The sequence below is a fragment of the Vigna radiata genome, unplaced genomic scaffold, assembly GCF_000741045.1.
Source record: "Vigna radiata var. radiata cultivar VC1973A unplaced genomic scaffold, Vradiata_ver6 scaffold_195, whole genome shotgun sequence".
NCBI lineage: Eukaryota > Viridiplantae > Streptophyta > Magnoliopsida > Fabales > Fabaceae > Vigna > Vigna radiata.
This window is the reverse complement of record NW_014542195.1, coordinates 118,416-190,504: the sequence shown is the minus strand read 5'-3', so window position 1 is coordinate 190,504 and position 72,089 is coordinate 118,416. Positions and strand designations below refer to the sequence as shown.

At 34.9% G+C, this 72,089-nt stretch overlaps 4 protein-coding genes across 6 annotated transcripts; 2 read left to right on the top strand and 2 right to left on the bottom strand.

The window, feature by feature from the left end:
- Positions 1 to 13,299: 13,299 nt before the first annotated feature.
- LOC106779318 lies at positions 13,300 to 14,831 on the top strand. Its single transcript, XM_014667407.1, has 3 exons — positions 13,300 to 13,320; positions 14,261 to 14,454; positions 14,540 to 14,831. Exons 1-3 carry the CDS (start codon positions 13,300 to 13,302, stop codon positions 14,829 to 14,831), a joined length of 507 nt encoding a protein of 168 aa, XP_014522893.1.
- A 2,860-nt stretch (positions 14,832 to 17,691) lies between these two features.
- Positions 17,692 to 20,798, top strand: LOC106779323 (cytochrome b561 domain-containing protein At4g18260). Of its 3 annotated transcripts, XM_014667413.2 has the most exons (5): positions 17,692 to 18,018; positions 18,149 to 18,512; positions 18,683 to 18,844; positions 19,750 to 19,901; positions 20,297 to 20,798. In XM_014667413.2, exons 2-5 carry the CDS (start codon positions 18,372 to 18,374, stop codon positions 20,604 to 20,606), a joined length of 765 nt encoding a protein of 254 aa, XP_014522899.1. In that variant the 5' UTR covers positions 17,692 to 18,018; positions 18,149 to 18,371; the 3' UTR covers positions 20,607 to 20,798. The 3 variants fall into 3 exon arrangements, with proteins under 3 accessions (XP_014522899.1, XP_014522900.1, XP_022632273.1); XM_014667414.2 differs by having other exon boundaries at positions 17,698 to 18,512; positions 19,753 to 19,901; XM_022776552.1 differs by lacking the exon at positions 17,692 to 18,018 and having other exon boundaries at positions 18,403 to 18,517.
- Positions 20,799 to 33,025: 12,227 nt separating this feature from the next.
- Positions 33,026 to 33,777, bottom strand: LOC111240801 (ribonuclease DdI-like). Its single transcript, XM_022776553.1, has 2 exons — positions 33,536 to 33,777; positions 33,026 to 33,452 (listed from the first exon to the last, which is right to left on the bottom strand). The coding sequence occupies exons 1-2, from the start codon at positions 33,767 to 33,769 to the stop codon at positions 33,063 to 33,065; spliced, it is 624 nt and encodes a 207-aa protein (XP_022632274.1). The 5' UTR covers positions 33,770 to 33,777; the 3' UTR covers positions 33,026 to 33,062.
- A 20,912-nt stretch (positions 33,778 to 54,689) lies between these two features.
- LOC106779317 (PRA1 family protein E-like) lies at positions 54,690 to 55,291 on the bottom strand. Its single transcript, XM_014667406.1, has 2 exons — positions 54,914 to 55,291; positions 54,690 to 54,800 (listed from the first exon to the last, which is right to left on the bottom strand). Exons 1-2 carry the CDS (start codon positions 55,289 to 55,291, stop codon positions 54,690 to 54,692), a joined length of 489 nt encoding a protein of 162 aa, XP_014522892.1.
- Positions 55,292 to 72,089: the final 16,798 nt, after the last annotated feature.

Below are 72,089 nucleotides of genomic sequence, written 5' to 3'. Positions count from 1 at the left end.
CTCTAACAAAAATATAGGCAAACCATACACCAAGAATTGCAGCAAGATGTCCCCTCTCCTGCAATCTGCAAAACCACTTTGAACAGTCCTCAAAGTGAACCAGACTCTACGAGTCTATCCCCTGTAATCAGAACAGGTAACCACAGCAATCACCACGGATGCCAATAAGAATCTTGATCAACCAGAAGACACCTCAATGTGCATATATGTGATCAAGCAGTGAGCGTGCAATCAATCTCCCTTTGAATCTCCTTCAAGCAAGATCACCATCGTCTTCTTGAAGAGTTCTTGGAGCTCTACAATCCCATAGAAATAATCTGAAACAGAATCTAAAAGTGTTAGATCAAAAAATGTCCAAAAGTATTATAACAACTTCAAGTTCTATCTATTTATAGAATTTTGTTAATCAGACGCTCCTTTAGTCGAATATGCTACTAATCCAATCGACTATGTTAAAACAGTTATAACAGATAAGTTAGACTAGTAACATTAAGTCAAATAAAATAAATTCTCATTCAATATAGTTGACTTTCATTCAATGTTCAACTAACTTTTAAAAATATAGTTGTTATTGTTCATGGGCATAACAGAATTTCAAAGTAAACAACTAATACAGTCAAATATGTGGCGCACACAGTCGACTTCGACATGTCAGAGCATTTTGAAATTCTTTCCTGCACAAAATCTCACATAGCACTATTTTTCAAAATCTGTACAAAGACTTTAGTATAGTCGATTCAATTAGCAATGGAGTCGACTTTAGTACAACTTTGTCACACAATTTTAAGTTCACAAGAGTACATGTGGTTTTCATCCTTTAAAACATGTGTAATGCAACCAGATATGATGTAACATGTACAAGTTCAATAAGTATGCATTCACATAGCAGTAAAACCCAGAAACATGTTCAACAATATATCAACAAATCAGCATAAGAACATGTGACACAACAACAACATATGTGTGTTATTAAAAATGTGTTGTCATCATAAAAAACTAGAGTGGTATAGATATTGTGTTGTCAACAATCTCAACAAAGACCCTAACCAAAAAAACTCTCCCAACATGCATGATATTTTACCTACACATAGAAACATCATAAGAACGACCAGAACATAACATTATGATCACTGATCAGTAGAGACTCATATAGATGACTAAAAAGGCTCACATGTCATAGATAATAAAAGGCTTAATACCGTTTTTGGTCCCTAGTTTGGGAGGGTTTGTTCAATATGGTCCTATCTTTTTTTTTTCCATAACAATTGATCCCACCTTTTGAAAAAACTGTTCAATTGAGTCCTTTTTGTTCATAGTGGTCTCATATTCAAGTTTAAATTGTTTATTATAGTCCTTATTGTATACGATGATGACATGATTTTTAACATAACATTATGTCAGGACTGTTAAAATAACATTTGGATAGGTGAATGCATGAAAGAACTTATTGACGTCGTAACCAGCACCGTTAGAAAATTGACGTCGTAACAAAAAAGGAGTGAATTGAACAGTTTTTTCAAAAAGTGGGATCAATTGTTATTAAAAAATAATGGTAGGACCATATTGAACAAAACCTCCCAAACTAGGGACCAAAAGCGGTATTAAGCCATAATAAAAAAAGACCAAGAAAAGAATTGAAACTCAACTTATGTGAACAAAGAAATTTATCGGTCTAAATGGAAAAGCTCACCACAAGATCAATCCCATGGTTTCAGTTCTTCAATCAAACAAGGAGAGAAAAAGAAATCTTATTAGAAAGAAGTTGGAGAACTCTAGAAAAATTATTTTTGAGAAATTGTGTGTTTGAAAATAAGAAAATTAGTTCATAACAGAACTATTTACCTTTTAATATTAAAATAATTGAGTCTCACTTTTTTAAAATTACTCACATTTAAAATGTAATTTTTAAGTTTTTACATCATCTAAAATATTAAATCAAATGGAATATAGTATGTCTCTTTCTTCAATTTCAAAATATGAAATGGAGCATCCAAGTAGAAAAATGTTAGAACATATAAGTTCACTGAGAGAGTATATAAATTGGGGATATGAATATCAAATATAAGATACATGATTTAAAATATTCAAAATAATATATTTTAGTTAATTCATCATCATCTTTTAAGTTTATATTATATACACTTTAATTTATGTGGTACTTCTGGGGTTTTATAGTTGTATAACAAGAGTATTAAACTAATTGAACAAAATCTATATGATTTAGTTATAATTTTTGTTTTTCTAATATTATAGTTATAGAATTTTATTTTTTAAGTTTCATTTTCACTAATTTTAATATAATGAATATGTCATCTCAGATAAATTTCATTTGTATCCATAAATTCTTCTAAATTTTATATGATTTTAATCTTTCAAATGAATTATCGTGTTAATAGTGAGCATATTAAAAATCTCAAAATATAACATATAGGATTTAATTTACACAATTAAAATGAATAATTACATATGTTTAAATTCAATTTACGCAATTAGAACAAAACACTAAAACCACATAATCTCTGTGAGAACCTGAAAATGTGTTAAAAGAGTGGAAAAGGGTATTGTAATAATAGAACCAGATGTTTTCTTTACATGGTATAAATGAAACTTTATATTTTATTTTATATACATCTTGGTTCATTATCATCAACACCATATCTCTCTGTAGAGACAAGTTCTTCTCTATTCTCTACCTTCTCTCTAACAATCCACTTCGTTGAGTCATTGCATTTCTGATTAGGCGGTTTCCAAGAAGACCTCCACATCAAAAATATAAATCTCCTCTCTAACTCTTAACCAAAATATAGGCAATAACAACAATAAGAAATACAACAAGATATCCCCTCCTTTGCAATCTGCCAACCACTCTGAACAATCCTCAAAGTGAATTATCCCCTGTAATCACAACAGGTCCAAAACAACAGTCTTCACGATGCCAAGCCAGAATCAATGCAGCAATCTTCAAGGATGCCAAGCCTGAATCAATGCAGCAGTCTTCAAGGATGTCACGCCTCAATGTGATCAAACCAGAAGCACCTTCTTTGTGCAAAATATGGTCAAGCAATGTGTGCGAAGTCATCCTCCCTTTGAATCTCTTTCAAGAAAGATCACCATCGTCTTCTTGGAGAATTCTTGGAGCTCTCTAAACAGAGAATTCAATCTGAAACAGAAATGAAAATGTTATATCATCAAAAGTCTCTAAACAAATTCGTGTTCAGCCTATCTATAGATTTTTGTTAATCAGATAGTCTCACAGTCGAATATGCTACTAATTCAGTCGACTAGATTATGACAGTTATAACAATTCAGTCAAACTAGTAGCATATAGTCAACCAAAAATAAAACACATTTAACACAGTTGACCAAGTCATCAATGCTCAAATAACTTTTGAAAATATAGTCGTTGGAGCGCAAGAGCATAACAGAATTTCAAACCAGAAAAATAATGCAGTCGAATGTGTGGCGCACATAGTTGACATCAATATGCAAAACATTTTGTAATTCTTTTCTTCTCAAAATTTCATAGAGCACTGATTCTCAAAATCTGTAAAAAGATTTTAGCATAGTCGAGTCTATTAATAATTGAGTCGACTGCACTATAACTTTGTCACACAGTGATAAGTTCATAAAAGTGCTTGTGGTTTTCAGCTTTAAAACATGTGCAGTAAAACATATTAATGATGCATTACACATAGCACATAAAGCACATAAACATGTTCAGCAGATATATCAATCAATCAACATAGGAACATGTAACACAATACATTAACATGTTCAACAAATATAACAATCAATCAGCATAAGAAGAACGTGTAATTCATCAACAACGTATGCGTGTTATTCAGCAATGTGTTGTCATCATCAAAAGCTAGATTGATATAGAAATTGTGTTGACAACAATCTCAACAATCTCCCCATTTTTTGATAATGCACAACCATGATTAAAAACCAACCATGTTTGCACAATCAAATACAAAACAAAGTAGCAAAAGATATATCACAGTTCAAGTACTCTGCATGTAGCACAATTAAACAGCAAAATATCAAGCAGAATATGAGACAGAATAAGCATTATCCCCCTTTCATAAAGCTTTTATAAATTATCTCCCCCTTTGTGCATTAGCAAAAAAGGAATGCTCTAGATATTTATGATGATATACAAATAGAGATGCATAAAAAAGTATATGCAATTTTCAAGATACATTGATTCTCTCCTTATCACATTTAATCACATGTAAATGATAACTCCCCCTTAAATGCATGCATGTGAAGAAATATGTGTAAAATGTAATACTCCCCCTGTCATTATGCATAGATATCAAAACCAGATCAAATACACAATGCAGTATATCACAGAGTATACAAACAATATAGTGTAGAGTTGTATCAAAGATAAGATATCAAACAGTTTAGTCATGCAATGATACAATCATCAACAATCTCACAATATTATCTCAACTTAGATATTTAACACCAATTTAGATCAGAGATAATAACACATAATCAAAGTAAGAAATCAATCAAAGAAAAACAAATTCCAGAATTGAATTCAATTTGTAGTTTCCAAAGCAATGTTCTTCCTGCAAAACCTTTTAAGGAACTTTTCCAGATCAAGAATTTTAGTTATGCAAGAAATATAATCTGAAACTATAGAAGTAATATGTAAAGATGTATAACAGATTAAGCATAATCGAGTTCAATCATATTACAGTCGAATCTTTCAACATTCAACATATCAGATTCAGTTAATCAAATTTAAGGCAACTGAATTTGATTTAAAACGAATTTCATTTCCTTGATAAAATATATTACATTGAAGAGAACAGACAAGAAACAAAAGAAAACACAAAAGATGGAAATCTAAGCCATACAAAGATAAGATGCTCGTCTAAAAGACAATCAGTTTTTCTTCCTTTTTTTATTAAGAAAATCTCCAAGTATCATATCACTGTCACCAGAACTAGTGCTTCCTTTCATAGTCCTCTTACTCTCAGTACTCTCATTTGTCTCCTTAGAAGTGCTTGCATCATTAGACACTGATTCGCCAAAGGACTCCTCGTGGTGTTGTGTTCTTGCTTTTTGTTCTTTCAGAAAATTTATCACAGTTCTTAAACCATTTAGCATAATCCTTTCAAACTCAGATCTTGCTCTGTATTGGCTACCTAGAAGAGATTATAGTTCATTTTCTTCATTAGGAGCCTCATTTTTATATACCCAACCTTCATCAATTTTAGTCAAACGCATAAGGCGCAAGGTAGTCTTGTCAATCAAGCTAGTTCTGGAATTGGGTTTGCTTGATTCTCCAATGCAATCCACTCCATAATAAACGAGCACTTTTGATATGAATACATAGTATGCTAACCTAGCAGATTCTAGTTTGGTAACCTTCATCATGTTATCAGATATCGGTGCAGGCTAGTTAACTTGGATGTTTTCTTTTAAAGCTTTCAACAGAAACAAATCTTCTATAGTAGCCTGTGCGTGGTTCCCCCTCTTGGCATCAAAATCCAAGAAATGACTAAGATAACAAGTCGATCATCCATTTCCATCCCACCAGTTTTGTAACTAGAATAGTCTCTGCAGTCATCAGGGTTTCTCAAAGTGTTCTGATACTCAGTGTACTTATGGAAATCCTCTATTCCAGATGACATTTTTCACCTTCAATCCTTAATCCCGCCAGATTGATCCATATGTCTTTAGTGAGTCTGATATCAACTCCTTTTACCCTGGAGCACAGAATATCATCTTCAACCCTCAGATTGTAATAGAAGACTTTGACGAGGTCAGGATACCAGGGATCAGCCATTTCCATAAATTTCCTTAATCCTTGACGTCTAAGCCACCTTTGAAATTCAAAACCTTCATCTTTGAAAAACTTCACTTTCAGAAATCTGTGAGGTATTAAACTTCACACCTGCTCCTATTCTGTTGTAGCTCTCCGAGGACGTCTCCTGGGTGCTGCTCCTGCTGCCCCTGCCTTAGCGCAGTACTGATGAAAATAGGATGCATCAATAGCATTTCTGGGTCTCTCATATGGTGGAACTGTAGTATCCACCCCAGCCTGCCGACACAAAAAGGTGATCAAAGATGGATGCCCCAATGGTGCCCTACTGCTCACGGTAGTCGCACAACTCTGTATCTCGTCAGAAATGATCTTGCCGACGTTCACATCCATCTGTCTCAGCATGCAGAAAATGAGAATGACCCGGTGCATCGTGATGTCAGAGATATGGGAGCATGGCTGGATGTTGGCATGAGTGAATGTCATCCAATATCTTGCCAAAGGTGTCAAGTCTAACCATTTAATGTTCACCGGTGCTCCACTAGGATTAGCCTGAAAATGCCTTCCAGGGAGGCACATAACCCTCTCAATCTCGCTATGTCACCAAACAAACCAACTTGTGTCGCATACTAGCACTGCTCCCCTGGCCACTCAGTGCCCAAAAAGCTATTTATGGTATCGGGGTCATACTTGACAATATCTCCCTCACATAACTCCTAAACCTTCCAGCCGCAACTCCACCTCTGGATAAAGTGTTTGTGTAAAATTCCTTCACTAACTCAATGCTAGCTAGTGCAAGGTAAGTTGTCAACCTTTCCCATTCTCTCCTCATAATCTTTGCTCCAAATTCAGGAGCTAAATCAGGAATGAAGGAAGCCTTCCTCTCCATAAGTAATCTCCTTTCCTGCACAGTTGCAAAGTGTTCTTCATGCTATTTGGAGAGGAACCTCTGAGAGTCAAATCCTCTTGGCCTTTCAGGCTCTTTCCTCTTGCTGCCAGTATTTCTCCCCCTTCTTGATGTTGATGTCATTCCTACATAAGATATAATTGAAAACAAACAACAGGAATTCATCATTAGAAGTTTGTACATCATCAATCAATTCCAGACCAGTTACAGTGCAATACTGAGGGTAAAACAGGCCCCCCCTCCGTATCCCTGCATCAAAACCAAACATCCAACAAACATTGCAGCAGACCGCCCAACGTCCAAGCTGACCGCCAGGCAGTATGCTTCAGCAACAACACTGCCCTGAGATGAAGGAGACCGCTCGGCGGTGCGTTAGGGTTTTTCGCAAATTTTTTTTTGTAAACTACCCTAATCTCCACTCAAACACTAATTTCATCCAACCCGACAAGATTCAAGCAATTCAATTAGTCTAAACAACTCCTATTTCAACAATTCATGCATAGAAATCCAAAATCCTAATTTGTCATGTTCTTAAGCATGTTCTTCATTAAATTCAAAAAATAGAAACTTAAGAATGAAGTTGCCCAACTTACTTGAGTGGAGATGCTATATGCTTCCAAGGATTCCTCCAATTGATGATGAATAACTCTCAATGCACAACTCTCACTAAAAACCCCAAATTTTAGGCAAGAAAATAGTTTTTGTGAGTGGGTGGTAAGAAAATGTGGAAAAATCTCTTTGGAAACCCTTTGAAGGTGCAAATTGGGTGTTAAAGCTCAAAAAGACCGCTTGGCGAAATGCAAAGGAGTGGATTCAAGTGCAGAACACCTAAAACTGCCAAGCATTAAAGAGCTTGGGCTTAAGTGTTCGCTGCCACCGCTTGGCTGTAAAATTGCACTGCCCGGGGGTGAGCGGTAATTTCTCCTCCCTCTTCTTTGCGTGCTTTTGCGCGATTCCTCCCTGTAGCACCTGATTTTTGCCTTCAACTTTTCAATTTCTTGTCTTTCCCCACTCAAATGCACATGCAAACCTATAATTCACTAAAGATAGAGTTTGAAAACAAACAAACAATCAACTGGGTTGCCTCCCAAGTAGCACTTGTTTAACGTCACGAGCCTGACCCAAACCTGTTTAACACTCATCAATAAGTGCAATCCTTACCAAAACTCGTTAGTAGGTGTACCTTCCTAGTATCCTTCAGTGGATACAAAAAGTTAGCATGCCTCAGTAGATGCTACCCAGAAAAATTGTTCAAATATCCAAAGAATTACAAGTTCAAAAATGAAATAAACCTAAAGCTAAAAGTAAAAAAAAAAAATTTACAACAATTGGGATGACCCCCAGCAAACACCCATCAGTAGGTGTTGAAATCCTTCTCGCTTGATATCCTTTTCTTTTTCTTCTTCCTGTTGAATTCCTTCATAAAGTTAAGAACACAAGGCACATGTTTCCATGTTTCAACCATAGGAACTTTAATCTCCAATTTCTTGAAGATCTCCATAAAGCACTTGACTTTCTTTCCCTTCCTATGATATTTTTTTGAACGAGGAAGGGGTTTTTCATGTGATTTTTTCTTCTTTCCTCTCTTCCTCTTTTTCTCAATCTTCTCCTTCCTCAACTTTCTTTTTTTCTTTTTTTTTTTTTTTATTTTCTTCTCTTTTTCTTCTTTTTCAACCACTGTTTTTTCTCTCTTCTCAACTTTCTCTCCCTCACTCAACCTTTCTTTTTCTTCTTCCTCTATTTTCTCCTCATATATCTCTATCTTTTCCTCAGCAACAACCTTTTCTGTTTCTATTTCTTCCATCTTTTTCACCTCTATCTTAATCTTCTCCTCATCAACAACCTCATCACTTTGTGTCTCCAAATTCCTGAAGGTAACTTCATAGCTCTTGGAATCACACTTCTCCAGGAATTTGTCGAACTTTTCATTAAAGCTTTTGACTTGTTCCGTCACATCAGCTATCTGTTGGCAAAGTTGTTGATCATACTCCCACGTTTCTATTGGTGAAGAGTATTGTTGTTGCCACTGATATTGTTGCCTCACTTCCATGCTTCTATGAGAAGAAAATCTTGTATACATGTCTTGTGGAAAGAATTCGTCATTCTTTATATTCTCCTCTATGCCCTTGACATGGTATATTTCCAAATTCATAATCCTTTGAAGGAGTTCATCAGAACCTGTATTTTTCTTAACTGGCATAACTTGTTGCTCAACAACTTGCCCAGGTCGACTTTGATCCATGTATGAGTGAAGTTCCCTCCAGTGGTTGAAATTATTTTGGTAGAATTGAGTGCCCATATAATCAAATTCTTGTTCAAACTGCATTCTGCAAACATTAGGCACAAAACCCTAGAAAACATTTATTAGAACAAAAATCAAAATAAACATAAAAAATCAAGTCAAATTCAATCAATTTACACTACTCGAAAAAGTTAAACCTCGAGTCCTCGGCAACGACGCCAAAAACTTGTTGACTCGCTGGCAAGTGTACTAGATCGTTTCAAGTAATATAATTGGTAAACCCAACATCGTTCTTCCCAAGAGACTCGAAGGCCTTATCGTTCGTGCAAATTGAAATCGTAAGACTTGTAAAGAAAAATTAATGTGGATTGATTCAATTGACGAGAAAAAGACTATGGATAAATGGAGTTGTTGGGGTTCACAATTTCATCTTATCCGCTCACTCTTATCTACTCCTCTTATTTAATTTGCTTTGTTATCTAATTGTCATGCAAACTTTCTTAGTCTACCCTTAACCCGATCCCTCGGCGAAAAAAGCCTATTACTAATTACTGGCTTGATATCCCTAACCTCCCCTAGTAATTAATAATGCATTATAAACAGAAGCAAAAACAATCGATCGTCCTACCCCCCTATCCCTAGGTAGTATTGCTTAATCAAGGAATTTCTCACCAGTTCATGACAGTATCGTACGTTCCCGTATCAATAAAGACAAACAATGATTATCGAATGAGTTAAACGATAAAAGCTTTAAGCGCAGATGAGAACCCAAAAATTGATAATCAAAGCATACGACAAGCATATAAATAAACAAGAGTTTTAATAAAAGAGAGTTTGAAAAGATTACATTGTTTTCCCCAACAACAAAAGGGTTTAGTTCACCATTGTCATGGTGAAACTAGATGAAAAATGATGGAAGAATGGAAGAACAAACCCTAGATAGGATAAAAAGGAGCCTAAGCATCCAAGAGATCTTCTCCAAAGAGTGAAAATTAGGTCTGGCCGCCCTCATCTGTCAAAAGAATAATCCTGAAGTCACAACAGGGCTATTTATAGCTGAGGAGCGTTACAGAAATCAGACCCAAGCCCAGCAAACAACCACCTGGCGTCACACTTATGCCGCCCGGCGGTTCACCCATAATCGCGTCACTGCCCGGCGGTGAGTTGCACCGCCCGGTGGTTTGCCTCTAATCGCAAAACCGCCCGACATCAACACCTGGGTGTCAGATAGTGGCATCTCCTCACATTTGGCCGCCCAGTGTTGGATTCTGGCGCTGGGCGGTTCCTAGACTCTTCTTTTCTTCATGTTTCTTCCTTTTTCTTGAGCCTAAGACCTTCATCTTCAACCCCATTCTTCACTTTCATAAAAAATGCTACAACACAATGCAATACAAGCATAATATCGCTAAAAACAACTTTTGACTCTAAACTGACTCAATTTATGTGTTTTGCTTGATTTTAAGCTCATTCTAAGCCTTAAAGGGTGTAATTTGGTCTCAAATGAAGTATGAAAATAATTGTTTTTCAACCGTTATCAATATTCAAGCCATATTTATAGACGAACGTAGAGACTGTCAGATTCGATGTTCAAACATCATTCAATGAAAAATTAATAATAAATCTCGTTTGTTTCATATAAGAACAAATTGACCCATAATGTCGAATGCCAAGGGCTTAGGACATTATATTGGATGATTAAAAAGTAAAATTAAAAATAAAAATAAAAAAACTGACGACCTTTGGCTTCTGGTTGAAGAAGACATCAATTGTAGTTATAGATGACGTACATCGTGTAATAATGCTCAGTAACTGACTAACATCATCTCGTATGGACATCGAAGCCCTGCCGAGTTTGGCGTTTATACATCATTTGCAGAAAAATTAATATATTTTGTTTGATTCATACAATGACAAATTGAGAACCCACCCCCCAAGAAATTATGTACTTTTCAATTATCAAGGTGAGATTTGGAGAGATGGAAATTAAAAAGTTTGATGTGCCCCTCTATATTTATATAGTTCCACTTTAAATTTTGCTAAGTTAATATAATCGATTCTAAATAATAAAGAATCGATTCAAAGCGTTATAAATTAAGAAATGAAAATGAGCTTTTAATTATTATTTATTTTGACAATGTGGCTGATGATTGAGCACACTTTGTTAAAATATTAAAAAACATAGAAATAATGCATGAGAGTTCAAATTTGTTTTTCTAATAATGTTAATCATAGTATTTTATTTATATTAATAACTTATCATAACTATTAAATTTTTCAAAGTAATTTATTTGAATGTGACCAAATTTTTGTTTTAAGAGTTCGTTTCAATTATTATCTTCATTGTGGACTTTTTATATATGAACTTCTATAATGACTTATGTAGTTGATGGTGATTGGTCTATTTCAAATATACAGATCAATAAAATAGTGATACATTGTATTTTGTCAAAAAGTTGTTAACATATCATGGTCCTTAACAAAATTTTTGTTGTACAATCATAACCTGGCGTGACCGTTTGGACTATTTGCTTGGATTGGAGGTTGATAGACACCACAATCTAGTAGGTTGATAAGTAATGGAAGAATCATAAAAAAGATGTTAATCTTTATAAGAATCGGAGTTCTAAACCAATAACCAAAATGCAAATGCATATTATAACTTCCAAAGTGGCTACACATGTATTTGGTGCCCTACATACAGGTATAAATGTTTAAGGCACCTAAGAAGTCCTAAAAGAAAGTCCAATGACATTCGGTCGACCCTCAACTTATACTTATGTTAGTCTCTCTCAACCTTTAGTTTGAATCACCCATCCCAACATTCATTTGTAGGGTCAACCAGTCTCGACCGTTAATCAAACTTAACCTGCCTTAATCTTTGACCCAACTCATTTTGTCTTAATTTTTGGCCGAGATAGGACGAGTCTTGTACATCAATAAAACCTGACAATTCTCGATACACATTGTCTCTTCTCGATTTTTGGCATTTGGTTTGATGCATCTCAGTTGTTAACTTGTCACAATCTTTTCTACTAACTCTCAATTTTTGTAAACAATAATTTATCTTCACCTTCAGTTTATCACTCAACTTAATCGTTATTGAAATTTAAAGTACTATTTTTTAAAAATCAATTAAAGTCTTTTAATATAATCATACCTATCTTTTAGTTCGGATTTAAAAAAAAAAAACATTCATTTCACATAACTTTTAATCATATAATAATATTTATTATGATTTTAATTTTTGTGATATATAACTAAAACTGAATTCTCATAAATTATTATTATTATTATTAATATGAAATTAAAGTAATATTTTAAAGAAATAAATTTTTATTCTCTTTAAATTTCACCGATAAATCTTTTTTATATTTTATAATATGTAAAGTTTTTATAATATGTAAAGTTTTTATACAGTATAAAGTTTTTATATTTCACTGATAAATTTTTATTCTCTTTAAATTTCACCGACATATGGATGGATAAGTGATGAAGAGATCTAAGCAAAGTTTTTATACTGGACACATTTAAAAACTGTAGTTCCTCACAGGTATCTCGACCTGCAATTGTTCAAGAAAGAAGGTTTCCTTTTTCAAGAATGGATTGCATATCAAGGGCTTACTGATTTTGTCCAGATGAAAGGAAATTGCTATCGAGATTTGGTAGAGGTTTTCTACACAAACCTGAGGGTTGTAAATGGGGTCATTCACTCAAGGGTCAAAGGTGTTAACGTTACTATTGACGATAATGTTTGGTCAAATATTGTTGGTCTGAAAGCTGAAGGTTTGGCTTCTCATATCCGTGATTCTGAGTCAAACATGTGGCTAACAAAGAGATCTATATATGTAAACTTCTTAAGATATCCAGGAAGGTATAGGGTGGATAAGCAGTACCTACATGATGGCATAAACAAGGAGGAGAAAATTATAGCTTATGTCCTGACTTGGCTACTGCTGTTTGGAAGATTGAACAAGGACAAAATGTCAACCAAAGATGTATTTCTGTTTAATGCTATCAAGACTAGAATTCCAACCAACTGGGTTGCAGTTCTAAAAGACCACATGATCGCTGCAGTAGATGATTTTGCACACAAATTGCCATATGGAGTATTTATCAGGTGTTGGAACTCCAAGGAGTAGATGTATCTGAAGAAGAAAGAATTATGTGCAAAAGGTCACAGAAAATTGGTATACAAGTTTGTCATCTATTGGGCTGAAAAGGACTGAGAATGGATGGTTCTTCACTGATGACCAAAGTCCACCTACTCATGGTGAAGATCATACTGAAGATTCTGACGATGAAGATTCAATGGAATCTTCTTGATAATAATAGGGACTACTTTTCTATTTTTTTTTTAATTTTGTAATCATGGCTATTAAGCCCCCGCTGGTTTCTCCATTTCCTTCAGTTTTATTTAGAAATGCAATGAAGATTTATTTTAGTCAAAAATGATTTGTGAATTGTGAATGATGATTGCATTGTATGTGGATTAACTCTCAATCAAGTTGAGAAGAGAAAATTATGCAGTTCTCATATTGATAAAAAATTGATCACTAGTTAAAAGTGCAAATTTTAGTACAACGCTAACTTGAATCAATTAAGAAACCATTGCAATTGAAAAGCACGCCATAGAATGTCCAAGTCTCTCGGGCTTTGACGTTTTATTTTTATTCTCAATTTTTTCATAATTGAACATACTGTGAACCATATTTCTTTTTCCTCAGCACTTCCCTTTCACTATGATAACTTATTTACGGTGTAGACTATAAAAAGCATTTTGTTATTGACTGAGTCCTGAATGCGACACTATATTTAGGGTGTAGACTATGTTAAAGAACATTAATTTCACATAACTTTTAATAATTAAATAAAATTTATTTTTGCATCGAGTGTACTCAACGTTCGACGTCAATAATGTAAATAGATTCCAAATTTAAATTGTCCTTAAGTTGTCTACTCCCTTAGAAATCAGATAGCTCTGAAATCTAACGAAGGAGTAGATAATTATGATGAAGTTGAACAACTATTGTAGATAATTATTTTAGAGCTTAAAATTGTTTCAGCACTAAACATATTGTGAACCATATTTCTTTTTCGTAAGCACTTTCCTTTCAGCAAGATATCTTAACCATTTCTATACTATAAATAAAAACATTTTGTTAACTTGAACTGGAAAAGGCTCCTTCGTACAAAATGACGATGAATGAACCACTTTCATGTTAAAGTTATCAAATTGCAATATGAAGAATAAAGATGCTTAGAAATCAATGAAAAGAAATGGCAAACAAAATAAAAACTATGAATCCTAATATGTTTAATATGGAAACAGGATGCAAGGGAATACGTGAAAGCTTCCTCTGCTATTTCTATCCAAGAGTGGAGCTTGGAAAGCTTCCTTCAACATCATCCAGCCAAGTTTAATGGGAAGTGCAGCCCAGGTGAAGCTAATCATTGGTTTAGAGACATGGAGAGAATATACGAAGCTAAGAGGTGCCCAGATGAGAATAAGTTGACTTATACTCAGTATTTGTTGACTGGATAAGCTGGCCACTTGTGGAGTAGCATGAAGATGATTTTGGAAAGAGGTGAGACACCCATTACTTGGCAGTTACTCAAGACCAAGTTTTACACTGAATATTTCCCTGACAATTGATAAGGAGATTGAGTTTCTCCAACTGGTTCAAGGAAATATGACTATTGTTGAGTATGCTGACCGATTTAAACACTTGCTTCGGTTCTACACCATGGCCATAGAGAAAGAGTGGCAGTGCAGGAAGTTTGAAAATGGTTTGAGAGGAGATATCAAGTTGTTGCTGAAGGGACTGCGCATTCAGAAGTTTCCTACTTTGGTAGAGATGGCCCGTGTGATGGAGAAGACCAAGAAAGAGGTTGAAGGATAGCAGAGTCAGCCTACTAGAAGTGGCGGACCGTCTGGGTCTCGTGGTGGACTTAGCTCTACGAGGACCCCTTACACTAGACCATCACCGTCGTCTAGGTTTAGAGGTTCATCCTCCCAACCATCAGTGCATTCAGGACAGGCAAGGCCATCTGGTGCAGTGAAATGTCTCATGCAGAGGTGGCTCAAGACTTAAACCTTTCAGCTCACGAGAACCAGAATGTAGATCTTTTGGTCATGAGCGACTTCTTAGATGTTTTTCTCAAAGAAGTTCCTGATTTACCTCCTTTGCGAGAGATGAAGTTCTCCATTGACCCGGTATCAGGAGCAAGGCCAGTGTTCATAGCCCCTTATCAGGTGGTTCTAGCTGAATTGACCGAGTTGAAAAAACAAATAGAAAAATTCTTAAAAAAACAATTTATCCGGGCCGAATTGGTTTAACCTTTCTATATTATATAGTTTCTATATAAACGAGATGTTACACTATCATACCTAGTATCCTAAAAAAGAATTAATTCTAACATTTTTTTCATTCAATTCTGACTTGCTTCATTCCATATTTCATATCCAAAATCATAATATCCTCACTATACGTAAATTCAATTAAATATTTGATACACAAAAAGATAAGCAATAATAAAAAGTTTGTGTTCAAAGTTGTAATGAACTTCAATAATAAGCAACTTATGTTGAATCATGTGCAAAACATAGCCGTGTAGACTTCCCTGTCACTCTAAAACTAAAATTTAGCAACAGAATATATAATATTCACGTATATCCAATTGATGATATGGTGTGCGTGATATTTGATAAAGGAGGACCCCGTTGCTTTCTGCAAGACACTATTCGATTTCAGTCATAAAAAAATAGCATTAATGCATTGGTTATCTTTTATTCTGTGGTGGTCCACTACTTATATACCTTATTTTACTCTGCATTTTCAAGAGTCGTCTTTTGCTTTAAACTATTCTCAGCACACAGAATAGTAGGAAGAAAACAGTGTCACATGCTTTGAATTCTGACAATTCTGAAATAGTAAAAAATTCTCCATAAAGATCTCGGGGAAGAAAAAGAAATGCCAGAAATATGAGAAAATAGATTTAATTAATTTAAGTATTTTTGGTTAAATTATTATAATAAATTTCATTCTAACGAGTGTTTACAATATTTTTTAAATGAGCACATTAATAAAAAAAATTGGAAGAGATTAGAAAAGGGTTTAAATGAATAAATAGAAAAAAAAATATTTGAAAAACTAATAAAATGATATTTTAATAAAATATTAATTTAAAAATATTTAAATTTATAAATAAGTAAAATTTTAATTGAAAATAAAAATATAAATTCAAAGATATTATATATTTAGTATTTAATTATATCATAATCACAATCATTTATAGAACAAGACATATTAATAAAGTAAACAAATAAATTTTATTGAAAAAAACGGATCACTCAGTTCGATTTGACTCAGTTTATTACGAATTAGTTATTTAGTAAACTAATTTAATTTGATTTATTTATTAGTTAGTAAAAAAGTTTAAAAATTATCCTAAATTAAATGGATTGGTCTTCTGATTTACTTAATTATTAGATTTTCTTTTTAATTAAAAAAGCATAATAAAAGTTTTCTAATTCAAATTTACATAAAAAGAAAATGTTTTGAATTAGATTTATGATTAAGATTTCATTTATACAAAGATATCACAAAATTCCTTAACAAATTTTTTTAATGATTTCACAGATATTTAAATTTGTTTATTTATAAAAGTTAAGTTATTAAGTTTAAATTTGTGAATTTTTCATATTGCCCAATTATTTTATATAAAAATAATTTCACACGAGCTTCGATTTCAATATTTTGTAAAGTTACTAACTCAACAAAAAGTACTTATTAGAAAAATTAGGTAGATTAGTGACTCAATCTGACTTATGACGGATTTAATCCAAGTGAAGTGGGTTCTTAGTGTCCCCAATTCAAAATTTACCTAAATTGATTTTTTTTAATCCAATCTTGTCTGTTCTTATGGTGGACCAAATTAGCTTACCAATTCTAATCCATTTTAATATATTTTAATTTTAAATTTTTAAAATAAATATATAAAATAATTTTAACTTAATAATATTAAAATTTTTTCAGTAATTAAACTACGTTCAACTAAATTTGAAATAAAACATGTGCAAATGTATAAACAAATTTTAAATTAAATCTCTTTTGACACTTAAAAGATATTTAAATAAGTTGAGTTAAATATATTTTTAAAGTTAAAAATCAAACTTTATTAAAATTTAAAATTTACATTAATTTTACTTTCACACTAAAATTTAGAAACATGTTAAATAAAATAAAATTTTTATCAAAGATGATTACTTATAAATGTGTCCATGAAAATATTGTGTCATGATTATAAAAGAATATAAAGGTTAAGACAATATAGAGTCACGTGGTAGACAAATGATTTGTCTTCTAGCATTTTGAGTTTCCACAAATCTACATGATTGATTGCAAAACACTGAACAACACAACCTAGCCCATTGAATCACATTGGCGTGGCACTAAAATATTTTCACATTATTAGAAGGGCTTCTCTTGGAACCCTAAATAATAGGTGTATAGTTATGGGTGTTTGTTTGTTACATATTTTGATTTTCCATATCCTATCACCTCTCCCAATGCCGATAATGTTCTATTTATAGATTGGATAATACTAACATTATTAGAAAATATTCTATTTTTATCAAAGTGATTTATAAAACTAAAACTATAACTAAAATGAAAGCAGAGATACTTTTAATTCAGAAGAGGAGAATCTTTCTAGAATCTGATTTTATTGAGCCACTTTTTGGTAACCAAATTCTGTATATTGGTATTTGGTTGGTGGAGAAGTCTATTCAAGCATGTTATAATGATGTGCATTCAATAGTGGGAAGCATAAGATAATGTTTACAATGTAAATGTAGCACAACCCACTTTGTCTCTCAGTGTATACATGTATAAATTTTAACCCCTCACATTGAAATCTGACAAACTTTAGCTCTGCAAGTCCACATTCTCAAAAAGCCTGTCCAAGTGAACCCCACAAGTTTGAAATTTCATTTAATGCCTCATTTCTACTTCCATTTATTATTTACAAGATCTTCTGAACTTAGTACCAACAATCAATTTTTCCATGCAACAACCTTAAGAAAATGTGAGTTTAATCTGAAACGAAATATATACTTAAAAGGAAGGTTAAAGTTTAAACTCTTTCTCTTCTGATGAGCTTTATCTGACCTCATATTGATCTCACATTTTTCCTGCATTGGTTGCAACTTTTTTAGTTCTACTGTCTAGATAAGACTGCTCTCTGCTCAGAATCCTATCTCACATACACATAGCAGAAGACACTTCAAAAAAGAGAGGATAAGCTCTTTCAGTTCATGGGAAATCACATTCAGTTTTTGCTTAGAATGTTATAGTTCTTTTGCTTCTTTATATCTTCTGGAATTGGAGACTGAGATTGAGATTGAGATTGAGATTGAGTTTGAGTTTGAACTTGGAAGAATGGGAGTTCAGCAAAAGCTCATTTCTTTCTTCTTTCATGCTTCTCTTGTATTCATCATGTTTCCCCTTTTTGGTTCATCCCAAGAGCACCAGCAAATTACAAGCAGCCCTTCAAGAACCAAAGATAATAACCACATTAAGGTAAGGTATTTCATCAAATTCCATATTCTGAACTTTTATTCAAGAAAGTTAGCAGCATAATCTGTTCATTTTGCCCCCTTGCCTAATTTCCAATCTTGCAAGTTAAATCCTTTGTTTATTAAATGTGAGTTCTATCTCTGAAGCTAACTCTTTTCTTTTGATTGGTTAAGATGAGTCCAAGACTTCACTTTGAGATTACACTACATGGCTTTCTCCTGTGGGCTTCAATGGGGTTCTTGATGCCTGTTGGTATACTTGCAATTAGACTATCAAACAAAGAGGAGAATTCAAGAAGGCATAGAATTGTGTTCTATGTTCATTCAATTTTGCAGGCAAGTATATCTAAGTCCATATTAAATCACAACTCCAAATCAAATGTAATAATTGATTATTTCTAGTGAAAGTTCTTTTACTTTAACTTTAAAACCAATGATCGACAAAAGCATAGAACAAGAATTTGCTGTAGTGAGAAAATAAGTGCTGTGGAAATGGCCAAAAGAGTTGTAAACAGTATTTTCAAGATGGTCTATCTGCTCGTTGTAATAGTATTTTCAAAATGATCTATCTACTTTTATCTTCACCTTGCTCAATTGAATGCATAATTAGTACTGTTAGTACATGTCTATATGACTTGAAGGGGATATATAAATGAATTCAAAACTTGTTTGCCCTTTTTAACCTCAAAATTTAAATCCAATTCATACTTAAAAGTAAAGCATTTTGTCTATTAGTAAATGAATAAGTTATAGAGTGATTAATGTGTTAGATTAGAATACAACAAATAATTTGGAAAGCCTTTGGATCTGTTAATGGCCTTATATTTACTTTTAATGATGATGAAGTGAAGCTAAAAGTAGAAAGATTCAGAATTTAAGTTAATTTTTTAGCCTAAAGCTTGTTAGTAGCTAATGAGATTATGCATTAGTGATTACCTCCTAGTTTATTGAAAAAGGACTATTATGGAAACTTTGAGGACAAGAAAGGCATTTTATTAAATAACCTTTTATGTTTTTGGAGACTCCAACTTTGTTCATCTCATTAGTGAAACACAGGCTGTGAAGAAAACAACAAAATTATGCTGTTGGGCATTCTTGATACTACCAAGTCATAGCTATGATGAAGGGCAGAAGTTTATATAGACCATCATTAACAGAAATAACTAACTTGTCTAAAGTATTTCTTTCACTGATGCCATTTTCCTTTTTAACATGATATATACTTTTGAATTTCTATTCAGCAGATGATTGCGGTGCTGCTTGCCACAGTTGGAGCAATCATGTCCATAAAAAATTTCAACAACCTCTTCAACAATAGTCATCAAAGATTAGGAGTTGCACTATATGGCATTATCTGGCTCCAAGTTTTACTTGGTCTTTTTCGACCACAAAGGTAAAACAACTAAATTCCCTTTCATTGAGAAATTTTATCCTTTGTTGACCTGAGAAAATGTGTTTTAGGTTATTCATGTTTTAGTCAAAATTGGTTTGTCACTACATTTTAAAATTGGTAGTTTTGGTCTTTTGTATTTTTTGAAATTTGATCAATTTGATCCCTGACGACAAGGTTTGAAATCTACCAAAACATGAAAGGACTAAAACTAATTTTTACCAAAATTTGAGAGAAATAATACAACATAATTCGTCCTTTAAATGCCTTAAAAAACAAGTACTCTGCCTTACAAAACCAGTGGAAAGTTGAAGTTATTAGAGCTTTTATGTTCTATGTTTATTAGCATTGTTAATAGAACATGATGAATATGATATTATTGTTGTTGTTCTTAACAGAGGATCCAAAAGAAGTGTTTGGTTCTTTGCACACTGGATACTTGGAACTGCAGTCACATTCCTGGGTGTCCTGAATGTATATCTTGGATTAGAAGCCTACCACCAAAAAACATCAAAAGGCATAAAAATTTGGAACATACTTTTCACTGTTGAGATAACTTTGGTTGTGTTTTTCTACCTTTTTCAAGAAAAATGGGTCTATATACAAAATCAAGGAGTGGTTTTGGGCAATGAAATGATGACTTCTATTTGTCAAGAAATTGGACCTAATGAAAAGGATGAGAAAATATTGAAGGGTGACACCTGTTGAGGAAGAAGAATCAATGCCTCAGCATACAAGTGTTTAAAGCATGTAGAGTACTGGTGAATTTGAATTCAAAGATTGTAAATTACTTGGCTTATATGTTTTCTTTTTCTTGCTAAGATTCAATTTCAAGAACACAGAATATCATTTCATGGAGAACAAATATATTCATAATTGATTTTTACCTCTGATCCATAAGGGGCAATTGCTTCCTGCACCTCGTTTTTACTTCCTGCACCCTGTAATTGTTAGAATATCCCTATTATCCATGTGATGTACTTGTGTTGGTTGTTGATGGTTGGTTGGGTTTTTTAGGTTGGTGATGGTGTTCGTGATTGGTAGTGGTCGCCGGAGGAAGTGAGCTATTTTCATGTTTCTTAATACATTTATGAGCAATCCAAATATATTTATAGACTTAAAATATCTTTTTGGAATGTATAATTCCAAATATATTAAAAACATACATTTTTATAGATTATGTATTTTGAAAGTTATTTTTGAATTTGAAAATATATTATGAATTTTATAATTAAGAATGTATTTTTTTTAAATATATTTTGAATTATGTATTTCAAAATCCAATTTAAAAATGCATAATTTAAGAAGCATTTTAAAAAAAATACATTCTGGATCGAGCATAATGTGAAATTTGGCATATATTTTTCCAATGCATTTTAAATTATATATTTCAGCAGAGGCACTCACATATTCATGAATCACAACTCTTAATCAATAGAGAAGTAAATGAAGGCTAAAAGGTATACCTTTACAAAATGCCAATCCTTCAAATTCGGTACAGATACAGAGGCACCATTACTTGCACAAGTTTCATTATTACATTGCACAGAGAAGAAAAACAAGTATACAACACCTCTATGTTCCACATATTATGATCCTTCAAACAAGTATACTCTTTTTTGCACTGCAAACACACATTAATTGGAAATTTTATTTAAACAAATACATAATATAATATTAGAGCTGTCAAAACGGGTCATCCAGCTCGACCCAGTCTGACTCACTACGGGTTGGTCACTTAGTGAACCAACCCAACCCGTCTCATTTATTAGCAAGCCAGAAAAATCTGAACCCAGCTCGACTCATCACGGATTGGTGGGTAAACGAGTTGGCTCACTAACCCATTTAATTACAATTTTTTTTAAATAAAAAAATTACAAACTTTCTATATTCAAATTTAAACAAATTTCACTCCCAAAAAATGATGTTAAACTGAAGAGAATTCAAAATAATAATAAAAAGTACAATATAATCCAAATGTCATCCAAAAACAAACACAAAAAACATACAAAAAAACCTGCTCCTTGAAGAATTTCAGTGAAGAAGTGAGAGTGACAACACCTTAAAGGAGACCAAGTTCTGCGAGAGTGATATGTGAGAGCAGAGGTTACTTTTTTGGTATACACAGTGAGTGAAGAGAGTATTTTATTTTTTAGGGTTTCATAAATAAAATAATAAATTAAAAAATAAAATTAGGTAGGTGGGTTGGCAGGCCAACCTGACTCACCACGGGTTCAACCCGCATAAGCTGGGTTTAAATGAACCGGGTTGAAATCTGCATAAAAAAAGTTCAATTTTTTCAAACCCAACCTGACCCGAAGCCGTGGTGAGCCAGGTTGACTCGTATGTTCATTTTGACGGCTCTTATAATACAATATAAGCACAAAATACTTTACTGAAGAAATCACAGACTTACCCAAAAAATGGTTGGCTTGGGTTGGGCCTATGCTGGGCTGAAAATCTAACCCTTGGGTGAATTGGATTGCTTGACTAATTTTTAAAGAATGGGTTATAAGAAGGGTGAATTTGTACAAAAATGGCTAGAAAGTCTTATCTCATCAGGCCAGGTTTGCCATATGGGTTACATGATGGCATCCAACTTAGTTATAGACCAAAGTTTGAAACATACATTTAAGAGTAGAAAAAAAAATATAAACCATCCAAACATAACCCTTAATTATTTCATAAATGAAATCCTAATTCTTGAAGCATCACCAATGGCATTACAAGGTCAAAAATAGATATATGAATTCTATAGTTCATTAACACAATGAGTTAATTGTCAAAAATAAGTCTCAATTCACCAATAAACCACGAAGCAAATACCAAAGGCCATACTCAACTAACAATAAACTAATAATGGGTCACTGGTCAACCTAATCCAACCTCATCTCAAAACTATTTGCATGTGGTTTACACGGGGTGTGTTATAATACATTTCTTCATGCTAAGAATATTATGTGTAAAAACTAAAATAATTCAATATCAAATGACATCATAAAATTAAATTTCAACTAAAATAAATTTTATAACTTTGATGTTACATATTAAGATAATATATTTAAGTTTGCTAAGTTCTACAAAATTGAATAAGGTAAAATTTATCTTGATAAAAATACTATAATTTGAATTTATCTTTTAAATATGAATTCGAATTTGTCTTTTGTTTTGTAATAACAAGAGCCAAACTTGTCCCAACCGGCAACTTTGTCTGCCTATATACTTATCTATATATCTTTCTACATCTCTGCATATGAGCTTAACGAAAATGAATACTATGAATGAAGCGTACAAAGCACACCCTCTTACCCTTGGTGATATCATCCCCATATATTTTTCTTCTATCGCGAGTTTACCTGATTCCCGCACATGCTCTCAACCCATTAATGATGATGATTTCTCATTAGAAGATCACGCATCATCATCCATACCCATCATAGACTCGATGGATCCCAATGCCAAGAAACTCATAGCCCTTGCATGTGAGAACTGGGGTGCCTTCATTTGAAGAATCATGGCATACCCTTAGATGTTTCTCAAGGGGCTGAACAACAACTCCAACGCCTCTTCTCTCTCCAAACTCAACAAAAGTTGAAGGCTTTCAGATCTCCTATCCATGCCAATGACTGATATTAATTAACCCACCCCAATGACTGATCTTAATTAAATTATAACAGGCCAACCTAATGGGTCGAATTGAATCCATTTTTCCATTTCTAACTCCAGGACAACATGTTTGTGTCTATCACATATCATAATAATCAACCTTTTTGGCAGGCTAACGTCCCAAGGCACTTGTCAGTTTCTTTTTTATTTAGCATGTATGCAAGATACAAACTGAGTTATATTTAATGCATGAATTAGCTTAATGGTCTACTTATAATTTGTATAGCAGGTACATGCAAAGATTTGATCCTGGTTTTGGGTTCAATGGAGGATCATATGCTATACAACCAATGTATACAATAGTATTGAATTACAACACTTAGTTTCCACAACTTGGATCCACTAACATATAATGGGCCATCATGGGATGTATAATCAACACCTGCTGGAATTGGATATTGACATCCTAAGACCATGATGCCCCCATTTAATCCTAATCAAGTTGGATATGGAATTGGTGCACACTCATCATCAACCATGTATCCTGTTAAGTTCCTCGCAAGTGTACCAGATCCTTATCAAGTAATATAAAATGGGTAAGTTCAAGTACCGTTTCCCAAAGGACTCTTAGGCCTTATCTTTCGTGTAACCTAATTTCCTGGCAAGTGTACCAAATTGTTTATGCATTTAATTTTTTAAATGCAAAAACAAAAGTAAACATGCAAATGCAGTGAATCAATGGTTGAGGAAAAACTATGGATGAATGGTATTGTTGGGGTTTAGAATTTCATCTTATCCACCCTCATATATCTACTCTTCTTATTTAGTTCGTTTTTTCATCATATTGCCATGCAAACTTTTTTAGTCTACCCTTAACCGAATTCCTTGGCGAAAAGAGCCTATTGCTAATTACCGACTTGCTATCTCTAACCTCCCCTAGTAACGAATAATGCATAATAAACAGAAGCAAAATACAATTGATCGTCCTACCCCTATCTCTAGGCGGTATTAGCATAATCAAGGAATTCCCCCTCAGTTCGTGACATTATTGTACGTTCCCGTATCAATAAAGACAAACAACATTTACCGAATGAGTTAAACGATAAAAGCATTAAATACAGGTAAGGAACCCAACAATTGATAAATCAAGCATATGTAAGGATATGAATTAAATAAGAATTTGGATATATGAGAGCTTCAAACGGTTACATTGTTCCCCAACAACAAAGGGTTTAGTTCACCATTATCATGGTGAAACTAGATGAAATACAATGGAAGAATGAAAGAATAAACCCTAGATTGAGTAGTTTGGAGCCTAAGCATCCAAAGAACAACCTCCAAGGTGTGTAGAGCTACTGTGGACGTTTCCCCCTGCCAAAGATTGAGTTTTGATTCGCACTGGGTCTATTTATAGACCAAAAAGATAACATAAAGATCTTAGAATCCGAGCTAATAAAAACAGACAACCGCTCAGGCGCCTAAGTAAACCGCTCAGCAGTTAATTTTACCGTTGAGAGGTTTGCCCCTTATCGTCCTAAATGCTCAGCGACCCATTCTGACGCTCAGCGCTCCCTTTGCTCTTCTTTTCATCCTTTTTCTTTATCTTTCACGAGTCTAAGTCCACCTTTATTTACTTCCTTCTTCAATTCTCATCAAAACCCTGCAAAACAATGTAAAAACAAGCATAATATCTCTAAAACCAACATTTGACTCTCTCATGACTCAACTAAGTGTTTTACTTGATTTTAAGCTCATTCTAAGCCATAAAGGGTGTGTTTTGATATCAAATTTAAGTATGAAAATAACGGTTTTTAGACCGTTATCATATCCTCTCTCTCTCTCTTTATTAATCAATATGTAATTCTATAGGTTAGAGAATCTACCCTTATCCAAAAAAGCAAATAAAATAAAATCTTCCTAAACGCTTTCTACTCATTCATCCAATAATTCAACATTCCTAAAGTACATGACAAGAACTACTCAACTTCAGATTTTTAGTAAAATCAAATCAAGATGTATACTTGCTTTTAATTCACTTTAGTTCACAATTCCTAAAGTACATGAAAAGAACTACTCAACTTCAGATTTTTAGCGGAATCAAATCAAGATGTATACATGCTTTTAATTCACTTCAGTTCACAAGGTATTCAACAGATGTTACACATTATGAATGATCAATCCACTAAGCAAAGATGCAATCATGAAATTTAGCAATTCTCACTATGCAAGTGTTTCACTCAATCACTCAAGTGTTTAAGGTAGCACTCCAACTCTCTATCATTCACAAGTCACATGAAACAAAATTGCCATTCATCTAAAACAACCAAAATTCTTACATGCAAATGTCATCAAAAGGACTTTTCCAAGGCTTGTAATGAGGCTAGGCTAACAAGAAAATTGGTCTTTCTGGAATGCAGAGTCCTTGAGTTAAGAGAGCTATCATAATATTCAACATTCAAGAACAACTCTCTTCCTCACCAATCTCACTCATTCCCAACTTTTCCCCTTTTCTTTTGCACTGAGCTCATCTTCATGCTTTTTCTTCTTTTCTTTTCTTTTTCTCATGTAGTTTTCTTTAACAACTTTTGAGCTCAATGCTTTTCAATTGCCTTTCAATTTCCCCCAACAACCCTAAACTTGAACCTTTTCATCACATACAATCAAGCTCATCCCAACTCAAGGTAAAGAATTTCAAGACAAGGGTTCACATCCTGTTTAAAGCTAAGGTTCAAAAATGGTATAATATTTTCAAGCACTTTGGGTGAAAATTTGGCTAGAGAAGGGTTTTCAAAAATGGCCTTGATCATATGACATTTATATGCAATTCAATCAATCATCCAGATTAAGGCAATATCATTCATGCTTTCCTGTGAACAATACATACAACAATGAAAAATCTGGAGCTCCATACCTCACACAACATGCTTTCTTACACAATATTCATTCATACATCTTGCTTAGCATCAGAACCACAATCATAATTCCTCACCCATCTGTTTCATAGAATATCAACATGCCTTGCAACTCAATTATCATCTACATCAAATAGTCTCATCATGCAAATTATCCAGTCAAACATCTTCAGAAAAAGTAGTCAAGCCAAGCATACACACTGAATATAAAATGCAACCTATTCTAAGAATTTAAATGCAAAGGTAAAAGAGAGAATCTAGGTTGCCTCCTAGTAGTGCTTGTTTAACGTCACGAGCTTGACCCAAACCTATTTAACACTTGTCAGTAAGTGCAAATCCTTCCAACACCCATCAGTAGGTGTACCTTCCTGTGTTCTTCAGTAATTCCACAAAATTTGGCATCCCCCAATAGATGCCACCCAAAAATTGTTCCAAAAAATCACATAATTACAAGATTAAAAATGAAATAAACCTAAACTAAAAAAAAAATTGATTTACAACAATTGGAATAATCCCAACAAACACCCATCAGTAGGTGTTGATACTCCTTTTGCTTGCTATTTTCTTCTTTTTCTTCTTCCTGCTGAATCTCTTCAAAAAGTTGATTAAACCAAGCACCAGTTTCCATGTTTCAATCATAGGAATTTTGATCTCCAATTTCTTGAAGATCTCCATACAGTACTTGAACTTCTTTTCCTTCCTATGATTTTTCTTTTTATGAGGAAGGGGTTTTTCATATGATCTTTTCTTCTTTCCTCTCTTCCTCTTTTTCTCAACCTTCTCCTTCTTCCATTTTCCTTTATTCTTTTTTCTTATTTTCTTATTTTTTCTTTTTTTCTCAACCACTGCTTTTTCTTTCTCCTCATCTTTCTCTCCCTCACTCAACCTTTCTGCTTCATTTTCCTCTATTTTCTCCTCTTCTATATTTTCCACTTCTCTCTCCACCTTCTCCTCATCAACAACCTCATCAATTTGTGTCTCCAAATTCCTGAAGGTAACTTCATATCTCTTGGAATCACACCTCTCTAGAAATTTGTCGAATTTTTCATTCAAGCTTTTGACTTGTTCTGTTACATCAGCTGTTTGTTGACAAAGTTGTTGAGCATACCCTCACGTTTTTATTGGTGAAGAGCATTGTTGCTACCACTGATAATGTTGCCTCTCTTCCATGCTTCTATGAGAGGAAAATCTTGTATACATGTCTTGTGGAAAGAATTCATCATTCTTTATATTCTCCTCTATGCCTTTGACATGGTATGGTTCAAAATTCATAATCCTCTGAAAAAGTTCATTAGATTCTGCACTTCTTTGTATAGGCATGAAATGAGGCTCAACATCTTGTCCATATCGACTTTAATCCATGCATGAGTGGGGTTCCCACCAGTGATTGAAATTATTTTGGTAAGATTGAGTGCCCATATAATCAAGTCCTTGTCTGTACTGCATTCTGCAAACATTAGGCACAAAATCCTAGTGAACATTTATTAGAACAAAAATAAAAACAAACATGAAAAATCAAGTCAAATTCAATCAATTCACACTACTAAAAAACAAATAACCTCGAGTCCCCGAAAACGACGCCAAAAACTTGTTGACTCACTGGCAAGTGTACCAGATCATGCAAGTAATATAATCGGTAAAGCCCGATATCGTTCTTCCCAAGAGACTCGAAAGGTGTTTATCGTTCGTGTGAATCAAAATCGTAAGACTTGTAAAGAAAGAATTAATTGTTGTGAATGCAAAGACAAAAAATATGCAATGGGTTGATTCAATTGACGAAAAAGGCTATGGATGAATGAAGTTGTTGGGGGTTTACAATTTCATCTTATCTGCTCCCTCTTATCTACTCCTCTTGTTTAATGTGCTTGATTATCTAATTGTTATGCAAACTTTCTTGGCCTACCCTTAACCCGATCCCTCGGTGAGAAAAGCCTATTACTAATTACTGACTTGCTATCCCTAGCCTCCCCTAGCAATTACTAATGTATTAAGAACAGAAGTAAAAACAATTGATCGTCCTACCCCCTATCCCTAGGTTGGTATTGCTTTATCAAGGAATTTCTCACCAGTTCATGACAGTATTGTACGTTCCCGTGTTCCCATATCAATAGAGACAAACAATAGTTATCGAATGAGTTAAACGATAAAAGCATTAAGCGTAGTTGAGAACCCAACAATTGACAATCAAAGCACATGAAGAATCATATAAATAAACAAGAGTTTCAATAAAAGAGAGTTTCAAAAGATTACATTGTTTCCCCCAAAAACAAAAGGGTTTAGTTCACCATTGTCATGGTGAACTTAGATGAAAATAATGGAAGAATGGAAAAGCAAACCCTAGATAAGATGAAAACGAGCCTAAGCATCCAAGAGATCCTCTCCAGAGAGTGAAAATAAGGTCTCGCCGCCCTCTTCTGTCAAAAGAATGAGAATGAAATCGTAACAGGGCTATTTATAGCTGAGGAGCGTCACCGAAATCAGGCCCAGGCCCAGCGGACAACTGCCCAGTGACACACTTATGTCGCCCGGCGGTTTGCCTCTAATCGCAAATCCGCCCATCGCCCACACCAAGTGCCTTCTCCTCGCTTTGGACCGCCCGACGGCAAAATTCACCGCCGGGCGGTTTCTTGACTCTTCTTTTCTTCAATTTTCTTCCTCTATCTTGAGTCTGAGACCTTCATCTTCAACCCGAATCTTCACTTTCATCAAAATCACTACAAAACAATGCAAAACAAGCATAATATCCCTAAAAACAACTTTTGACTCTCTACTGACTCATTTATTGAGTTTTACTTGATTTTAAGCTCATTCTAAGTCTTAAAGGGTGTAATTCGGTCTAAATTGACATATGAAAATAAGTGTTTTTCAACCGTTATCAAGTATATAACATTTTTAACTTCATCATTTTTTACACTTCATCGTTCACAAATACAATCATAGTCACATCAACCACAAAAGGGCTGCAAGAAACTAACATTCCATGACTTATGAGCAATGGAGAAAGGGAAAGACAAATTCGCGATTGGGGACGAGAAATCAATGGATATTGGGGAATGATAGACTTTGAAAACAATGGAGATTGGGGTAGACCAAATCACAATGGTGGTTGTTGTAGAGGAAGGGGTTGTGAACTAAAGGGAGGGAGAGATTTGGAAACAAAGAAGTAGTAGAAATTCGAAGGTAAGGTTTTTAAGAACGAAATTGGGGGAGGGAAAAATATTCTAGATGTGATTGAAAGGTGTTTATCATTAGCAAAAAAAGTCATTATTCTTTTAAAAGTAAACAACACATAAAGTATTAGTTATAATAGTTTAAGTATTGTCTCGTAGTAGGGATGACAATACCGCGACTCAATATTACATTTTAAAATTAATTATTACCTATATTTATATCATAACCATTCCAATCAAAGTTAAAATGAGTTCAACTCATACCAACATGTTAGGTTCATTGGTCATCCATATTCATATTTGTATGGTTGTGAAGTTCTTTATTTTGAAAATAAATCATCAAGAAGACAATTATAATAATAATAATCTTTTTTATTATTATGTTTTAATTAAGAAGTTTAAATTTAAATCATTAAAATTAATCCACTTATGAGAGCTTCTTATAGCCACTGATATGTTGTGTTTATAAATAAAGAAGATTAAGTTAAAGAGGTACTGTTTTATGAGTCACTCATAAACCACACAACTAAAGATAGATATAATCAAATGAATTAAAGTGAACAATAAAAAAATAATTGAACTAGAAACATTGGTGCATAATTGGCCTTTAATGTCATCCTTTATCGGACCACAAAATATCCAACGTAAATTATTGACCGGTGACATTTTCGTAAATAAGTGGCCATATAGACGTCGGTTAGGAGGGTCCCCGATGTCTATAATTTTATAGACGTTGGGCCCCCCTTAACCGTCATCTATGGGACCGATAGTTAGGTGAAGAGTCATTTTTTTCTGCCATATATATGTTTGTTTCCGCCACTCCGACGTCTATAATTGTCTATAGACATTGGGCCCTATTTTAACCGATGTCTATACTTTAAATGGCCTGATAGGGTAGGTGAAAAAGTTTTTTTGGACATCAGCTCCCCTTACATCCAACATCTAAATGGCTTGACAGGGTAGGTGAAAAGTTGTCTTGGACATCGGCTCCCCCCGGATCCGACGTCTAGATACACCATGAATATTAATTTTTAATTCAAATGGACGTCATATTAGTGAGGCCATCGAGATTTAGTCAAGAATAGATGTCGGGCATTAGGGAGCCGACGTCTAGATTCCTGTTAAATCAGAATTTGTGAACTCGTGGTTACAGGCCCTTCATCGTCTTCCTCCTCGCCTTTTCTCTCCGCAGCATTACATTTCCAAGTGCGTTTTATCTCTTTTGAATCGTTTAAACTTACTTTCACTCCGATTAAATTAGTCTTTGATGGATTACCTTCAATTTGAACCGATTAAAATGAGTTTTCGTTGTGTTTTAATGTAGTTTTGCTCGTGTCTTTGGGTAACGTAGTAACACCTTCTCCCTTTGCTAGTTTTCGTAAGAAAAGTTGCGTCTTTTGTATCTCTTATGACATTTAAACCCAAAATCGAACCTAGGTCCTTGCCTAATTCTCATGTCATCGTATTCATTTTCATTGGCGGTTGGAATGGAACTAGGCAAGGACCCAGGTTCAGTTTTGGGTTGAAATACCATAAGATATACAAAAGACGTAGCTTTTCTGACGAGGAAACTAGCAAAGGGAGAAAGTGCTATTAGGCTATCCAAAGACACGAGCAAAACTGCACTAAAACACAATGAAAGCTTAGTAGACGTCGGTTAATGCCATGTCCGACGTCTATAGTGACCTTAGACGTCGGTTAGTGCCATGTCTGACGTCTTTATAGTGCCCTTAGACCTCGGTTAGTGCCATGTCCGACTTCTTTATAGTGGCCTTAGACGTCGGTGAGTACCATGTCCGACATCTTTATAGTCGTAGGATTCTATATGCCCAATGTCCCATTAACGTCACACATAAAAACGTCGGATTGGGATCTGACGTTAAAAGCCAAAATAAAAGACGTCTAAAACCCTTTCTACGTTAGTGAAAATTGATTTGGTGGAATGAGAGTGAATTGTAAAAGGGTATGAGTAAATAAAATTGAACTGCTTTTAGATATTTTAATCACTTTCAAATGTATCAAAATGAACTATCTTATAAATTCAGTTGCCTAAATTATTTTAGATGCACCTACATAAATATACATGTTTTTATATGCACTCCAGTTTTGTATAGAAACCAAGAATTTGGCTTTTGTAAATTGCATTACTACATGGTTAAGTTTAATTTTTATATAAAAATGCATTTTTTTATGGATCAATTAGTACAAAGAGCTTAGCGTAGTTGATTTTAATAAGAACTTTAAATTTAAATCATTATGAAAGCATCTTATAGCCATATGTTGTGTTTGTAAATAAAGTTAAGTTAAACATGTATTGTTTTATTAATCATAGACAACTAGAAATAGACATAATAATTGAACTGCTCTCAAGTATAAAAGAGTTTATTTGTGCTTGCTAGAATCAAAGTGACGGTAAAATTATATGGATAAATAAAACTGAACAGCTTTTACATATGTAAAATACTTTTAAATGTTTAAAATTAAATTATCTGGTAAACTACATAGTTGATTAAATTATTTTACATGCATCCATATTAGATAAATTTACATCTTTGTACTCATTTCACTATTAATCAAGTACATAAAAGATGTTATATAATTCATTCTATAAATTTGTTTGCTTCAAAAAGATTGTTTTGTTTTAGACATAAAATTATTATTCATTTAAAATTAGACAACACGTAAAGTTGTCATCGTAATAGTTTAAGTAATGGAATTTATATGATTATAAACTATTTTATTCTTAAAATAAGTCGTAAAGAAGAATATTATAATACCCTTCTCCTATTTGCTAGCCTTTTACATTTTAGAAAATGATAGATTTAATTAAGAACTTTAAATTTATTCATCAAAATTATTTCTTTTACCCGCATCTTATAACTGTTAAATGATGTATTGTGTTTATAAACAAAGAAGGTTAAGTTAAACGTGTATGATTTTATAAACCACCCATGAATGACACACAACTAAAGATAGATATAATATATTGAATTAAACTGAACTATAAAAATGAACTAGTTTTAGATTGTTAATGGGTATGGGTAAATCAAATTGAACTGCGTTTAGATTTTTGAATCACTTTTAAAGGTTTAAAATGAACTATCTTATCAACTAAAATTAGTTGCGTAAATTATTTTACGTGCACCCAGATATACATGTGTTTATGCACTCCACTTTTGTATTTAAAACTAAGAATTTAGTGTTTGTAAATTACATTATTACATGATTCAGTTCAATTTTTGTATAAAAAATACAATTTTTATGGACTAATCAGTAGAGTTCAAAGAGCTTAACGTAGTTGAATTTATTTTAGTCATATACCTAAATACAACAAGAAGTAGGCTCTTTATTTCAGCTAGTTATTAGAAATTCTAAAGGACGTACCCAACAAAAAATAAATTATCTAATTGTGTACAAAGTGGGAAACAGAGTCTATTAAACTTTGTAATTGTTTATTCATTGATTTATATTATATTTTAGATAAAGTTTACATTGTTAGGACAAGATAGTCCAGATGGAGGACAGTTGATGTACAGGGGAATAGGGTTGTTATTCAAACATAGACGTATTTCAATTAAATCCCCATTTTTGCATATCAGTTGTGGTTGAACACCAATTCGGGACGTACTTATGGCTGTGATAATTTTGTTTACTTGGTAAGTGTTGCCAGACGATATATTTGAATTTCCAAGTATATGTTGGATATCGTTATTCGCATATATATCTAAGGCGAGCTTGAAATAATCAATTTCTGACATGTTTGAACACGATCCATGTTTCGTCCATTCATGAGACCAGAAATCTGTGTTTGTCAAAGCAGTATAACTTGGCCAATCTTGATCTAGTTTAGCAACTAATTCCTTAGTCTAATAAAAAAAAAAAACAAGAGTCATCTTCTGATTATATAACATCAACATAATATTATTAATTAAGAAAAGAAAAAACTTACCAAGTTTACAGATGAACGGTTGTTAACAGAGCAAAACTGTGGTTGTTGCTTCGCATAATCAGAGGGCCACAAGCCATGTATAGTAAATTTGAATGGTATTGTTTTTGAGGCATCGCAGGTGTTATGCTTACAAAAGCCTCTTGGCCAATTTTGTGCCATTTTCCAGTACTGAAAACCAACTGCCGAACCAGAAAAGAAGAGAGAAAGGATGAAAAACACTTTGAGACAATTCATGGTGAAAGTTGATGTGAAAGTTGATGGAAATTGATAACTTTGCCATCTCAATTTATAGTGCCAAATTCACCTAACAATTATAATTATTCACTTTCAATTCATAAAATTCAGTAATACTATTATATTTCTCATCAAATGCAACGTTATATTTGAAATTTAATCTCTAATAAAATATTTTGCGATAAAAAAATTAATTACATTTTCATAAGAAGAAATTATAATATTTAAATAATGTTAAATATATTTTTTAGTATCTAAATTTTATAAAATTATATACTAATTTTCTTGTAAATTTTAAACTAGTTAAAGGGTTACTTCAGAGTTACCAAATATAAAAGACCAAAACTTATTCTTTACCAGTATATTTTCCTGCTTTATCTTTCATATTCAATTTTTATTTTAATGGATGAAAAAACACTAAAATAATATGTTTTGACATTAATTTTTAATGTACATAGTTTTCTTTCTCGGTCGAGAAATTTCCACCATAGGCAATGTTCTGAAAGTTTTGCTCACACGTAACATGAGAGAATATTAGTAATTATAGAATTCGGCAATACTATTCCTCTTTTAACTAAATGGCATATAATTGATATTAAATCTATTATAAAATATTTTTGATAAAAAATTTAATAACATTTTGACAGTTTTTATTCACACAAACAAAAGTTATATTATTTACATTCTATGAATCATACTTTAAGATTTCAAACCAAAAATACTTTCTTATTATACTTTATACCTATATTCTCATTATTTTTATTTGTTATTAAACAAAATATGTCAGAATCCCAAACTATACTTTCTGTTTTTTTATTTCACAAAAATAAAATATTGTTCTTCATTTGTTTTCCCAGCAAAAATTATAAAAATTGATAATAAGTGTTTTTTTTTTTAAACAAATATTTCAACTATTTTGAAACAAATAAAATCTTTTTCAAGGGTAAGTTCCGAAATTGGATAACAGGACCAACTATATCTATGTTCTTGTGTATAAATTTTCTTCATTTTCAAATTTTATTTTAATGGATAATAAAACACTAAAATAATATGTTTTGACATTAATTTTTAATGTACATAGTTTTCTTTCTCAGTCAAGAAATTTCCACCATTGGCAATGTTCTGAAAGTTTTTCTCACACGTAAGATGATAAAATATGGGGTGAAAATAATTTATTATACAATGTCATAAAGTTCATTCTATTTTTATGTGTAAATATAAAGAATTTAGGGCAGTGATTACCTTTTATGATAATTAGATAAAGAATGGTTTAATATTAACGTTGCTCTTGTTATTAAATTTATTTCTCTCCATTCATTCTCATACTTAATTTAAAACATTAAGTATTATTAATATTCAATTATATAGTTAATACGGATATTTCTATCAAAATGAGAAGAAGTTCAACCAGTACTTTCGAAGACAAGTTCATAATCATATATATGCTTTAATTACATTATGTTTTGATGAATTATCTTTAATTTAAACTAATTAAAATACGTTTTCATGAGCTTTGGTGTAATTCTTGGATGCATTTTGGGTCGAATGCGACAATGATTTTCTTGTAAATATGATCTCTAAATATATTTTTTAGTATCTAAATTTTATAAAATTATATACTAATTTTCTTGTAAGTTTAAACTAGTTAAAAGGTTAGTTCAGAGTTACCAAATATAAAAGACCAAAACTTATTCTTTACCTGTATATTTTCCTACTTTATCTTTCATATTCAATTTTTTTTTAATTGATGAAAAAACACTAAAATAATATGTTTTGACATTAATTTTTAATGTACAGAGTTTTCTTTCTCGGTCGAGAAATTTCCACCATAGGCAATGTTCTGAAAGTTTTGCTCACACCACGTAACATGTAACATGAGAAAATATTAGTAATTATAGAATTCCGCAATACTATTCCTCTTTTAACTAAATGGCATATAATTGATATTAAATCAATTTAATAACATTTTTACAGCTTTTGATTCATACAAACAAAAATTATATTATTTACATTCTATGAATCATATTTCAAACAAAAAATACTTTCCTATTATACTTTATACCTATATCCTCATTATTTTTATTTATTATTAAACAAAACATGTCAGAATCCCAAACTACAATTTCTGTTTTTTCATTTCACAAAAACAAAATATTGTTCTTCATTTGTTTTACCAGAGAAAAAATTATAAAAGTTGATAATAAGTGATTGTTTTTTTAAACAAATATTCCAACTATTTTGAAACAAATAAAATCTTTTTCAAGGGTAAGTTCGGAAATTGGATAACAGGACCAACTATATCTGTGTTCTTGTGTATAAATTTTCTTCATTTTCAATTTTTATTCACTAGTGCAAAAATGTTGTTTAATGTCAGGTCATAGACCTCTGTTCGAGGTTCATCGACGTTATATGATGACCAGTGGAAAATCCGTAAATAACTAAAACTAGGAGACGTCAGTTACATGTGTAACCGATGTCTTAAACAATACAGACGTCAGGCACACTGCACGTGGACTTCTAAAAGGTCTGCAGGAAGGTGAATAGTCGCCATATGAACGTTTCATACGACCACCCCGATGTCTACACTCGTCTTTAGACGTCCCTTGGAAGCAAGAGACGTCCCTAACTCTGCCAAGAAGGTCAATAGTGGCCACGTAGACGTCGATGTGCTGAGCTCTGACGTTTGTGTCCTGACAAGTTGGTGCATGTAATTAATGCTGGTGCCTTGAGACGTCGGTGCCCCATTAGAACGGACGTCTGTAGCCTGACAACTAAATGCACTGTAATAATTTTTCCGCCATGTATACGGCGGTCACACAGTTGGTGATGTCTATAACTTTTGGAGACGTCAGTCAGCCATGCAAGGGACGCCTAAACTCCGCGCCATTAATTATATTTAAATTATAAAGTCGTCAAATTAGAGAGAGCACCGACGTCTATAGCATTGGAGACGTCGGTGGAGGAATGTAACCGACGTTTATAGTGCCATATACTGCAGAACCCGAACCTGCGAGCAGTTACCACTATTGATCGTCTTCTTCCTCGCACCGTTTAAATTCAGTTTTACTCCGATTAAGTTACTCTTTGATGAAATATCTTCCATTTCAACAGATTAAAATTAGTGTTTGTTGCGTTTTGATGCAGTTTGTGGCGTGTTCTTGGACGACATTTTTGACCGTTTTTGGGCTATATTTTTGGGCGTGCAGTCCTCCATTTCCCTCCATTGTTGTTTTAATCTGCTAAAAAGGTAAGCTTCTTTGTTGAAAACTTTTATTGTATGTGCGTTATTGTCTTTTGTGTATGCATGTTATTGGCTTTTGCGTTTGCATGTTTTTGGCTATTAGGTATGCATGTGTTATTGGCTTCTGAATATGAATGTGATAAATTTTAGCTGTGATATTAGAATTGGCATGTTAGATTATAAGTATGAAATCACTTAGTGAAACTTAGTTCCCGTTTGAAATTTAACAAAAACGATTAATCTTTTAATCGTTTGTATTAAAATATTGAATTGTCCGATTGGACAGTTTGGGAAAATTATTTTTCATAAATTTGCTATAACATGTACGTTGGAGTTTATGCATAAGACTGATGAAATTTTGGTTCATTATTTCTGTTGTTCTCCAGATGCATATTTGATTGTGGTCATTCTTGTGACTACTCTCATTTCGTGTATTTCAGAGACCAATGGGAAATGCTGCCGAAATTTTATCAAATTTATGATGTAGACTTCTTTGTACATTTCTTAGCAATTTATGAAAAATATTTTTTCTGAATGGGTAGAGCCTAACCTTGTGAGAGTTAAGAATTTTATACTGATGAACTATGTTACGAACTTAAAAACATAGTATGGATCGAAGTTGGATGAATGCACGTCGCATCTCTGAAGAATATGAGAAAGGTGTTCCGGTGTTCTTGCAATATGTTAAAGAAAATGCAAAGTTTGTGAATGGGACATATTTTTGTCCTTGTGTTCATTGTCTTAATCAAATACGACAAAACTTAGGCAATTTGCATGATCATCTATTCATGTTCGGCATAACGAGAACGTATACCGTTTGGACTTGGCATGGAGAAGTACTAGACCAACCTATGACGTCACAAGGAACAAATTATGTGGAAGATTGGATTAGTGATCATTTAGTGGACATGATACGTGATGTTGGTGATGATAACTTTAGAAGAGTTAATTTATACGATTCTCTTATCAATGATTCAAAGCAACTGATGTACCCAGGCTGCACAAACTTTACACGTTTACCTACAACTTTGAAGTTGTTCAGTTTAAAGGCAAGGAACGAGTGGACCGATAAAAGTTTCACAGAGTTGTTGGAGTTGTTGAAGGAGATGCTTCCAGAAAATAATACTCTTCCTATTCGAAATTACGAGGCCAAAAAAGTTTTATGTCCAATGGGTCTTAAATATCAAAAGATACATGCTTGCCCCAATGATTGTGTTTTGTACATCAAGGAGTTTGCTTCGCTAAAGTATTGTCAAACATGTGGTTTAAGTCGTTTTAAAATGAAATCTGACAGAAACACTGGTGAAGAAGGTAATGATGGTGCACCTGGTAAGGTCATGTGGTATTTTCCTATAATACCTAGGTTCAAATGTATGTTCTCTATTAAGGAGGATGCAAAGAACCTTAAATGGCACGTTTGAGGAAAAAAGTGCAATAATCTTCTTCGACACCCAGCAGATTCACCACAGTGAAAGAAGATCGATGAAAAATTTCCAGAATTTGGTGCAGATCCAAGATACTTAAGACTTGCACTTGCAACTGATGGTATGAATCCGTACAAGAACTTAAGTAGCAAACACAGTTCATGGCTAGTTATGTTGATGATATATAATCTTTCTCCTTTGTTGTGCATGAAGAAAAAATATGTCATGTTGTCAATGATGATATCTGGTCCTAAATAACCTGGTAATGACATTGATGTTTACTTGAAACCTTTAATTGATGATTTGAAATTGTTTCAGGTGTCGAAGTGTTTGATTCAGATGTTGAAGAGAATTTTCGTTTGCGTGCAATGTTGTTTTGCACTATAAATTATTTCCCAGCCTATGGAAACTTGAGCGGTTATAGTGTTAATGGACATTTTGCATGTCCGATTTGTGAAGAAAACACTAGTTACCTTCAATTGAAGCATGGTCAGAAGACGGTTTGTACAAGGCATCGAAAATTCCTTCCTCGCAATCACCCTTATCGTAGATTGAAAAAAGCATTCAATGGAAGTGTCGAGGATGAGGTTGTGTGCAGACCCCAGAATGGTGAAGAGGTGTACGACGAAGTCAAAAACATTGACATTGTATTCGAAAAACATCGTAAAAGTACATCTGCAAAAAATGTTTGGAAGAAACGATCAATATTTTTTAATCTTCCTTATTGGTCTAAACTTGATGTTAGACATTGTATTGATGTGATGCACGTAGAAAAAAATGTTTGTGACAGTGTCATCAGTGTTGAGATTGTTGAGAACATAAACTCTATATCAAATTGGTTTTTGATGATGACAACACACTGCTTAATAACAGTACATAAGTTCCAGGTTTACATGTTCAGCTGATATAACAAATTGATTTGAACAATGCTTTTGTTGAACATGTTTTGATTGATTTGCAATGTGTGTTCCTATGATTAATTAAGTGTTATATGTATGCAACATGCTTGTATTGAAATGTGTGATAAAATGATTTTGATTGCTTCTGCACATTTCTGAAAAAAAGATCACAAGCACTTTTATGAACTTATATTTGTTGTGACAAAGGTCTAGTTCAGTCGAATACACTGGGAATGGATTCGACTATGCTAAAATCTTTGTACAGATTTTATGAACATGTGCTTGATGAGATTTTGAGTTGAAAAGAATTTCAAAGTATTTTTTTCAAGTGTCAGTCGACAGTGTGGAACACCCATTCGACTGTATTGTTGTTATATTTGGAATTCTGTTATGCCTCCTTGCTCCAACGGTTATATTTTTCAAAAGTTAGTTAAGATTGACTGACTGGGTCAGTTGTCTTAAATGTGCATTGATTTGGTTGACTGAGGAGTGATGAAGGTTGAAAAACAGTTATTTTCATATGTCATTTTAGTCCAAATTACTCCTTTTACTACTTAGAATGAGCTTAGAATCAAGCAAAACTCAATAAATGAGTCTGTAGAGAGTCAAAAGCTATTTTTAGCGATATTATGCTTGTTTTGCATTGTTTTGTAGCATTTTTGAGAAAGTGAAGAATGGTGTTGAAGATGAAGGTCGTAGACTCAAGAAAAAAGAAGAAAATTGAAGAATTGAAGAGTCGACGTACCGCCCAACGGCAAATTACACCGTCAGGCGGTCCAGGGCGAGGAGAAGGAACCTGGTGTGGGTGCTGGGCGAATTTGCGATTAGAGGCAAACCGCAGGGCGGTAGACCCCTGCCAACGGGCGGTAGTGCGATTTGAGGGAAAGCGCCGGGCGGAACAAGTTGGGGCCGAGTGGTTGTCTGCTGGGCTTTAGCCTGTTTTCTGTTGCGTTCCTCACTTATAAATAGCCCTATTGCGAATTTAGAGGCATTCTTTTGACAGAAGGGGGCGGCCAAACCTAATTTCACTCTCTGGAGAGGATCTCTTGGATGCTTAGGGTTTGCTTTTCCATTCTTAATCTAGATTCACCATGACAATGGTGAACTAAACCCTATTGTTTTTGGGGGAAACAATGTAATCTTTTGATACTCTCCTTGTATTGAAACTCTTGTTTATTTATATGATTTCCATATGCTTTGATTATGAATTATTGGGTTTTCATCTGTGCTTAATGCTTTTATCGTTTAACTCATTCGATAACATTTGTTTGTCTTTATTTATACGAGGACGTACAGTAATGTCATTAACTGGTGAGTAATTCCTTGATTAAGCAATACCACCTAGGGATAGGGGTAGGACGATCAATTGTTTTTCACTTCTGCTCTATAATGCTTTATTAATTGCTAGGGGAGGCTAAGGATAGCAAGCCAGTAATTAGTAATAGGCTTTTTTCGCCGAGGGATCGGGTTAAGGGTAGGCTAAAAAAGTTGCATAACAATTAGTTAATCAAGCTAATAAATCAAGAGGAGTAAATAAGAGAGAGNGGATAAGATGAAATTGTAAACCCCCAACAACTCCATTCATCCATTGTTTTCTTCTCGTCAATTGAATCAATCTNNTTTGCATGTTTATATTTTGTTCTCATACCCAATTATTTAATTTTTATTTTCAAGTCAATTCACACGAACGATAAGGCCTTTCGAGTCTCTTGGGAAAACGATACTTGGACTTACCATTTATTATTACTTGATACGATTTGGTACGCTTGCCAATCCGTTAATAAGGAGCCTTTGTGTTGACTGTCTGTTATAAATGTTTTAATACAGTCGACTGTATTAGTAGGCCATTCGACTAAGAATGATAGGAAAATTATAAATAGGACAGAACACAAATTGTTCTTAGACATTTGTGATCTAACATTTTCATTGTCCTGTTTTAGAGATAGTTCTCAGTTTTGGAAGCTCCAAGAATTCTCCAAGAAAATGGTGGTTATCTTTCTTGAGAGAGATTCAGATTAAGGAGTCTATTGCGCACACTGTTTGATCAACATCTGCACAAAGAAGGTGCTTCTGATTTGATCCTGATAGGCTTGGCATCCTGTGAAGACTGCTGTATTTGATTGAAGGCTTGACAACCTGTGACGTCTGCTATGATAGGCTTGGCAACCTGTGAAGCATGTTGTGATAGGCTTGGCATCTTGTGAAGAGTGCTGGTGACACGTTTGAGGATTGTTCAATGTGGGTTCAGATTGCAAAAGAGGGGATTCTTGCTGCAATTCTGGTTTTGTGTGTGCAACTATAATTGGTTTTGGGTTAGAGAGGAGATTTATATTTTTGCGTGGTGCTTCTATAAATTCCTTGTTGTAAAAACCGCAACCATTATAGTGCATTTGCTTCCAAGATTGGAAGGACACTGGATGTAGGCATTGTTGGTCGAACCAGTATAAAAACTAGTGTTTGAATTTCTCTATCCCTGCACTCTTTAATTCATTCGACTTTATCTGTCTAGCAGTCAACTACGTTTTTTCCGCTGCATTGAATTTTCATTACTTGCATTTCAAGGAAAGATCAAAAGCTTTGAATTTTCATACCAAGATTGCGAAAAGATTTTGTTTTTGAACTAACACCAATTCACCCCCCCCCCTCTTGTTGTAAAACGAAGCCAACCTGTTTCCTAACAATCAGAACTTTATTAAACGTGAAAAGGAAGACCAAAGATGGAATAAATGCAAGACAAGATTTGGCTGACATGGGAATCCAAACAGAGTTACATCCACAAACAATAGGAAGACGCACCTATTTGCCCCCAGCCCGTCATACTCTTTCTAAAATAGAAAAACAAAGTTTTTGTAAGTCTTTAAGAAGTGTGAAGGTTCCACAAGGTTATTCTTATAATATTAGTAACCTTGTTTCTATGCAAGAACTAAAGTTGATTGGTTTAAAGTCTCATGATTGTCATATATTGATGCAACAATTGTTACCCGTTGTTATTCGAAGCATATTACCTCCTTATGTTAGGGGTATTCTGACACATCTGTGTTTGTTCTTTAGTGCCATTTGCAAGAAAGTTGTTGACCCTCGATGTTTAAATCAATTGGAAAATGAAGGAATAAGACTATTATGTGAATTGGAGATGTATTTTCCACCTTCTGTTTTTGATATCATGGTTCATTTGATCATTCATCTAGTCCGAGAAATTCGAATATGTGGGCCTAAACATACTCTATTAAAGCTCTCCCAATACTCAAACAGGTTCTCTCCAGGTAGCTGCCTAATGCCACTGATCTCCTTTCTCACTGTTGTTGTTTTGGATGCTGGGATAATCTTTCTAGGAATTTTCTCTTCATATCTCCCCAGCTGGTTATAGGTATATGCTGTGAAAACAGCCACTCCTTGGCAGCATCTTGTAGGGAAATTGGGAAGGCTTTCATTTTAAAAATCTCCTCAGGTACATCCAGTGTCTCATGATTGAGCAGATCACAATGAACTCCATTATATGCTTGTGAGGATCCTCCCCTGCTGACCCATGAAATTTGGGAAGTAGTTGGATGAATCCCGACCTTAAATCAAAGTTGGGAGCTCCTTGGACGTGAGGTACTTGAATGCACAGGGGCTGATATCCAATGTCTTGATTGGCTAACTCCTTCAATGTTCTTTCTCTTGGTCCAATAGCCATCTCCTCAGTTTCTGATGAATCTGACACTTCCAGGACTGATTCAGTGCTTTCAAATCTACTCTGGTTTCTTTCCTTCTTGATCCCTTTTCCTAGTCCTTCCAATCTCTGGATCTAACGTATAGAGAGGGTTGTGGTTGGCCCTGGTCATGCACTTTCAGCACTCAAAACTACAGGAGCAAACTGGTTATTTCACAGATTCATACACTACAAGCACAACCTATTCTCAGTTATGGGTTATTGTTCAGAATTTTTATACTAAAAATTTACAAAAATAGCATGAAAAATAGCAAATATGTACAAATCAAAAATGCAGAAACTGATGATAAAAACAGAAAAAGAAAGACTAAACACAAAGAAAAAGAAAAGGTTTAATATCTCCATTGGTCCTCATATTTGTCTGTCAATCTCAATTTGATCCTCAAGTTTTAAACTGTCTCAATTGGGTCATAATTTTTGTAAAAATGCACACATTTTACCCCAACCGTTAACTGATCTCAAACGGCGTTAAGTTTAGCTGACGTGGTATGCTGACATGTTGGCTTAATCCCTTCTTGGTCCTCGTATTTATGTGAAAATCTCAGCTCGGTCCTCAAGTTTTGAACTGTCTCAATTGGGTCATAATTTTTGTAAAAATGCACACATTTTACCCCAATCGCTAACTGATCTGACTGTGCAACAGTTATCTTCTACTATCAATGTAATAAATAGCTTAAAGGCTGGTGATGAATCTATAGGTTACCAAGTTGGTTCATTTGCAGAAAAGGCTGTGGGACTGATTGCACTGGTTATGCGAGTTTTCCGGTGACTTTATTTTTTGAGCTGACAAGATAATCTGTGTAAAATCCCTGATTCTCAGAGATGAATAAAATCCCTAATTCAAATAAACTAAATAATAGACATTGTGCCACGTGAAACACTACTTATTTTAAAAAATAATTCATATAATTAAATAATACACGTCAGCATGTCCTCTGGCTACCACGTCAGCTAAATTTAACGGCGTTTGAGATCAGTTAATGATTGGGGTAAAATGTGTGCAGTTTTACAAAAATTATGACCTAATTGAGACAGTTCAAAACTTGAGGACCGAACTGAGATTTTCACACAAATACGAGGACCAAGAAGGGATTAAGCCAACATGTCAGCATACCACGTCAGCTAAACTTAACGCCGTTTGAGATCAGTTAACGGTTGGGGTAAAATGTGTGCATTTTTACAAAAATTATGACCCAATTGAGACAGTTCAAAACTTGAGGACCGAACTGAGATTTTCACACAAATATGAGGACTAAGGGAGATATTAAGCCAAAAGAAAAACAAAAACCTACAAGGCTAACAACTTAAAAGATAATGAAAAATAACAACTATGTACTGCAGAAACTAATGTTACAGAATAACAAGAACAAAAAAGCAAAAATAGATACCTATAAGGCTAACTCTACAATCTAAACTTAAATCGCCAAAGTCCCCGACAACGGCGCCATTTATTGAAAGGCTTTTTAGTCGCATTAAAGCTCAACAAACCTAAATTCCCCAGTAATATAATATATGGGTAACCTAGGGCTAATCCAAGGACTTGGTACTTATTAAGATAGAATTGTAGAATTAAGCCTATTTATTTATTTATTTACTAAAAACTAGGTGGGGAAAATAAAATGTAAAAATGAAATCTAATATGAAAAGATAATGCAATGCATGATTGTATCTATTTAAATTGAATATTAAATCAATGAAACAAAATTGAAATATGCAATGCGTAATTCCTATCCTAAATAATATGCTAATAATAGTGAATAGAGTTTAAAACATATATTCTAATGAATCAATGCAATTGACAATGGTGAATTAACATATAAAATGGAATGCAAGGTAGGAATCTAAAATGATCACAGTGAATGGTAAAAACACTAACTCAAATTCAAGATTCCTATTCTACTCCTAAATTGAAATTACTCAGAATCTACAAGGAAAAGAAAAAGAGAAACAGATTTAATCAAGCCTAAAATAAAGCGATAAAACCAAGTCTAACAAAATCCAAAATCCCTAAAATGCTACTCTAAATCATGCAAGTACTGAAATCATAAAAGATCAAAACTAAATCAATGCAAGAATCAAACAATAACAATGTTGTAAATTTAAAAGCAAAAAGAAATGTAGATTGAAACTGAAATTGGAAAAAGAAATTCTCATTAAGAACTGGAAATTAAAAGTACAGATACCAGAAATCCCAGAGAGTTCAACGTTTGTCACCCAATGATCATCCCCAAGAATTCCAGTGCAAGAATCAGAATATCTACTCTATGAATGTTGTAAAGGAATCTACTCTAAAGCATGAGAAATCAAAAACCCAGTCTAAGTACATTGCCTGTCACCCAATGCACGTACATTGTATATTACAAGACTCCCTTTATATAGGGAAAGTCTGAAACTGAAAAAGGAAAGAAAATGGGAAAGGGGAAGGAATCACCAACTGTCTCAGAAGCTTCGCGCTCTCATTCTTCAACTAACTCTGAACCTGGTCTTCAACCGTTCCAGCTCAACACGTGCTTCTATTTTGCTTTCAATCTGATCGATCTTCTAGGCTCTTCCATTGGGCCGTGAGTCTCTGACCAACTCTGCATCTTTCTTTTCACTGCGCTTGATGAACCCTGGCTCGAGGTGGAGATAATTGGGGAAATCTTCTTCGTGAACCCTAGGTCCAATTGCTTCTGATTTGGAGAAATGAAGCCTTCTTCACGGGTATACTCCTTCAGTAGACACATAACTGCTTGAACACAGCGTTTCATTAATCTGCTTCCCAAAATGGCTTTAGTCCATAAGCACGACCCATATTACTTCGGCATCAGACTTTTGTTCCTCTCTCCACAGTGCACAACTTGATTAGTCTTTAGCCCACCAAGAACTTGCCCAATAGTAATTTCAGCATTTCAACATAACCAATCCAGCACCTCAATAAAATTGTTATCTGCTGGTCATCACGATCCAATGCAGTAGCCCATGTCCAGCATCATCAGCCCAATTCTTATTTTGACCAATTTTTGGCCCCTTTTGACCAGGGGCTGATCTGCAAAAATAAAAGAAATGGAGAGGGTTTAAACAGCAAAAAGTTGAAATAAAAGCCTACAAAAAAGAAGTATTATTTATTTTTCTAAATATTTTTTTCTAAAAAGGAAAAATAACTATTTATTTTAAAAACATATTTTATTTAGCTAAAAGGACAAAATTAACACTATTTTAACAAAATTCTAAATTTAAAGAAAAAAACTAAACTAACCTAACTCTAGAATATAAGAAACTAAAATATACTACCATAAACTTCTAAGACTAGAAAAATAGGGAAAATTTGGGAGTTATCTCACCCTCACAATTAAGGAACTGCTGATGAGTCGATATTTTAGTGATTTCACTTAGTTTATTGTGCTAGAATTAATCAGGGAATTATGCTTAATTGTCCAGTATTTTTCCGTTTTTCCTAATTATGCTTAATTTGACCGGGAATTCTAATTTTAATTAATTTGAATTTTCTGAGCTAATTATTTGCATTATTCTTTTCAGGGAAAATTTTGGAAACACAATTTGGGATATTTTGAGGACACCAAATAAATTCAAGACTCTCCACAAAGACACTTTAGAATTAGTCAAATTTTAATTTAGTAGATTAGGCTTTCTAAACCAAGTTTTGTAATATTGGGCCAAATTTTGGCAAAAACATGATAGGCCCAATTGTAGGGTAGGACACATGACACTAGGGTTTCTTTAGGGTGGACCCCACCCTCTCATTTAGTGACACTTGGTCCTAGGAAGTCCTAACCAGCCGTCACACACCAGGACACTCTCGGCTGTAGCAATTTTTTTAAAATAGGTAGGAGCTGGAACGTTACAGGAAGACCAAGCCACGTGAAGGGGATATCATCCATTCTTCACTTTGGGAGCACACGAAGATATCCACAATGTAGCGTGAAGGGGATTTCATTGCAGCATTTTATTGCATTTAATGACTTGATAATTAACGTTGCTTGATGAGAGGAAAAATGGGAGATGGAGATTGATTGAATGGTGCAGAGATAAGTCGTGCTAGAGTGCTCCAAGATTTAGTTTATCTTCAACCTTTGCTTTAGGAGCCGCGAATTTCAGTTGGGAGAATGTCACGGGCCTTGAACTTTATTTTGCCTTTAAGTGTTGTTTCTATCTTATTTGGCTGGAATAAAAAGGAAGCATAAGTATTAGATGGCAGCATGCTCTTACGGTGGTTTATTTTGGCATAAGAAAATTAATTCATGCATTGGATAAGTAACACGGATTCAATTGCCGATGAGGTCTCGGTGTTCAAATCAAAAGCACCTTAAATTTCATTTGCTGCCACCTACATGGAAAGCATTTATTTTACTTTAATATTTTTAAGTATGTTTAGTTGAGTTTTATTTTCATTTTAATTTTGTCATTTGTATTAAAAAAAAAACCCTTTTACAAACCCCCCTTCGTGTTTGACTTAATTCTTGAACCGCAAAATTGGTCCTTGAGAGACGACCTAGGAGTCATTCCCTAGCTATACTGCATTTCTAATATGCAATTAAATTTGTATGGGCCCGACAGCCCATCAACTGCCCTCCTGGGTAGGGAAGACTAAGAAGAAAGAAAACTCCATCTACAAAATGAAAGACCCTAAACAAAAATTCAGAAACAGAGGACCTATTCACAACTCATTCAATCCTACCAATTCAACCATTTTCCATACAATTTCATTCAATTAGAATTGCATAACATAATTCTCAACTTCAAACCAAAGTTTCAACAATCCCAGCATTTAAATTAAACAACTCAATTCAGCCAATTTAAGCAAGGAACATAAGCAGAACAACAAAATCAGTTTCAGCCTCACAGGAAGTGTTTACACTCATATTCACTCAACTGTTTAGGCTCATCCTGTTTCACTCCCTCATGACATGTCAACCTCTATTCTTAACTTTGAAAAGACTCTAACTGAAAGTGCTAAGCTCTTAGCTTCATCTAGATCAATAGGACTTTGTTGGCTTGTAATGTCATGGTATGAAAGGTTAGAAAATACAAGGCTATATGGAAATGGAGAAACTGTGAAGAAGAGGGAAGAACTCAGAACTCAGTGCATTGTTTTTGATATTTTCGGCCATGATTTTTTATGATTTCATACTTATATTAATCTTACCCATGTAATTTGATTCTTCTTCTTGGGCCTCCTCTGGAAAAGCACATTGACCATTTATATGGTCACTGTTGAGATTGTTGACAACACAAACTCTATATCAAACTGGTTATTGATGATGACAACTCAGTGCTTAATAACAGCACATATGTTCCAGTATTACATGTTCTTATTTTGTATCGTTTGTCATATTTGCTGAACATGTTTTGTTGAATGACATTTTATGTTCCTATGTTTGATTGAGTGTTATATTTGTGGAACATGCTTGTATTGAAATGTGAGATAAAATGTTTTTTATCATTACACATTTCTAGAAGAAAAGATCACAAGCACCTTTTGAACATATATGTGTTGTGACAAAGTTCTAGTCCAGTCGAATACACTCTTAATGGATTCGACTATGCTAAAATCTTTGTACAGATTTTGTGAACAAGTGTTGTGTGAGATTTTGAGTTGAAAAGAATTTCAAAGTGATTTTTCATGTGTCAGTCGACATTGTGGAATGCATATTTGACTGTGTTACTGTTCTGTTTGAAATTTTGTTAAGCCTACAAGCTCCAACGACTATATTTTAAAAAGTTAGTTAAAACCGTGTGACCTGGTCAATAGTAATAAATGAGTCTTGATTTTGTTGACTGAGGAGCCTTTATGTTGACTATCTGTTATAACTTTTTTAATACAGTTGACTGTATTAGTAGGCTATTCAACTCAGTATCAATTTGATGAAACAGAAAGCTATAAATAGACTGAACGCAAATTGTTTTGTGACTTTTGTGATCTAACATTTTCATTTTCCTATTTCAGATTGAATTCGTTAGAAGCTCCAAGAATTCTTCAAGAAGACGGTGGTGATCTTGCTTGAGAGAGATTCAGAAGGAGAAGTCAATTGCTTTTACTGTTTGATCAATATCTGCATAGAGGAGGTGATTCTGTTTGATCTTGATAGGCTTGGCATCCTTTGAAGACTGCTGGTTTTTTACTGAAGGCTTGGCAACCTGTGAAGTCTGCTGTGAGGCTTGGCATCCTGTGAAAACTTCTGGTGACATGTTGAGGATTGTTCGACGTGGGTGCAGATTGCAGAAGAGGGGATTCTTGCTGCAATTCTGGTTTTGTGTGTGCAGCTACATTTGGTTTTGGGTTAGAGAGGAAATTTATATTTTTGCCTGGTGCTTCTATAAATTCCTTGTTGTAAAAACCACAACCATTATAGTGCATTTGCTTCCAGGGTTGGAAGGACACTTGATGTAGGCATTGTTGGTCGAACTAGTATAAACACAGTGTTTGAATTTTCTCATCCCTACACTCTTTATTTTCCTGTCAACTATATCTGCTAGGCAGTCAACTGCGTTTTTCTACTGCATTGAATTTTCAATAACTTGCATTTCAAGGAAAGATCAAAAGCTTGGAATTTTTTATATCAATATTGCGAAAAAATTTTAATTTTGAATTAACACCAATTCACCCCCCTCTTGGTGTAAAAAGAAGCCTACCTGTTTCTTAACAATCACCACCACAACGATCACAAAGTTGTTGTTGTATTTGAGAAACATTCTCTAACTCAATAGGTAGTTGAGAAATAGTCCTTGTCAAATTCTCCAATTGTTGAGTTAACAGCTTGTTCTGTGTAAGCAAGGCATCTTCATTCGTCAATTGGAGAACTCCCCTTTTTTGAATTGGCACGCCCCTTTCACTATGAGTTCCATTCTCATTAGCCGCCATGCTTTCAATCAACTCATAGGCTTCATCAGCAGTCTTTCTCTTGATATTACCTCCAGCTGAGGCATCCAACATAAGCTTTGACTGTGTTCCAAGACCTCTAAGGAACGTGAGAACCACATTTGCCTCATCAAAACCATGCACAGGTGTCTTTCTCTTCAAGCTTTTAAATTTGTCCTACGCCTGAGCTAGGGTTTCCTCCATGCCCTACCTGAAAGAAGAAATCTCCATTTTTCCTTTCTTGATTTTAGACTGCGGGAAATATTTGTTCAAGAATTTTGACACCACAGCCTCCCAGGTCATCAAACTTTCTTCCGGAAAAGAATTGAGCCACAGTTTAGCATTGCTTCCCAATGAGAAAGGAAACAAGCTAAGTTTAATCATCTTATCCAGAACTCCGTTGATCTTCACTATATTACATATCTCATTGAAGGTGGTGAGATTATCATATGGACTTTCATGTGACAATCCATTAAACTGGTTGCTCTGCACCAAGTGAATCAACGGCAGTTTCATCTCCATGTTCAAAGCATTGACCCTCGGCCTTGCAATGCTAGTAAAATGTTGAGGGCCAACAATGGTAGTGGCATCTTCCAGAGTACATCTCCTAGGAGCTTCCTCCTCAGCCCTCTTTGTACTTTGATTGGATGCTTTCAGTGAGGGTTGCAAAAGTCTTTCAGGAGAGGGGAATAATTCTCTAGATGGTCTTCTGACTTTCTTCCCCCTCTTTTCACTCAATCCTTCAAGAAGAGGTTGTTGATTTTTCTTGCTTCTAGTATGAATTGCCTCCTTCATGCGCAAGAAACAAAACCCTAAAAAGCACTTTTATATAAAAATAAAACAAAAACGAAAGACAAAACAAAAATTAAGTCAAATTCAATCAATAATCACACTACTAGAAGAGTTAAACCAATGAGTCCCCGGAAACGGCGCAAAAAACTTGTTAAGGCTCTCGCAAGTGTACCAAATCGTATCAAGTAATATTAAAATGGTAAGTCCGAGTATTGTCTCCCAAAGGACTCTTAGGCCTAAACGTTCGTGTGATAATGTATCATGATAAGACTTGAATAAACAATAATTTAAGTTTTAAATGCAAAAAAAGAAATAAACATGCATGCAAAGATTTGATCAATTAACAGTTGAACGATATGGATGAATGGTGTTGTTGGGGTTTACGGTTTCATCCTAATCCACTCTCAAATATCTACTATTCTTATTAAATTTGACTTTGTTATTAATGTTTATGCACTTTCTAATTTACTCTAAATCTGATGTCTCGGTGAAGAGAGCCTACTCACAATTAGTAGTTTACTATGTCTAGTCTCCCTAGCAATTATTAATGCAATACACTCAGAAGCTTAAGGCAATTGATCCTCCTATTCCTATATCCAGGTAAAAATGATATCAAGAGAATTCCCTCATGTCTAGACCTAACTATACGTGTCCATATAGAATGAATCACAGATTATGAGTTTGAATAATGTCTTAAACAAAGCATTAGTTAGAACGACGGAAAAACTCAAACAATTGACAAACAAAAGTATATGAATAAAATAAGAAATTCAATATAAGAGTGTTTCAAATAGGATTACATCGTTCCCCAACAACAAAGGAGTTTAGTTCACCATATTCATGGTGAAACTAGATGAATTGAATGGAAAGAATGAAAAAGATAACCCTAGAATTGTAAGATTAGAGCTTTCGCATCCAAAACCTGCCTCTAAGGTGTGAAAACTGTGTTTCTACGTACTTTCTACCAAAAGAAACAAGCTCTAGTTCGTTGTTAAGCCCCTAGCAAGTGTACTAGATCGTTATCAAGTAATATAAACTGTAAGACCGAGTATCGTTCTCCCAAAGGACTCTTAGGCCTTATATTCCATGTAAATTGATCTTATAAGACTTGAGAAAGAAATAATTTTGTAGTGTGAATGCAAAATGAAAATAAACATGCAAATGCAAGTGAATCAATTGGCAAAGAAAAGATATGAATGAATGGAGTTGTTGGGGTTTACAATTTCATCCTTATCCGCCCTCTTATATATATTTTTCTTATTTAATTCGCTTTATTATCAAGTTGTCATGCAAACTTTCTTAGCCTACTTTAAACCCGATCTCTCATTGAAAAGAGCCTATCATTAACTACTAGTTTACTATCTTTTTTTCTCCCTGAGTAATTAGCAATGCAATATATCATGGAAGCAAAAACAATTGATCATCCTACCCCTATCTCTAGGCAGTATTGCTTAATCAAGGGAATTCCTATCAGTTCATGACTTCCCCGTACGTCTCCGTATCAACAAAGGCAAATATCTTCATATGGAATGAGTTAAACGATAAGAGCATTAATCATAGATAAGAAACCCAACAATTGATAATATAAGCATATGAAAAAAATAAGAATTTCAATATAAGAGAGTTTCAAAAGATTACATTGTTCCCCAACAACAAAGGTTTTAGTTCACCATAGTGAAACTAGATGGAAATAATGAAAACGATGAAAGAGTAAACCTTAGATTTGATAAATTGGAGCCTAAGCATCCAAGAAACCGCCTCCAAGGAGTGTAGAAGTGCTCTGGACGTTTATGCTTGCCAAAAGATTACAAACCCTAGAATGTCTAGGTCTTTAAATAGGACATAAAAATAATAGAAAACAGGTCCAAGCCCAAACAGATCATAAAAATAGCAGAAAATAGGTCCAAGCCCGCGTCCTCAGCACTCAGCACTCAAAAACGGCGCTCAGCATCCTGTGGCACTAGTGCTCAGCATCCTGCGGCACTGGCGCTCAATGTAACACCCCAGTTTTTTTCGGAATGTCACGATGTAATTTTTTTTTTTTAAAACCTTTCTATAATACATTCAATTCGAAGGCGGAATTAAATCATGACTATAAACATCATTTGAAAATCTTGGAATCTCACTTTTAGATAAAAATATCAAAGTGGAAAACTTTTAAAATAAATAATAAATCCCCGAACTCAAATGTCCCAACTCTTATGTCAACTACTTCTGTCCAGTTTTATCTGCAATGTCATCTACTCCCGTACAAGTACGATCATCGTAGGTGGAAACCACAACCACAACTTTCAGGGTGAGCAACTAGAAATATCTTAATATACAACAAAACATATTCATTTTTAATCACGAGAATAATATAACCATATAAACATATTTATCACAATATTATCATCACATTTAATTCATTCATGAACCAATGTCGTTTTCTTATACTGTGTCGTCATGACCTGTTATCACTAACAGGTACCTGTTCCTCAACAGGGCAATTCGAGTCGTCTTCCATCGCAACTTCCGACCTGTTATCACTATGCGCTCCAGTGCATTATACTAAGCACGAGCCGAAGTCTTTTGGGCGAGACATCCACCTCCCCGCGCAGAGGGAAGTGACACTAGAATCACTATCTCTTAAACGAGAGTCCAACAACATCACATTCTTAACGTAGCACAGTATGAAAAGCTCACACATGACCGACGACAGTACAAGAAAATAACATAGTTTCATGTCCGCATCACACATCAATACTCATTCTCAACAACATGCATTGCTCACTAATCATAAGGTTTATAACACAATTTCAATATCTTCCACGCTTAACTTCAATAATAAACAACTCATCAAACATAGGATTTTACTACACCATATAAAAATACAACTTAATATACAACACCACAACATCTTATAAAAATACCACTGCATCAAATAAATCATCACATAATCATATAAAATTACTACAATAAAATATCAGCACAACATGTAACAATATTCAACTTTTATAATTTATTTTCCATACTCTTTTCTTTTCATCAACGTTTACCAACACGTTCCTATCAGTATCACACACATTTTTTTTTACTCTCTCAAACTTCCTTTATTTTCTTTCTTTCGTACAACCCACCAATCACCACCCTGCACCTAACCATTCGTTTCAAATAAAATGAACACCATATAATAATATATATCTATATACGTAACTAAAAAACACACTAATATAATAATATATATCTATATACTTTTATTTGTATTAGGTTTAAACCTCTTTTTGGTCACTAAGTTATAAGATGGTGTTCAGTTTAGTTCCCGTTTTTAAAAATGTCAACCTTTGATCCTTGAGTTATAAAAAATGTTTCAAATCAGTCTCTGCCATTAAATATCCACTAACGGAGTTAACTTTTTCTTTCTCTCTCTTCTGCTCCTCTGAAATTCTCTAAACACTAACAACTTTTTCTTTCTCTCTATGAATTTCTCTATTTCTCCTTCTTCATATTTCAATATATATTTTTCTCTCTCCTCACTCAAAACTCACCACCACCAACATTCCCAACAACATTCAACAATGATGAGGAAGACTTCCACGCTTAAAGAATCAAGAGAAACCCCCCACATAATTTTTTTCAGAAAATCGACAAATAAAGAGCTATGCAATCAATAAAGAGCAAACCAACATAAAATATGACAGGGCCACTGTAACAGGTATGTGAAAATGAACAATTCCTAGACTACGAGCAAAATACAATCTGCGTTTCGTAATGAGTTCAGTTTAAGGTTGAGCAACTGATGAAAATTATCACGGGTAACATAGCAACCAACAGAAACAAAATAAGGTCATGCAAAAAGAGAGCCAAACTTATCAAATAGAATGTAAACAAGGAACTGATAAATAAGAAAAATAGCTCCACGGGGAACGAATTTTGATCCTTGGAAAATCATCGTGTCTCTATGACAGAAATCCATAAAGCCACACCGAATTCCAATATCCAATTCAATGTTGATCAATGCCTCCCCACAAACACAGTAACAAACTCATCCCCACTCAGGAAATCAACATACTTGCAATTCCGACTACTCTTCAAAACCAAGTACCCAGCATCGAAATTTGAGCCCTGCCTACTCAATTGCACATTTATACTTCTCAAACTAGAAAAAGAAAAATTCAAAAACCCGATGGTGTTGACGGAATTGAATGTAATCAAATGGGGGTATAATTAGTTCTGACAGGCTGAGTTCCCACAACTGAAAGCAACCCACTTTCCTCCTCAAGAAACAAATCTTCAGTAACCCTAAACGCACCGTGCAGGCCAACGAACACCACGACGATGATCAACGACAGCAAGATGTTGAGGCCAACGTGAGTAGAAACGAGCGCCACGATAGTGATAACTGCCAAAACGCAGAGCACGGTTCTATCGTCGAGGGTTTGGTTGAACACGACGAGGGGGCTGTGGCGAGAGATGTAGAAGTAGAACCAGGCAACAAAGACAAGGAGAAAGACGATCATAGAGATGAGATGCCAGAATAGGCTGAGGAACATGATGAGAAGTGTTGCGACGTAGTGGTAGCGAAAGTAGCTGAGGTTTCTTCGGAGTCTGATCATGGCATCGTCGTAGGAGAAGGGACAGGATAGGGTGGAGAAGTCCAGAAACTCGCCCCATGGCCGAGGGGTGATGAAGGAGGTGGTGGTGGTGGTCGGTGGAGTGGCATTGGTGGCGCCGACTTGGTGGTGGTGAGTTTTGAGTGAGGAGAGAGAAAAATATATATTTAAACATAGGAGAAATAGAGAAATTATGAGAGAGAAAGAAAAAGGTGTTAGTGTTAAGAGAATTTCAGAGGAGCAGAAGAGAGAGAAAGAAAAAGTTAAATCCGTTAATGGATATTTAACGGCAGGGACTGAGTTGAAACATTTTTTATAACTCAGGGATCAAAGGTTGACATTTCTAAAAGCAGGGACTAAACTGAACACCAGCTTATAACTTAGGGACCAAAAAGAGGTTTAAACCTTTGTATTACTATATTATAACAATAATATATAAACCTTATATTACAGAAGGAGAAATCATGTCAATAATATAGTTATATATTAAACTGCAATTATTTTAGAATGATTATATTAAATCAATAAGTGAATAAAAAATTGGTTTAATAGGTTCGGAGGTCCCTATATTTGGGGGTTTGTTTCAATTGGGTCCTCCGATTTTGAAAGTGATCAATTAGGTCCCTAATTTTGTCAATTTGAATCAATAAAAGTCTTTCCGTTAAATGCAGTTAATGCCGTGAAGTTTTTGAGCATGTGGCACGCTGACGCTTCTAGGTGGCACCGTTTCAAGTGCATAGGTGGATTATAAAATGGTGAAATCCCTAAATCAAAAGGGTGTATTTGAAGGTGAAATCCTTAAATTAAAAGGGATTTCACCCTTTTATAATCCACCTATGCACTTGAAACGATGCCACTTGGAAGTATCAGCGTGCCACATGTTCAAAAACTTCACGGCGTTAACTGAATTTAACATAAAGGCTTTTATTGATTCAAATTGACAAAATTAGGGACCTAATTGATCCCTTCAAAAATTGGAGGATCCAATTGAAATAAACCTCCAAATATAGGGACCTCCGAACCTATTAAACCTAAATAATTCTTAATAATAATTATATTACATCGACTTACCAACATTCATTCATATTTTATGCATTATATACATCTATATAACTATATTATATTAATATAACATATTATCATACTTTATAACAAAACAACATACCAATAACCCTTCCTACTTTTCTCTTGCCACTGACTCACATCACACATCTAAAATTATAAAGGACTCCGATATTTTTAGACCATTGTTTTGACACACTTTTAACATTGCCACGTGTCGGCATGTGATTGGGGTTTATTTTTTTAAAAAAATAAAAATAAAATGTGATTTCATTTATGAAGAATGGTTTTGAATTTGTACATTCCAGTTTTGACATTTCCCAGATTGATCTGAATATGACATTCTCTTTCTTCTCTGTTTCATCACATTTCGAATTCTCCTCTTCCAGTTTCTCCATTTTCGACTTCTCTGTCTTCTAGTTTCTCCATTTTTGACTTCTCTCTCTTCCAGTTTGCCCATTCCGATAGCTTTGTGGGTGGCACTGTCATTGCATGGTTTGGTTGTTGGTGTGTTCGTTGTGTTCTTTTTGAGAAATGGCGAGTTCTTCGAGTAGGGTAAGCGCTTTCATCCTTGGTGGGTTTTGGTGTTTAGTGTTTGGTAATTGGAGTTTGGGTTTTGTGTGTTTTTTTCATTTAGGGTTTTAAAGTTTTGGTTTTTTGAATTTGTGTGCAGTTGACAGTTCGTCACTCAGTTTCAACAAAGTACACATGTAGTTTGAATGGGTGGTTTTTAGATTTGACTGATAATGTTACAGTTGGTAGGAAAATCTTGAGTGAGTTAGTGTTTAAATGGGTGGATTTAATTAGTGATTTTATAATTGCAGAGAAACTTGTGCCTATGAATGAGAAAGAATTTTGTTTATGGTTGGGATTGAGTTTAGATGGGAAACAGATTTATTTAAAAGGAGAAATGAGAAGAAGTACATGTGTGAAATACATTGGCAATAGAACAAGAGATTTGAATTTGGTATACAAATGTATGATGAAGAAAGTAAAAACCATTCCTTGTTCTCCTTTTTGTAGCTTGTACATATTGGTTGGAATTTGTGAGATATTAATTCCACAACGTAATGGGAGAGTGTTTCCCATATTATTTGAAATTGTTGATGATTTAAATGATTTGGGTAAATATTGTTGAGGAAGTTTAGTGTATCGATTTTTGGTACGTGGTCTGAACAAAGCTTCAGATGCTTTGAAGAAAGGAAAAGCCACAACATACGTTTATGTCGATGGTTGTATTTACATGTTGCAAGTAAGTTGTCTTTATTGATTTACAATGTTGAAATTGATATCGGTCTTGTGGCTTCCATTCAGTTATTGAGTAACAATTAACATGATAAATTTTGTGTAGGTATGGTTTTGTGAGAATTTGAGTCCTCCCAAAGGTGCTATAGAAAAAAATCCAAGAATATTGCATTCGATGAATATAAATTTGGGAGACAGCGTAGTGAAAGGAGCTTTGGAAACTGGTCTGGTATGTGGTATGTTGTTAAAGTGATTTTTCTTATTATAAATGTGTTCCTAGTATGTTTTGAATTGTTGAATTTCAGGTTAATGATGATGTTGATGTTGATGTTGAATTTGGTACAATGAAGGATAAGAATGATCTTAAGGATGAACCAAGACAAAAAATGAAAGATGACAAGGCATCAACAAAGAAGCTACTTAAGAGAAAACGCAGAGAAAGTTTTATGCAAACTTTAATCCAGCAACAAAGTGTAGTTGCATAACTTAAAAGGAGGGTTCTTGTGTTGGAGGAAGATGTGGCATTTGAGAAAGCTAGACGAAGAAGACCAAAGGATGGTGGATAGAGTGTGCCTTGTGAAGAACCGTCCATCTCCCCGAGAGGCTTCTCCCCGGGCGACATCACCCCGGGCGGCATCTCCTCGGGAGGCATCTCCCAAAAAGGCATGTCCACTAATCGTCCTCCAATGAAAACATATGTCAGGATGGGGTCACGAAGGCGTTACAAGAGTAGAGCGCTTAGGACTCCTTATGTAGGATTTCTTAGAATAAAAAATGAATGATATTTGTAAATATTTCTTAAGAGATTGTAATATGCAGAAATTGTAACTTGAACATATGTTTTGTAATTTGTTTTGTATTTTGTTGAATGTTATAAAAATGGAAGTTGCCTTTATTAAGATATTGTTAATGAATAAATTTTCATTGAAATGTAGTATTAATGTATTTGAATGATGAATCAAACAACATGATTTTTAGTACAAGACACGAATTCAAACAACATGGTTTTATATTTCTGTTCTGAAGCAGTGGTGGAACTGAATATGTGTCATGTAGTGGTTTGATAGGTGTTCTAAATGTGGTTGTCCATGGTTAGGTATGCAAAGACAATATGATTTTTAGTACAAGACGTCAATTCAAGTCCTTAGGAGCTGATGCAGCACAAAAACCTGTGGTAATCGTTTACCACAGACCTGTAAACGATTACCAGAACTCTTTTTGTGTTTTGGACACAATGTGCAACAGAGGGAGCCCTCTATTTGTTCGCAGCGGACCATGGTTTTATATTTTTGTTCTGAAGTAGTGGTGGAACTGAATATGTGTCATGTAGTGGTTTGGTAGGTGTTCTAAGTGTGGTTTTCCATGGTTGGGTATGCAAAGACAATATGATTTTTAGTACAAGACGTCAATTCAAGTCCTTAGGAGCTGATGCAGCACAAAAGCCTATGGTAATCGTTTACCACAGACCTGTAAACGATTATTGATAACGGTCTAAAAACCCTTATTTTCAAGCTTAAATTTCATAGTAAAACACACCCTTTATGGCTTAGAATGAGCTTTAAATCAAGTAAAACACTTAAGTTGTGTTTTGTGTGAGTCAAAAGTTGGTTTTAGAGATATTATGCTTGTTTTGCATTGTTTTGCAGGGTTTTTAGATGAATTACAGATGGAAGTGAAGTAAGGTGGACTNGAGTCAAAAGTTGGTTTTAGAGATATTATGCTTGTTTTGCATTGTTTTGCAGGGTTTTTAGATGAATTACAGATGGAAGTGAAGTAAGGTGGACTTAGACCCATGAAAGAAGGAGAAAAATGATGAAAAGAAGGGTCAAACAAGCCGCTGAGCGTCATAATGGTCCGCTGAGCAGTCAGAGCGGCTAGAGGCAAACCGCTGAGCGGTCAAATTAGGCGCTTGGGCGGTTGTCTATTTTTTTTAGCTAGATTCTGTAAAAATCTTTGTTATCTATCTGTTATCTTTTTGGGCTTATATATAGCCGCAGTGCAAATTAGATAGGGATTCTTTTGGCAGAGAGAACGCCCAGAGCCATTCCATACACCTTGGAGGCGATTTCTTGGATGCTTAGGCTCCTTCTTATCAAATCTAGGGTTTGCTTTTTCCATTCTTTCATTATTTTCATCTAGTTTCACCATGATTATGGTGAACTAAACCCTTTGTTGTTGGGGAACAATGTAATCTTTTGAAACTCTCATATATTCATATTCTTATTTATTTCATATGCTTGTCATATACTTGTTTATCAATTGTTGGGTTCTCATCTGTGCTTAATGCTTTTATTGTTTAACTCATTCAATAAATGTTGTTTGTCTTTATCTATATGGGGACGTACGGTAATGTCATGAACTGGTGCGAAATTCTTTGATTGTGCAATATCGCCTAGGGATAGGGATAGGACGGTAAATTGCATTTGCTTCAGAACGCATTGCGTTATTAGTTACTAGGGGAGGCTAGGGATAGCAAGCCGGTAATTAGTAATAAGATCTTTTCACCAAGGAATTGGGCTAAGGGTAATTAAGAAAGTTTGCATGGCAATTAGATAAACTAGTGAATTAAATAAGAAGAGTAGATATATGAGAGTGGATAAGATGAAATTGTAAAGCCCAACAACACCATTCATCCATAGTTCTCAAAACCAATTGAATAAATCGCATTGCATGTTTCTTTTTGTTCTTTGCATACAACAACCAATATTATTCTTTTCTCAAATCTTACAAGATTAGGTTACATGAAAGTTAAGTCCTAGGAGTCCTTTGGGAAAACGATACTCGGACTTACCCGTTTATATTACTTGATAACGATAAGGTACACTTGCCTGGGACTTAACAAGTTTTTGGCGCCGTTACCGGGGACTCGTGGTTTAACTTATGTAGTACTGTAACTTGATTAAGTTTGACTTGATTGTATATATTTTTTTTATCTTTTTATCTTTTTATTTTTATTTTTTTTACAAAATATAAAAAAGTGCTACTAGGGTTTTTGTTTCTTGTGCATGCAACAAGAGATGAGACATACTAGAAGCAAGAAAAATACGCAACCTCTTCTTGAAGGCTTAAGCGAGACAAGAGGGAGAAGGAGAGTCAGACGCCCATCTAGGTATTTGTTTCCTTCACCTGACAGATTATTATCACCTTCACCAGATAGAAGAACAAAGGAGATGGCTGAGAGAACTCCTCCAAGACGCACTCTTGCAGACCAATCAAATACGGTTGGCCCTTTCCATTTTAGCAGCATAGTCATGCCTACAGATCAAACGACCAACATGGTGATGAATCCAGCACTTATACACCTGGTTCAGAGCAAACAATTTCATGGCCTGTCAAATGAGAATCCTTATGATCATTTGACGGCATTCAGTGAAATATGCAACACAGTGAAGATGACAGGTGTATCAGATGAAAGAATAAGGCTTAGCTTGTTTCCTTTCTCATTAGAGGGCAATGCTAAGACATGGCTCAATTCCTTTCCTGGAGGAACATTTACAACTTGGGAAGCGGTGGCTAGAACATTTGTCAACAAATATTTTCCGCAATCTAAAGTTACTCAAGGAAAGCTGGAGATCTCATCATTCAAACAAGGCATGGAAGAATCTCTAAGTCAAGCATGGGAGCGATTCAAAGGACTACTCAGGAAAACACCAGTTCACGGATTTGACAAGACAACAATTGTTCTTGCCTACCTTGGTGGACTGAATATGCAGTCTAAGATGATGTTGGACGCCTCAGTTGGAGATGACATTAAACAGAAGGCTGAGGATGAAGCCTATGACTTGATAGAGAGAATGGAAGCTAATGGTCAAGAAGCATATAGTGAAAGGGGCGCATCAACACAACAGAGAGGAGTCTTGCACTTACCTGCAAATGATGCAATGCTAGCTCAAAATCATCTTTTGACCCAAAATCTAGATACATTGACAAAGATCCTTTTACAACTTCCAAAGGAGATTCGTAATGTTTCTCAAGCACAACAACTATGTGATCTTTGCGGTGGAGACCATATTAATGGTCAATTGCGATACCTGAGGAGATGCAGCAGGAAGCTAACTATATGGGGAACCAATACCAGTTTAGACAAGGGAATTTCAACCAAGACAATCCTAGCTAGGGTTGGAAAAATCATTCAAGTACTGGCCAACAACAAAATAACCCATCAGGGCAACAAGGGAGCTTCAGGCAGCAACAACCTTTACCTATGTGGCAGCAGGTTGCACATTTGGCAGAGGTTGTCCAAAATATGAGTAGAAGATTTGATGAATTCATGAAAGTATATGATTCAAATCACATCAGTGACCAAGCTACTGTTAGGTCACTAGAGACACAACTTGGCCAACTGTCAAAGAGGATTGAAGTCACAGAGAAGAATCAAGTAGGGTTAATACTGATGTTGATCCTAAGGAGGAATGTCGTGTTGTTGTGGTAATGGAAAAGAGAAAAGTAGAGGAAGAAGTGATTAAGATTAGCAGTGATGAAGAAGAGGTAACTGAGGATGAAGAGCTTGATGAAGAAGAGAAAGAAGAAGAGCGATTGGAAGAAGCTGAGAAAATAAGGGATAGTCACAATGGGCAAATGAGAGAAATATTTAGACATGTGAGTACAGTTCCTATGGAAGAAAGTCATCCTCAAATTCCTTTTTATACAAAGAAAAGTAATTACATTGAAAAGGTGATAGACCTTGATGCAGAAGAGGAAGAACAGGAAGTATTTGTGCAGCCAAGAAAGGAACATCATCCACCTAAGATGAAGGATCCAGGGTTGTTAACTCTTCCTTGTGTGATAAATGACGTGGATATAGAAAGAGCAATGATTGATTCTAGGTCTAGTATAAATTTAATTCCTTTAAGTTACTTGAAGAGAATTAAAGGATTAGTGTTAAAACCAGCAAACACCACTATAACAATTGCAGATGGTTCTGTTAAGAAAACAGCTGGTAAGGTGGAAGATGCAATTGTCCGTATTGAGGAGTTGTAATTCTTGATTGATTTTGTAGTCGTGGACATGGAGAATGAAGGAAGGATTCCATTAATTTTAGGAAGACCTTTTATGAGGACTTCCAAAATAGCGATGCGTATCCATGATGGAATAGTAACTTTGAAAGATCAAGAATTTGTGTTAATGTATAATTGCTCAAAAGGAAGGAAAGTGAAATAAATGAAAGTGACAGACATAAGAAGCCAAGAAGAGAAGTTGCACTAAAGGACAACACAACAGGTATCAATTCTAATAGTGTTAATGTTTTGCAGGTACTTGAAGAAGAGGAGGTTGACAAAGGAGGCACTATCCACAGTGAATACACACCACTTCTAATAGGAGCACAAGTGAAATTCAAGGACAAGAAGTGGCTTGTTATTAAAAATAGAGAAGATGACAAGCTGGACATTAGGAAACAATTCACAAGAGCCATAAAAAGGGTGGATAGAAAGCAACTACTGAGTTGGGTTGATGAAGATCCCAACCGGGATGGAATGAATTGATTTTATCTAAATCCCACTGAGTATAAACATTTGAAGTTTTAGGGTATTTGATTTTGTATTTTATTGAATTTTTGAACATTTTTTGGGAAGCATCTATTAAGGGATGCTAAAATTTTTATGTATCTACTGAAGGATACAAGGCAAGAACACCTACTGAAGGGTGTTGGAAGGAGAAGCACTTACGGATGAGTGCTAAACAGGTTTGCGTCAGGCTCGTGACGTTAAACAAGCGCTACCTGGAGGGCAATCCAGTTGATTGTTTTGTTTCAATCTTATGTTAAGTGCATTACATGTTAATGATTGCATCTGAGAGGGGAAAGGTGTATATTTGAAAATTGAAGGTTGAAATTAAGTGCTAGAAGGAAAGACAACTCAAAAGAAAGCAAAAAGAGGAAGAAGAAAAATCACGCGCAAACCGCTGAGCGGTGCATTTTGTCGCTGAGCGGTTGCGGAGCTAAGGGGTTTTCGCTTTGCTTAAAAGCTGAGCAGTTTTTCACATTTGACACTTTGAAACTTTTCTTTGCATTTCGCTTGAGTGGTCTCCTTAAGCCCTAGCACCATTCTTTCACTTTCAAGAGCATTTTAGAGAGATTTCCTAAGTTTTTCATTCACCCACCCACCAAAAATTCAATTTTTCACCATTATTTTGTCAAAGTATGGGGTTTTTGGTTGAGGGACTTCATTGGAGAGGACATACATCATCTTTCTGCAAGCATTCACTATCTCCACTCAAGTAAGTATGCAAATTCATTGATTAAGGTTTCTATTTTAGGGATTTTTTGAAGAACATGCTTAGGAACATGATAAATTAGGGTTTTTGATTTTTATGCATGAATTGATAGAATAGGAAATGTTTGAATCGATTAAATTGCATGAATCTGGTTTGGATTGATGATTTTTAGCAAAAGAGTGGAGATTAGGGTCATATAGGCAAGGATTCTGGAAAACCCTAGCCGCCACCGCTGAGCGGTATTTTTTGGCGCTAGGCGGTAGCGCGATCTGAGGCAAACCGCCTAGGCGGTCTCTTTTGACGTTGGGCGGTTTGCAGCTGTTTTGCCTAAAAATTGAAATTTTTGGATGCTTGAGTGATGAGGAGCCCTGTTTTTCCTCAGAGAATTATATGATTTGATGATGCACTAACCTCTAATGATGTTTTTGTGAATTTTGTTGGATGAAATTGATTTATGCAGGAATGTCTACTTCAAAGAGAGTTAAGACAATGGGAAATAAGAGGAAGGAACCAGAGAGACCTAGAAGATTCTATTCTTCAAGGTTCCTTTCAAGGAAGCATGAAGAACACTTTGCTATAGTCTAGGAAAGGCGACTGCTGATGGAGAGAAAAGCCATGTACATTCTTGACTTGGCTCCAGAGTTTGGTCTGTAGATTGAGAGGCGAGGTTGGGAGAGACTGACGACCTATCCAGTACCAGCCAGTATGGAGTTGGTGAAGGAGTTTTATGCAAATGCCTTGCCAAGAGGAGGAGTGTCCGCAGGAAGGTACATGAGCTATGTACGTGGACACTTGATCAGCTATGATCCTGAAACCATCAACGCTTTTCTGGGGACTGAGTGGCCAGGAGAGCAGTGCATGTATGCTGCCATACTAGGGGAGGCCTAGGATTATGAGGAGATTTAGCAGGTTATGTGCATTCCTGGGAGGCATTTTCAGAGAAACCCGAACGGAGCACCAGTGAACATCCTTCGGGCAGATTTAACTCCCTTAGCCAAATACTGGATGGCATTTACACATGCCAACATCCAGCCTTGCTCTCATGTTTCCGATATCACTTTGCATCGGATCTTGGTCATCTACTATATGATAAGGCAGATGGATGTAAACGTGGGCAAGATCATCACTAGTGAGATTATGAGCTGCGCCAACACTGTGAGCAGCAGGATGCCATTGGGACATCCGTCCCTGATTACCTATTTGTGCCAGCAGGCAGGGGTTGACACTTCAGTTCCACCGTTCGAGAGGCCGAGGAGTGCTATTAATGCCTCCTATTTTCGTCAGTATTGTAGAGGGGATAAGCCAGCTGGAGTAGTCCCTAGGAGACGTCCTAGGAGGGCAGCAGCACAGTAGGAGGATGAGCCTGCAGATGCATCAGCAGGGCAGCCTAAGCCATTCTAGATGAGAGACATGTACATGTCTCTTATGGAGGCGAGGATGGAGTCCATCTACAGAGGGCAGGAGGCCATTGCCGAGATGATCATAGTACTATATGACCAGCCACCAATGCACAAGTGGACTATGGATGAGTTTCGTAGTGTGATGGCTTAGCCTCGAGGACAGGCACATGGTAGTGGATCCGGAGCTGCTGGAACTTCAGGAGGACAGGGTGATGACCAGGATGATGATGAAGATTTTGAGGATGTCCAGGAGGGTGAGGACGATGATAGCTCAAAGGAGGATCTGCGCTGATGGCATTTACTGATGGATGCCAAGCATTGACAGGGATTTTTCTTTTTCTTTTACTTTGTACTTTGAATTAGTATTATAGGTTAAATTTATGTTGGAGTCTATGCTTGGCTTGTACACTTATTTGGATAATGGTTCCAATTTATTGCATGATGAGTTGCTTATGATTGATGATTGATTGTGGATGATGATTGAGAATGTGTGAATGTTGATATCCAGGTTGATGGTTCAATAGCTATGTGAACAGATGAGTAAGTGATTCATGATTGTGATTTTTGATGCTAAGCAGGATTCATGTGAGAAGTGAGAAAGCCTGATTATGTGAGGTATTGAGCTTTCGAGTTTTATTGTTGTGTGTACTGTTTACAAGGAATTATGAATGGTATTGACTTAACCTTGATAATTGATTGAATTGCATGTGTATGTCATATGATCAAGGCCATGCTTGGAAAGCCCTTACTTAGCCAAATTTTCACCCAAACAATTTTAATGATATACCCTTTTTGAACCTTGACCTTAAACAGTATGAAAACCCTTGATTGAATTGATTTACCTTGAGTTAGGGTTTTGAATAATTATATGTATTGAAAAGGTTCAAGTTTGGGGTGGAATGGGGAAAGTGAAAGGCAAAAGAAAAGAAAAAGAAAAGCATTGAGTTCAAAAGATGAGAAAGAAAAATGCATGTGAAAAAGAAAAGAAAAGAAGAAAAGAGTTTATGCATGTTAAAAAGAACTCAATGTAAAAGGGAAAAGTTGGGAATGAGTGAGATTGGTTAAAAATAGAGTGTGCTTGAACTTTGAATAATGATTTAAACTCTCTTAACTCAAGGATTTTGTATTCCAGAAAAACCAATTTTCTTGTTAGCCCAGCCACAATACAAGCCTTGGAAAAAGTCCTTGTGATGACATATGCATGTGAAAGATGTTGATTGTTTTAAATGAATGACAATATTGTTTTATGTGACATGTGAACAATAGAGAGTAGAGTGATCTCCTAAAAACTTGAGTGATTGAGTGAAACACTTGCTTGGTGAGAATTGTTAAAACCATGTTTACATCTATGTTTAGTTGATTGATCATTCATGAACAAAACATCTGTTGGAAAAGATTGATTATGTGAATTAATTTGGAATGAAAACACACATACATCTTTGTAGGATTCCACTAAAATTTGAAATTGTATAATAACTTGTCAAGAGAAAAGAACTTTTGCAAAATGTGAATTATTTGATGAAGTGGAAAGCCAGGTTTTCTCTTGTTTGCTTGAGGACAAGCAAAGCTCTAAGTTTGGGGTTCTGATAACGGTCTAAAAACCGTTATTTTCATGCTTAAATTTGATAGTAAAACACACCCTTTATGGCTTAGAATGAGCTTTAAATCAAGTAAAACACTTAAGTTGTGTTTTGTGAGAGTCAAAAGTTNTAAAACACTTAAGTTGTGTTTTGTGAGAGTCAAAAGTTGGTTTTAGAGATATTATGCTTGTTTTGCATTGTTTTGCAGGGTTTTTAGATGAATTAAATATGGAAGTGAAGTAAGGTTGACTTAGACCCATGAAAGAAGGAGAAAAATGATGAAAAGAAGGGTCAAACAAGCCGCTGAGCGCTCAGAGCGATTAGAGGGAAACCGCTCAGCGGCAAAACTGACCGTTGAGTGGTCAGAGCGGCTAGAGGCAAACCGCTGAGCGGTCAAATTTGGCGCATGGACGGTTGTCTTTTTTTTTAGCTAGATTCTGTAAATCTTTCTGTTATCTATCTGTTATCTTTTTGGGCTTATATATAGCCTCAGTGCGAATTAGATAGGGATTCTTTTGGCAGAGAGAACACCCGGAGCCATTCCACACACCTTGGAGGAGATTTCTTGGATGCTTAGGCTCCTTCTTATCAAATCTAGGGTTTGCTTTTTTCATTCTTTCATTATTTTCATCTAGTTTCACCATGATTATGGTTAACTAAGCCCTTTGTTGTTAGGGAACAATGTAATATTTTGAAACTCTCATATATTGAAATTCTTATTTATTTCATATGCTTGTCATATACTTGTTTATCAATTGTTGGGTTCTCATCTGTGCTCAATGCTTTAATTGTTTAACTCATTCAATAAATGTTGTTTCTCTTTATCGATATGGGGACGTACTGTAATGTCATGAACTAGTGGGAAATTCCTTGATTATGCAATATCGCCTAGGGAGAGGGATAGGACGGTCAATTGCATTTGCTTTAGAACGCATTGCGTTATTACTTACTAGGGGAGGCTAGGGATAGCAAGCCGGTAATTAGTAATAGGCTCTTTTCACCAAGGAATTGGGCTAAGGGTAATTAAGAAAGTTTGCATGGCAATTAGATAAACAAGTGAATTAAATAAGAAGAGTAGATATATGAGAGTGGATAAGATGAAACTGTAAACCCAACAACACCATTCATCCATAGTTCTCAAAACTAATTGAATCAATTACATTGCATGTTTATTTTTGTTCTTTGCATACGACCACCAATATTATTCTTTTCTCAAGTCTTACAAGATTAGGATACATGAAAGTTAAGGCCTAAGAGTCCTTTGGGAAAACGATTCTCGGACTTACGCGTTTATATTACTTGTTAACGATCTGGTACACTTGCCAGAGACTTAACAATTACCAGAACTTTTTTTGTGTTTTGGACACAAAGTGCAACAGAGGGAGCCCTCTCTTTGTTCACAACGGACCATGGTTTTATATTTCTGTTCTAAAGCAATGGTAGAACTGAATATGTGGCATGTAGTGGTTTGGTAGGTGTTCTAAGTGTGGTTTTCCATGGTTGGGTATGCAAAGAAAATATGATTTTTAGTAAAAGACGTCAATTCAAGTCCTCAGGAGCTGATGCAGCACAAAAGCCTGTGGTAATCGTTTACCACAGACCTGTAAATGATTACCAGAACTCTTTTTGTGTTTTGGACACAAAGTGCAACAGAGGGAGCCCTCTCTTTGTTCGCAGCGGACCATGGTTTTATATTTCTGTTCTGAAGCAGTGGTGGAAATGAATATGTGTCATGTAGTGGTTTGGTAGGTGTTCTAATTGTGGTTTTCCATGGTTGGGTATGCAAAGACAATATGATTTTTAGTACAACACGTCAATTCAAGTCCTTAGGAGCTGATGCAACACAAAGGCCTGTGGTAATCGTTTACCACAGACCTGTAAACGATTACCAGAACTCTTTTTGTGTTTGGACACAAAGTGCAATAAAGGGAGCCCTCTATTTCTTCGCAGTGGACCATGGTTTTGTATTTCTGCTCTGAAGTAGTGGGTGATTTGAATATGTGTCATGTAGTGGTTTGGTAGGTGTTCTAAGTGTGGTTTTCCATGGTTGGGTAAGCAAAGACAATATGATTTTTAGAACAAGACGGCAATTCAAGTCCTCAGGAGCTGATGCAGCACAAAAGCCTGTGGTAATCGTTTACCACTGACCTGTAAACGATTACCAGATCTCTTTTTGTGTTTTGGACACAAAGTGCAACAGAGGGAGCCCTCTATTTGTTCGCAACGGACCATGGTTTGAAAGTTGTGTTGTTACGTTGATTTAATTTATTTTTAGGTTGGATAATAATGTTCTTTGACGAAATCATGCACATAAGAGACAATTTTCAATACTTCAACCTACTTCATTCATTTCAAGAAACCATAAACAAAGTTTTATTTAAATATAAAAATAACAGAAATTGTTGTTGTGTAGTTTGGTTCACACCGATATTGGGTGGTTAATATTACAGCTACATCCATTAACGTGAACTTCTACTGAAATATCATGGCCATGGTGCTGAACCTCGAAGATAAGAATGTCTCCTTCCTTCAAGCGATATTCTCTGCAAAAGTCTTTCCAACCTTTTCCAAACTTTGTTGAATTTCGAGTATGTGAAACCAAAACCTTGCACCTAATGCCATCCTTATGACCAAGATGCACAACCTCTGTGAAGCCGTTGTTCCTAATTGCATTATCAAAAGTGGTACGCAAGTCCTGATAAACAACAAATATGAAGTGAATGTCATTGCGCTAGTACATTATGATGACAAATAATTTGGTAAACTTGAACATCATCCATGAAAATACGAAGGCGCCACTACAAAACAATAACATAACATGCATTACATACTAACCTTCACACATTATACATCATCCAAACGAATAAAACATAAAATTGTATCTTACACTTGGTTTTCTTGAATCCATTGGACCTGCAGAGATAACAATGCCCAAGAAATAAGTTAGGTTTTGCTAAAGAAAAAATACCTATGTTTTGGAGATTTGGTTACAGTAAGTTCATTGTTCCACTTACCCCAAGAATAACAAAACACCAGCAACAACAGTGGTACAGGGAAAGCTTCTTCACTACAAACCAAGAAGGCCCGATACACCGCCAACGACTCACACAACGACATTGATGATGCGAGAACGAGAACAACCTTTGACACCGACAACGCCTATGGAGAACGACAGAACGAGAGTAGGAGAAAACGATATGGAGGCTGCGAAAGTGATGATGCGACTTGGAGCATTTTTCTGTGTATCACGAAGATGCTTCCATCATTTGGCATCCAGAGCTAGTCGTTTCCTACGGTGCTTCAAGAGCTAAGTGCTCTTTTCCTCCATTTTTCTGTTTTACGTGTTGTTCTATTCACATATGTCATAGTTACATTGAATTTTTGTTTTGATTCGTTTATGTTTGAGTGAATTCTCCGCTAGTTCACTGATTCTGTAGTGTTAAATTTTCATTTTAATCGGTGCTATTGTTTGATTTTCGTTCAATTCAGCTTAATACCCATTTCAGTTTATGTCATAGTCATGTGCAAATTTCTTTGCTGTTTCATGTGGTCCATACGTGTTTACTATGTTCTACCGTGAATTTTTATTCCTTTCGTTGTTGATTGTGGTTAAGCAATAGCAAGATATATGTTGATTGCGCTTGATATTGCTTACTGTTTCCACGTCCAAATTCTGCACAGAACCTTAGTCTTGGGTTCATCTAGTGTAATATGATATTACCACATTTTTGCTGTTTTAAGTTGCTTGCAACATTGTTTACTCATACTGACTGTATCTAGCGTGATTACACTCCATATGCATCACCTAAACTGAAGTCAGTGGTTATGATCTGCATTCTCGGGTTTCTAGTGCTGCATATTCATTTTTGTCTGGTTTGATCACCAGATAACAGTTTCTGTCTAGCTTATTTGATTCTATATCATGAGACAAGTTTCTTTGGTGATATTATTCATGTTTCAAATGTTTTTCACTGAGTAATTACCATTGAATCTTCAAAATAGGTTTCCAATTGCTGCATTTTTTGTTTATCCGAGAGTTTTGCTTTGTCATACAGTTTGGCACCGTGTTGTGTTTTCTTTGATTGTGTTTTAGGTCCATTTAATTCTCCTAGTTGATATTCTGCAACTAGATCGAGTACCTAGGACCTTTTTCATACATTGATTGAACCCACCAGTGTTGATTTTGTTGCTTTCTCAATTCTGCATCAGCTTTTCAACATGTTTATGCACAATTATGCAACTGACATGGTGATTTTGAGAAGCTGTATGTTTCTGTCTGTTTGAACCATTTGTGCACCCGCAATTGACCATTTAAAACTTGTGCACATTGCTGGTTTGGTCATTTTTCACTCCATATGCAGCATACAAATTTCAGTTCCATTTTTGCTTGAATTTCTCAACTAAACCATTCATTTAGAGATCCTGATAGTATTGTTGTTGTTTCATTGACTGTGGAGTCATATTTGGTGCATTGAAAGTTGTCTTTACCGTTCATATGGACATTGGACATCCTTTGTGCACAAAAGCAATTTCAACTGCTGCTTAACACCTATTTTCGGGCTGCACCAGTATTTTATGCGTTGGCTGTTTTCTTTGCTCTTTCATTAAGTGTACATGCTCCATTTGATAATACAAAATTGTGGGAGGTATCAATTCCACATTTGATTCATTGCTGCAGTTTTTGACCAGTGCAGTTCAAGCTTTTCCAGCCACAGTCACGTGCAGAATCCATTTGGTCTTGTTGTTTTCATATAACAGATTTTATTCTTATAAAATTGGATTGGCAAAAGCTGGGATTTACCTTCTAAATCATTTCCTAAGATCAATCAAGTATAAAGCACACAGAAAAAAAAAGCAATTAAATCCCTGCAATCCAGTTTTGGAAATCATCATTCAGCAAAACACAAAATTTGTTGTTCTTTGGAGCATTTTATCAAATAGTTTGGCAATTCTATCAAACAGTTTCAATGCACTTGAGTTTGATATTTGTTTTAATTTTTTCTTGCTTTATTAATCTGTTCTAGATCCTTTCCTAGGTTCCTTTTGTGTTCCTCCTTTTATTCCAGCCCCAAGGTGCTCAGAATTCAATTTTATTCGCTTTCATTCTATTGTCACGTTATTCTTTGATTCAAAATTTGGTGCAGCAACAACTATTTTATGCACTCACGGTTTTGTGATTTTTTTTTGGTGGAATTTTAGCATACAGCTGGACCTTATCAAAGGGGTAGCATCTTAAGGAGTGGAGGTCTTGCTAACTTGGCTTCAAGTGAACTTCAAGAGGAATTTAAGTGGGTTGTCTAG

Excerpts from the sequence above, each read along its gene's own strand:
- LOC106779318 (XM_014667407.1), top strand. The coding sequence starts at position 13,300 with ATGGCTATTAAGCCCCCGCTG. Across the intron at positions 13,321-14,260 it reads TGGCTATTAAGCCCCCGCTG|GATGCAAGGGAATACGTGAA; the intron begins GTTTCTCCATTT and ends ATATGGAAACAG. Across the intron at positions 14,455-14,539 it reads AATAAGTTGACTTATACTCA|TTACTCAAGACCAAGTTTTA; the intron begins GTATTTGTTGAC and ends ATTACTTGGCAG.
- LOC111240801 (XM_022776553.1), bottom strand. The coding sequence starts at position 33,769 with ATGAATTGTCTCAAAGTGTTTTTCATCCTTTCTCTCTTCTTTTCTGGT. Across the intron at positions 33,453-33,535 it reads ACCGTTCATCTGTAAACTTG|ACTAAGGAATTAGTTGCTAA; the intron begins GTAAGTTTTTTC and ends TTTTTTTATTAG.
- LOC106779323 (XM_014667413.2), top strand. The coding sequence starts at position 18,372 with ATGGGAGTTCAGCAAAAGCTCATTTCTTTCTTCTTTCATGCTTCTCTT. Across the intron at positions 18,513-18,682 it reads AAGATAATAACCACATTAAG|ATGAGTCCAAGACTTCACTT; the intron begins GTAAGGTATTTC and ends TGATTGGTTAAG. Across the intron at positions 18,845-19,749 it reads ATGTTCATTCAATTTTGCAG|CAGATGATTGCGGTGCTGCT; the intron begins GCAAGTATATCT and ends ATTTCTATTCAG.
- LOC106779317 (XM_014667406.1), bottom strand. The coding sequence starts at position 55,291 with ATGATCAGACTCCGAAGAAACCTCAGCTACTTTCGCTACCACTACGTC. Across the intron at positions 54,801-54,913 it reads CAGTTGTGGGAACTCAGCCT|GGCTCAAATTTCGATGCTGG; the intron begins GTCAGAACTAAT and ends TTGAGTAGGCAG.